Here is a 58849-nt window from a genome sequence, read left to right as displayed (position 1 = left end):
CCAGCAAGCCTTCTTTAGTCCGGGAAGGCTCATTCCTGCTCTGGTTGCAGGGAATAATCCAGGCCTGGCCAATCATAGTGCTTCATCCCCATTATGGACTGGGTTATTGATTCAAAGAGGATCAGTGATAATCATGGCCTGGCCAGGGTCCATATACGGATGCCGTGAGCACAAAGTTCTCTCTTTCTCACAGTTGAGGCTTCTGGCAACCATGTTAACCAGAGGCCAACACACAGAGAGAAATTAGAAAAGCGGATCCGAGAGTCAGATGAACAGAGAGGGAGTTTGGGCAGCACTGAGTTGCTGGGTCTAGCCCCTGAGGTCATGGTTGTCACAGCTGTGTGTGTGCATGGTTTTTTTTTTTTTTTTATTTTTATCAGTTCTGTGAACTACCTCAACCACCCTGCAAGTTTCTCAAGTCACCGAATCCCCATCTTGCTTTAAACCAAATTGAGAGGAGCTTTGACACTTTCAACCAAAAGAGTTCTGACAAACTGTCTATCAGTCAGGGTCACAGGCAATTCTGAATCATCGACTTAAAGCCCCAATGTTCAAAGAGACCTCAAAAGGTCATCCAGGACAGAGATTCAAAAAACAAAAAAACAAAAACAAAAAAAAAAACACACAACTCTGGTTTTCAGCAGCAAAATCTTCTTGTCAATCTTTAGGAACCCAAAAATATAAAACAAATAAAAGAGGAAGTGCTTTGTAGCTGCGAGAGGGTGCAGGGTACCCTTAGCCCTGTCTATCATCTCCTGATTCTGTCCACCTCACCTGTATCCATCTGAAAGCTAATCAGCTGGCCCAACTTGCGACATCAGGGATCACCTTGACCGCATCTTTGACACCTGGTACTCAAGCCTCAACTGAACACGTCCACAGCAGGCAGCTAAGGAAGCCTCAAGGCAATCCATTTCCTTTTGCAGACTTCGCTGATAGCAACATGGTTGAGGAACCATGCCTCCTGGTGATACTCACCCATGGCCCTGAGTCCTCTGGGGTGAAACAGGGCTAATTAAACACACCTATCCTATGGCAGTTCTTCCTGAAGACAATTTTTATGTCCCACTTAGTTCCTGGCTTATGCATCCTTGGTTCCTTCTGACTATTCCTCGTGGGACCTCATGTCCAGCTGGTGAGATGCCTAAAATAGGCAGACTGCTGTACAAGGTGTGATTTAAGGAGGGACAGAGAAACAGAAGGTTTAGAGAAAGTGTTTATTGAAACACAGACACACACACACACACACACACACACACAAGTTTATGGCACCCCCATTACTTCTCCTGTGTGGCATTCTCCCTGTGTTGGGCACTGTGCACAGGGCTGTGCACACCTCCTCTTTCTCCTTCAACCCTCACAACACATCCATGAATTTAGGGATTATTTTAATGTTAAAAGACAAGGCCTAGAGGAATTAAAGTATCTTGCTCAAGTTCAAGGACTGGGATTTGAATTCAGGTCTCACCTGACTCCAAAGCTGGGGATTTTAGGAGTATTTTTCTTTTTTTTTTTTTAATTTTTTTTTAAAGTTGATTTTTTTTTGACAGAGACAGAGTGCGAGCATGAGCTGGGGAGATGCAGAGAGAGAGGGAGACACAGAATCCGAAGTAGGCTCCAAGCTCCAAGCTGTCAGCACAGAGCCTGACGCGGGGCTCAAACTCACAAACTGTAAGATCATGACCTGGGCCGAAGTCAGATGCTTAACCAACTTAGCCACCCAGGAGCCCCAGGAGTATTTCTATTAGAAGACATGGCTCTCTATGCTATTGACCATCCAGTCCTGGAAGATGATAAAATGGAGCACTGAAAGGATAGCATAGTGCAGATAAATTTTGCAGGCTTTATATCACTGTGGTTGGGACACAAGGCAGACACCTCCTTTGCAGGTAAACCTTGGAGAAAATTCTCTTTTTTAATTTATGGGTTTTTTAAATGTGTATTTTTGAGAGAGAGAGACAGAGACAGAGTACCAGCAGAGGAAGGGCACAGAGAGAGGGAGACACAGAATCTGAAGGAGGCTCCAGGCTCTGAGCTGTCAGCACAGAGCCTGACACGGGCCTCGAACCCACGAACCATGAGATCATGACCTGAACCGAAGTCGGACACTTGAACGACTGAGCCAACCAGGTGCACCTAAATTATGTTTTTAACTGAAGTGTAACTGACATACAATAGCCTATTCGTTTTGGGTGTGCATCATAATGATTTGATATTTTTATTCATAATGAAATGATCCCCATGGTAAGTCTAGTTACCACCTATCACCATACAAAGTTATTTCTAAATTATTGACTATATTCCCCATGCTGCACGTTACATCCCGTGACTTATTTATTTTTATAACTAGAAGTTTGTATCTCCTAATCCCCTTCACCTATTTTAACACTCTCCCAAACCCCTTCTCTGGTAACCAACAGTTTGTTTTCTGTATCTATGAGTCTGTTTCTGTTTTGTTTGGGCATTCATTTTGTCGTTTAGATTCCACACATGAATGAAATCATATAGTATTTGTCTTTTGGAGACACTTGTGTTTAAACATAAGATAGTCATTGCATGTTAGAGATGATTTAATCTGTTATTTGAGCAAGTCATCAAAGAAGGTGTGGGGTTTTGGGGTTGGAATGACAAGGCGTGACTGTCTACGTGACCAAACTGATCCCAGTTAACCCAGCTTCCCTTTTTTCTTGCCCATAGAGAATCTTTAAGGTCTTTCCTACCACGAACCCCACTTTAGTACCACCATGCTCAAGGAAGAGAATCTGGGGAGCAGAGAACTGGCTTTCTCCACCTAGGAGCCCCTGGTTTCACCAGTAAGGAATCCGGTCTCTGCTTCCTGCTTCCTGGCTTCAGGGTCGCATCAGCCTTCCCTGGTTGTGTCTGGTGCTCTTTTAAAACACATCTTGGGGCACCTGACTGGCTCATTTGGTAGAGCACATGACTCTTGATCTTGGGGTCGTGAATTCAAGCCCCACACTGGGTGTACAGATTACTTAAGGAAGCTTCAAAAAATTGAAACTCAAATTTAAAAACAAAACCCCCCCAAAATAAAAAAAAATTGAAGTGCCAGGTGTGAACCCTAAGAGTAATTGTAGCAATACTACTCTTAATGACTTTTCTTGAGCAATTGCTGGGCATAGGCACACACATCCTCTCCTTGAGCACTCACAACGTGCTTACCAAGCAGATACTGCTATGATCCCCTTTTGACAGACATGGACATTGAGGTCTGGGGAAGGGTAGGTAATACACTGAGGTTTCTTGCCCCAGGTTGTCCATTTGTTAATGGCATGGCTGATATTCGAATTCTGATTTTGATCTAAAGACAGCTATCTCTCTATAGTATGTGGGGAAGAAAAGGTTTCAAAACAGTATAGAACTTTATTCAGCAATGAAAGGAACAAAGCATTTTACATGCCACAGCAGGGGTGAATGTCACGATAATTATGCTGGGTAAAGGAAGCTAGATGAAAATGTACACACTTTATGATCAAAGTGACTTGATACATTCAATTGATAGAATTCTAGAAAACGCAGACTGATAGAGAGTAACAGAAAGCAAATCAGCAGTCGCCAGTGGCTGGAAGGGACAGGAGGGAGACATTGTCAAGACATAAGTAACCTTGGAGAGTGATGGGATCCATTCTCTTGACTCTCTGGATTGTGGTGATGGTTTTCCAGCTATATAGAAATGTCAAAACTATGGGGCGCCTGGCTGGCTCAGTTGGTGGAGCACACGACTCTTGATATCAGGTAGTGAGCTCGAGTCCCACATTGCATGTAGAGATAACTTTAAAATAAAAGCTTAAAAAAACAGAAAGAAATGTCAAATCCATCATCGTGTACAGTTTAAATGCATGTAGTTTATTGTATGGCAATTATATCTTGATAACGCTTTAAAAACTCAATTAGGCATGAAACTGGTTTGACTTTTTAAAAAATTTTTTAACATTTATTCATTTTTGGGAGACAGAGAGAGAAAGCATGAGTGGGGAAGGGGCAGAGGGAGGGAGACACAGAATCTGAAGCAGGCTCCAGGCTCTGAGCTGTCAGCACAGGGCCCGATGTGGGGCTTGAACTCACAAATTGTGAGATCATGACCTGAGCCGAAGTCAGACGCTCACCCGACTGAACCACCCAGGCGCCCCAGATTCTGGTTTGATTTTTAAGGGGAAAATGAAAACATATACAATGCATATGTATATAGATATGTTAATATATGACTTCACATGACTCACAAGGCCCTTTGTCATCTGGTCCCTGACCCTTTCCCCAGCATCATTTCTCACCACCCACCTTCCTGCCCTCCATCTCCCAAGCATTCTCTCACCTCCTGGCTTTCTCACTTGTTTTTATGCCCTCTGCCTGGGACACTGTCTCAACTCCTTGCCTTTCCTTGGTTAACTCCTCTTGACTTTTTAGGCCTCAGCTAAGACGTCCTCACCTCCCTCAGACCAAATCACTTCCTTTTTGCACCTGGTGTTATAATGGTTTAAGCCTTTTCTCTGAAGTTACCTTGCAAGTTCTGTGAAGGCAAGAGACTGTCTTTGGTTTGTGGAGGTATTCTTAATAAGTAGCACCAAGCCTGGCACACAGTAGGTATTCGCCAGATATGTGCTTGAATGAATGACCAAAACAGTACTTTAAAATCCTAGTGAATAAGAACCATTTCTATATACTAACCTAACAGTTTGTCAAAGCACATGTGATTGATATTCTCCAATCCGCAGGCCAGCATAATGTTAGCAGTGATTATCAAAATAACATGCTCACAGAGCAGTTAAGAATATAACATTAAGAGTCATTCAGGCCTAGTTCTACCAGTTGCCAGCTAAGTAACCTTGGGCAAGTTAGTTTATCTCTCTGAACCTCTGTTTATTTCCACACATAACAGGGATAGAGATATTCTGCCATTGTTATGAAGTTTCAAGCAGATAATGCATGGGAACCGCTTAGTGTGAAACCTGCACACAGTCGGTGCTCAGTTACTATTGCACCAGCATTGCTGCTCAGACCAGCTGAATACCATCTGGCAACAAATGCCTCACACTCATTCTGACTCTCTTCTTTTACGGAGCATTTCTTGTATGCTACCTCAGCTGCCCCTACGGGAACCTTGCAGGGAGGTGACACAGTTGTTATTACCCATTTTATTATTTTTTAAAAACGTTTATTCACTTTTGAGAGACAGAGAGTGCGAGCAGGGGTGGGGGAGAGAGAGAGGGAGACACAGAATCCAAGGCAGGCTCCAGGCTCTGAGCTGTCAGCACAGAGCCCGATACGGGGCTCGAACTCACGGACTGGGAGATCATGACCTGAGCCGAAGTCAGACGCTTAACTGACTAAGCTATCCAGGCACCCCATTTCCAATCCATTTGAAAGGGAAGCTAAGGGACACCTGTGTGGCTCAGTCACTTGAGCATCCAACTCTTTAGGCTCAGGTCATGATCCCAGGGTCTTGGGACTGTGCCCTGTGTCGGGCTGGAGATTCTCTCTCTCTCTCTCTCTCTCTCTCTCTCTCTCTCTCTCTCTCTCTCTCCTTCCCCTCTCCCCTTCTGATGCTCTCTTTCTCTCTCTCTCAAAAAAAAAAAAATTAAAAGCAAAATAATGGGAAGCTGAGGCCCAGAATCGCTAAATAGCTTTACCAAAATTACAGATAAGGCAAACAGAGGCACCAAGGGCCAATCCTGTAACAGTTTAGCATCCTACAGAGGCTAGCTGCTGGGGTCTTGTCTGCTCCTTGGACATAAAAGTGACTGAAGGCCCCTATCTACCTCCCTCCTGAGGCAAGCTCAAGTTTGTCTGGAAGTTCCTGGGACTCTGTGTTCTCTCAGCCACCAGGCTGAATCCTGTTCCTACCATTTTATCTCAGGTGCATCTCACCTCAAGCAGCTGATAACTTCTGTCCGCTCAGCTCCAACGGCAGGTGGAACATCGCCTCCCTTCCTCAGTCCTTACGCTAAACTCTTCCCAAACTCCCTCACCTAACATCCCTACCCCCCGGCCTGTACACCATTTCTCCCCCTTGCTCCCTCACACTTGCGGCTTCTCCGTTCCCCAAGACTGCCCTCCCTCTGGGCTGTTCCTTTCCCACAAAAATACCGAAATATCCCCATTTGATTAGGCAAGACACTTCACGTTCACACACACACACACACACACACACACACACACACCCTCCTCAGATATCATCTACCTTGAAGCTCAGGGCTCAGCCAAAAAAAAAAAAAAAAAAGGCCCACCTAAGCTGGCTCCCACCTCATTTATCTCAGAGTTTGGAAGATTTGCCTTGTTTGGCTGAACACAAAAGCCTGTTCAGTGGTGTATCCAACTTAATTTTTTTCCTGTTATTAAAAAAATGGATACATTTCACATAAAACCCTGGTTTCAGGCTTTTTTTTTTTTTTTTCAAAAAAATGGGAAGCTACGACAACACGGGGGGCCCCACTCCAACATGGCAGCAATAAGCTGAAGTGGAGTGATGGCTGCCCCCCTGGCCAGGAAAGACCTCCACACTTCACCAGAATCCACCTGGCTCCTGGGTTTGTGTGAATCAAAAGTCTGGCCTCTGGAAGCGTTTGAGTTGTAATCCCTTCTCTGGTAATATAACCCAACTGGCAGAGGTTTTACGTCAGTCTTCTTCCTTCCCTTCTGTAAGTGGAAAGACCCAGTATAGAGATATTCATTTTTCCACTGATGTAAATTATACTACCACCCCAAATTAGATAGCAGAAACAGTTACATGCAGTTTGGTTTTAAATATATTTTCCACCCCAATGCAAAAATGTTATACAGCATATTTAGAATCTTTCCCCCTCTCACAGTAAAGGTTTTTTTCATGACAACTAAAATTCCCATTATTCAACTGTCTACCATGTGCTTTCAGATTTGGGGATGATTCTAGCTGATTCCAGAATTGTAACTGAAGAAGCATCATTTCTATCTTGTCAGTAGCCTGCAACAATGCAGCCCCTAGCATGTTTGATTCAATGCACATTAACTGAATTGTTCTTCACTGTTCAAAGCTCAATGCATGTTTTCCAAGGCAGCTCCCATCCCTCTTAGGCCTGACTCTGATTTTGCTACCTCTCCCAATTTACAAGTTAGCTGACCCTCAATTTCTTCCAACCTGCCTTAGCCTGCAGCAGAGATAAGTTGGTCCTGTGTAAACTTTCTCTCTCACTGCTCACATCGACTATCCATCTGATTTGTTTTCACCTGAGGAGTGCCCCACAAACGCGCTCTGAAAGGGCAGAACAAACCCTAAAGCAGCAGTTCCCAAAGTGCAGATCCCTGGGCCAGCCGCATGGGCAGCACTTGGGAACTTGCTGGAAACTCAGACTCTCGGCTCCACCCCAGAACTACTGAATCCAGATCTGAATTTTAACAAAATCCCCAGTTGATTCTTAAATAAATAAATTTCTTTAGTGAAGAGGACAGTGAAGTAAATAAAAGAGAGGGTGATACCACAGCGGCTAGGGAGAGGCCGCTTTACATACAGCAGCTGTTCTCAAACTTTTTTGGTCTCAGGAGCCATTTATACTCTTAAAGATTGTTGAGGACCCTAATGAACTTTTTCTTTTTTTTAAGTTTATTTATTTTGAGAGAGCGCGCACCGTGGGAGGCACAGGGAGAGCGAGAGAGAGAGAGAGAGAGAGAGAGAGAGAGAGAGAGAATCCCAAGCAGGTTCCACACTATCAAAGTGTAGAGCCTTGAATTCACAAACTGGGAGATCACCGCCGGAGCTGAAATCAAGAGTCAGCTGCTTTAATCGACTGAGCCACCCAGGTGCCCCCACCCTGATGAGCTTTTTAAACGTAAGCTATATATCTGTGGGTACTTGCCATTTTAGAAATTAAAACAAATACTTTTTAAAAGTATTGTTGATGTGTTGAAAAATAGTAAGCATTACATATTAACATATATTTTATGAAAGTAGCTCTATCTTCTAAAACCAATAGAATTAATGAGAAGAGGGGCAGTGTTTTTACGTCTTTGCAAATCTCTTTGGATGTCTCCCTTAATAGAAGACAGCTGGGTCCTCCTATCTGCTCTCTTGCAGCATCACGTATCGTGTGGTCTTTGAAACACTCTACTGCACCCTTGGGAGTGAAACAGTGAAAATGGCAAATATTGTCCGAATATTGTTATGAAAACAGTTTTGGCTTTGCATAACCCTGAAAGGGTAGAAGTCCCCAGACCACTGGAATCGGTGACGTGAGGCGGTGATGGAGAAAGGCCTCACAGCTCAGCGGCATATAAAGCAAGTTCTCAGTGATGGGTCCTTTGTGGGAAGACTTTTCATTTTAAACAACATAGAGGCTGTTGCAGCAAGGGTGTCAATGTGACTGCGGGTCCCACCTTTGTCCTGGAGTGGCTGCGGGACGATGGATAGTTCCCTTGCCCTCTCTGAGCCTCAGTTTCCCGGTCTGTTTTACGAGGAGCGCGATCTCTAAAATTCCAGCCCGGTCGCAGCTCCCCACCCCCACCCCAAGTGTGTGGGAGGTCCCACCGGGAACTGTGGAGTAACTGCGTCGTTTGCCCAGCAGAGGGCGATGGAGACCAGCCCTGGCTGGACACCTTACACTCCACCGGCCCTTCGCCGCCTCCCCACCCAGACATAAGATCGCCTCGTGATCAGGGCGGTTTCCTTGGCACCAGTTGGCACCGGCTATCTCAGGCAACCTGGGCCATCTCCGGGTAGCGGCTGGGAGCCTAAGAGCCCTTCACATTGACCCACACGTGGTCAGGTTGGGATGCTCTGATTCTCCCAGGAGGTCTGGGAAGAGCCGAAGGGAAGAAGTGGTGGAGGCAGACACATTTTTTTCCCCTTCTGGGCCTTTCGGTGAGGAACCACCCAGGAGCTGTTGACTCCTCACTGGGAAAACCGGGCGCGGTGGCCGGAAGGGAACAAGACGGAGCGCTGTGCCAGCTCTCCCAGGGGGCTGCGTGCCTGCAGGCGCGGGGCTGTGCTTGCATCAGCACTGCCAGGGCTGGGGCAGTGGCCGCCAGCGACGTCAGCCGCCTTCCCAGAAGAATTCCACTGCCTGCGGCCAGAGGCCCGGGCGGTGTGGGGGCGGGGGCTTTTGGTTTCGGAGGATGACACCACTTGCTAGCCGCGTCTCCACTGTTGTCATGGAGACGACTGCATCCCGACAGCCTTGATGAGGCCATCCTGCCTGTGACCCGGACCTACTCAGGAAACCACGAGTTCTACGGGTGCTGACCCAATGAGATGGTCCTGCCGGTCCTGGTTCTTCCCTGGGGACGCCCTGCTGGACCTCCTTCCTTATTATACAGCATTATCCAGACTCGAAGCACTCTTAGAAACAACCCCCACCCCCAGAAAATCGAAGCCCAAAGAAGAGCAGAAGAGCCCTAACAAAGGATGTGCCTGGCAAAACAGACTTTTCAATCCTCTCAATTCTTGTGTGTGTGTGTGTGTGTGTGTGTGTGTGTGTGTGTGTGATCTTTATTTCTATGAAGCAGTTTCTTACGATTCTCTCAAAACATCAACTAAAATGGTGGATATGACCCTTGGTCTCCAGAATTGATGCATTTTACTGCCCTGAAACTATGCATTTAGTCTTCAATTATGTGTTAAAAACGATTGAGAAGATCAGAGCAAAAATAATCCTAAAGAAGGAATAAGAAATAGATGATAATTATTTAAATGCAGCTGGGGCGCCTGGGTGGCTCAGTCTGTTAAGCATCTGACTTGAGCTCAGGTCATGATCTCGGGCTCTGTGCTGACAGCTCAGAGCCTGGATCCTGCTTCAGATTCTGTATCTCCCTCTCTCTTTCTGCCCCTTCCCCTCTCACAGTCTGTCTATCTCAAAAATAAACACACATGAAAAAAAATTTAATAATAATAATTTAAATGCAGCTAACATTGAATGCCCACTATAGGTCAGGCACTGTGCTAAACCCTGTACAGTCATTACCACATTTGGTATTCACAACTCTCTGAGGTGGGTTTTATTGTTTTGATCCACACTTTGCAGAAAAAGGAACTGAGGCACAACAAGGTAAAGTAACTTGTCCATGTCCTACAGCTAGTAGTTTAATATTTAGTAATTAATAGAATCATATCCTGAGCTGTAGTAGGCATTCAACACAATTGCACTCTGCTTTGGAAAGATTGGAAGGAGGGTAGTGAACACAAACATCCCAAGAAAACCTCATTCATTCATACTGTTTCCATCTAACATTTCTTACAATTTGAAAGCAGGCTAGGGGAGGGTTCCTATTTTCTCCATGGGAAAAAAAGTTGCTAAGCAAGTATTATAAACCAAGTGAGGATATTTTCATAGGACACTTTGGAGTTTAGAAAGCCCTTTGCTACCAAAGATTTAACTTCATCTTCACAACACTCCTGAGGAGTAGTAAGAACTGGTCATCTGAGCCCCATTTACAGGGAATTTTTGCTTTTCACAGAAAACCTTTTAACCACTAAATATAAAAGTGGTCTTCAGGGACACAAGCCTAGACCACACATAATAGCCAAAAAGTGGAAACAACCCAAATGTCCATCAACTGATGAATGAATAAATAAAATATGGTATATACATCTAATGGAATATTATTCAGCCTTAAAAGTAAATAAATATTCTGACACATGTTACAACATGGAAGAAGCTTGAAGACATTATGGTCGGTGAAATAAACCAGTCACAAAAGGGAAAATTTTGTAGGATTTCACTTTGATGAGGTACCTAGAATAGACAGTTTTACAGAGACAGAAAGTAAAATAGAGGTTATCAGGGGCTGGAGCGGGGGAGGGGTGGGAATTGTTGTTTAATGGCCATACAGTTTCCGTTTGGGAGAGCGAAAAAGTATAGAAATTGATGGTGGTGGTAGTTGCACAACATTGTAAATGTACTAGATGCCACACCATCGTCTACTTAAAGATGGTCAAAATGATAAATTTTGTTATGTATATTTTGCCACAGTGAAAAAAAAAATAAAGAAAACCAAGCACGTCAGTGCTCTCCATTCTTATTCCACTTTGTCTTTTAAAAGGGGATTCTCATGTGTTCATTCAAGCAGGAGCAGCTCTAACCTAAGACCCACTTCTTGACTTTGCAGGGTTGTGCCTCCGCTTGAAAGTAAGAAAACGTCACACCTTTAAAAATAGCTCACAATCGTGTGTTTTCACTAAATACAGGAGACTGGTATTCCCCTCAGGTATTCCAAATGAGCAAGATCTGGCAGGGCAGGGGGAGGATTGGGGTGAGTCACTGGTTTGGCAGGTGAGGTCATCATGGGGTGACCGTCTGCATGCAGCAGGCTCCCCACCTCCCACACCTCCCATCTTCCCCCCTCAGGGGTGGCTAAGTCAACAGCCAGCTTAGCTGGGAGTCTGGCTGCTCTGGTGTGAAGTTCAGTGGGAAACATTCCTCCTTATGACTCCGTGACTCAACACCCCAACAGATGGGTTCACGAAGGCTCTGGTAACCAAAGCCAACTCCGAGGTTGAGACTCTGGACTGCCAAGTCATGGTCTATAAGCAGAAGAGGGGAGACATACATCCTTGGGAAGGGAGAGGAGAGAGCTTGCTTGTTGGAATGCTAAATATCTAAGAAATGATGGAACTGTTCTACTTATCTTGATTATCCCGATTAAGACAACTTAAGAGAGTGGCACACGGAAGGGGACAGTAAATATTTGCTGAATGATTCTTACTTTGGAGGAGTTCAACCACTAGAACAATTCTAAAGTACTAGTAAAACATATATAGTTTTAGGTTTTTATCAACTCTTGTTTTCTCAAAAAGGCACCAGAATTAGAGCTTGATATGTTTTTGTGGAATTGACACAGGTTTCATGTGGGCACCGATGGTACCAATACAAAGAACCATGATGTTTATTATGTAGGTGACTAGGTTATAAATAAGTGGTAATGTGAGGCGACTTTCTTGGACATGTTTGTACACTCATCTAGCAACCATCAGCGAAGATACCATGCGTGTAAGATGAAAGAGAGTGAGAAAGAGAAAGTTTTTGATTTATTTGTTTTGTCTTTTTCCTCTTTGGTCTCTAAAATGTTGAGTCAATCTGGTATGGTTTAAGGTACACGAGCCTTAGTGTAAGGCAAGCCTTGTATTAGGCAGGGACTCTAGGTAGCAAGGGGCATAGAATGGATTCAAATTAGCTGGGGGGGGGGGGGGAACCAAATGATGGCTTCAGGCATAGCTATATCTAGGTGCCCAAATGATAGTGTTAAGGATCTGTTGCTCTACGTCTCTCAACTCTGCCTTCATAAGCAAACATGATGGCCAAAAATCTTCCCAGTAGCTCTGGGCTTACATTCTGCAGGCCTAAGAAGTCTCATTAAAAAGAAATCTTCCTTCCCAACAAAATTATCTCACAGACTAAGAACCTCACACACTGAGAAAGAGGTAGATGCTGTTTCCATAATAAAAGGTAGTGGTTGCTGGGCAGGCAAAAATAATAGGTGTCTACTCCCTGGGCATAAATGTATATGTGTGGGAGAGAGGGTTTATCGTTTAGGTGTCACTTTCCTAGTTTGTCGGTGAGTCAATCGGGGGGCGGGGGGGGGGGGCGGTGAAAGGTTTGTGCCCTGGACTCAGCAGCCCCAGGTCAAAACTCTGGCTTTCCACTAGCTCTGTGGCCTCCAGCAATTCACTTAAAAGAGATCATAGCTAATAACTACCGTGTTTTGAACATGAGATAGTTGCTAAGCATTTGGTGCGTTATCTCATTTACTTGACAGTTCTGCAAAGTATTATTATTGTTGCATTTTATAGATGAGGAAGCTGAGGTCCAGAGGGATTAAGTGACCCACCCAAGGTCACAAAGCTAGTAGGGGTCGTTCCAGCTCAAGTCACTCTGACTCAAAGTATGTTCTCTGGGTCTCACTCTCCTTGCCTGCAAAACGGGTATGAGATGGAGGAGAAGAAGGAGGTAGAGAAAGATGAAGAAGAAAAGGAGGAATAACAGTAAAATGCCCATAAGAAATTAAGTATGCAATAAATCTAGTTCTCTTCATCTGTTTCTTCCACTCTCTTCTTCCCTTGCTTCCTGTCTGGTTTTTTTCTTCTTTCTTTCTTTCTTTCTTTCTTTCTTTCTTTCTTTCTTTCTTTCTTTCTGTCCTAACTTCTCCTTCCTTCCTCCCTCCTTCCCTCCCATCCTTCCCCCTTTCCTTCCTTCTCCCCCCGCCTCCCCCCACTTCTTTTTTCCTTTTTCTAGCCTCTTTTCAGAGTCCTAGCCTGGTTTAGGGTGCTATTTATGAATCACAATGGAGGCAGGACAAATACTGGGGCTTTATTCATTACTGCACACATCCTCACAAATATGGCACCTCTAGAGGAACCCACAGCCATGAACCCCAGTGCAGCACTCTGGTTTGCACAAGTTAGAGTTCTAGTTCTGGGAACTAGAACCAAGGCAAATGGCATTCCGTCAAAGCCCACCTCATGCCTCCATACTGGCGGATCTTTGCTTGAAACCTCTGCTAATTTGTTTAATTTGAACTACTCTGGCTGAGGTCAGGCACTGGCAGGAACACCCTCTCTCACTGGTTTTGGCTTCAGCCCTTGCCTGACCTCTTGAGTCCGCCTGGAGGCCCCGTGAAAGGGAAAGGAAGTGAGGGCCAAGTGAAGACCGCCTTGGGGCTTTGAGATAAGCACCTTTCATTTGGACGTGTTGTAACTAGAAATCAAGAAGAGTTGACATTCAGCAGAGAGAGCTGGACTGTACCCGGATGCTGGGCTGCTGGGGGTGGGGGCTGGGTCTCCCAGGCAGAGGCAGGGGTGACACCTAGGATGAGGCCTTTCTGAGGAAGGCCAGGTGGTAGGGGAGGGGAGAGGACTTGGAAAACAATAACCCTCTAGCTCCTTAATAAACATTTTATAGAGTTCAGGCCTTGGGGACAGGAAGTCCACAGAGGTGGGGCAGAGGTAAGGGCTTTGTCTCCCCACAACATCCCCCAAAACTCCATCACTCCCAGACTCCCCCACGACAGCTCATGGAATGTGTGTGAGTGTGCGAGCCATTCTGCACATGCCCACAAGCCCACGCCCAAGACTCTCGGGTCATTCGGGTTCCCCACTTGGGTGCGCCCTGCCCTTGGGTTCACCCTCTCCCCTCTTGGGGTGCCACACTAGCAGCAGAAATTGCCTCCTACTCACCCCTCTCCAGCCTAGGGGGAAAGGCTCTTGTGAAGCGGAGTGAGGGTTGAGGAAAGGGGGTCCTGGGCAGCTCACACTTAGGACAGCTCAACCCTGACACAGAGCACTTGTAATCCCCATTTCTGTAGATGAGGAAACTGAGACCGAGGGGTTAGCTAATAGGAACACGCAGTGTCTGCTAGCTGATTTCTTTAAATTCATAGATTTCCATCACCGTCAAGATGCCAGGCACCTGGCACCGTGATTTCCTCACTAGCACTTCTCACGCTTTAATGTGCACATACGTTACCTGGGGAGCTCGTTAAAATGCAGATTCTGATTCAGCAGGTCGGGGAGGGGCCTGAGATCCTGCATTTCTGACCAGACAGGGGACACCACTGCTGCTCTGGGACCACACTCTGAGTAGCAAGCCTCTGTTTTCAGCTGCCTTTGTCATGAGCCTGGAGCGGAGTACATTTAAGCTCGGCACTCAAGCAGCAGCCAGCGATAGGAGGGCTAGTGCTGTGCTATATGAATTGAGATGTGCTGTGAGTATAAAATATACACCAGATTTTGAAGATTTAGTGAGAATAAAGTGATGTAAAATGTCTCTTCAAAAACTTTTTTGTATTGGGGCGCCTGGGTGGCTCAGTCGGTTAAGTGTCTGACTCTTGATTTTGGCTCAGGTCATGATCTCACAGTTCACAAGTTCCAGCCCCACATTGGACTCTGCGCTGAGAGTGCAAGACCTGCTTGAGATTCTCTCTCTCTCCCTCTTTCCCTGTTCCTCCCCTGCTTATGTTCTCTCAAAAAAAAAAAATATATATATATATACGTATATATATATATATATATAAACTTAAAAAACTTTTTGTGTTATTACATGTTACAATGATAGTATTTTAGATATACTGGGTAAATAGAATATATTCTAAAACTTATTCCACCTGTATCTTTTTTTCTTTTTTAACGTGGGTACTAGAAAATTTTAAATTGTGCACATGGCTTGCATCATATTTTCACTGAGTAACTCTGGTCTAACGCAGTGGTTCTCAACCAGGCAGGAGCGATTTTGCGCCCCCCAGGGGATATTTGGTGATGTCTGGGACATTTTCGGTTGTCATAAATAAGAGTGTTGTTGCTGGCATCTAATGGGCAGGGGCCACAGATGCAAAGCATCCTACGATGCATAGGACAGGCCTTCACAACCAAGAATTCTCCAGCCTAAAATGTCAATCCTGCCAATGTTGCAAAATTCTGGTCTAGAATCATCTGTACTGTCTCTGAAATTATTTATTTTATTATTTGTCCATTCATGGCTTTTGTCACCTCTGCTAGCATGAGTCCCATGAGATCAGGGACATCGCCTGCCCATGGATCCTAGAACAGTGCCTGCTGTGAGGCACACACATTCTGTAATATACACAGAGACTCAACCACCTGAGCCAACCAGGTGGTTTCAATTCATCCATGCAAATTAGCAGGGCTCAGCAGCCACGGGCATCGGGCATCCTCGGAGTACAGTGAGATGGCTCCACCCTGAAATCAAGCTAGGACAAGACAGACTCTGAACGTCTTGGCTGGATTGCCCTCCCAACTGCATATTAATCAATCTATCAGCAGCAGGCATTAACCCAGGGAGCAGAGATAGGAAATGTCTCTGAAAGGCTGTCGGTCTTTGCCTGCCTGCCCAGCCACACCCTGGCAGGCCTTTCACAGATCAGACTGCATCGGTTTCCAGGGACTTTGGGTTTCAAAGGGCTGGCTCCAGCCCATCTGATCTACCGCCTTTCCTTAGCTGCTGCGCCTGAGGAAGCCCAGACCCAGGATTTCTAAGGAAGAGTCATCTCTCAGACTCTCCCTTCACAAGAGGCCGGTGGGTGGGGAGGGTGAGGCCAGAAGAACAACTTGGGTCCACCCAGGGCGTGCAAGGGAACAGAACCAGGGCAGATTAATTTCTCTTGTTCAGATAACTCTTTAATCTTTGGTGTAAAGTATTGAAAGCCAGGGTTCTGGGCCTTCTCCTTTCCTACTCATCACTCCCCAAGGTGGGGCCCTGTCCTGGTGGGAGTCCAGAGCCCAGGTCTGGCCCCAGAGGTGGCCTGTATGACCTTGGTAAGTGAGGAAAATGCTCAAGGTCTCAGAGTTCTCTTCTGTAAGATGGAGGGAGGGGAGTGGGGGCATGGGTTGTGCTGATCTTTACATTTTCTAGCATTTTGGGGCACCTGGGTGGTTCAGTCGGTTGAGTGTCCGACTTCAGCTCAGGTCATGATCTTACCGTTCATGGGTTCGAGCCCCACGTAGGCCTTGCTGCTGTCAACACAGTCTGCTGGGGATACTTGTCCCCCTCTCTCTGCCCCTCCCCCATTCTCTCTCTCTGTCTCTCTCTTAAAAATAAATAAACATTTAAAATAAAAAAAAAAATAAAACAGAGGAGCCTGGGTGGCTCAGTCGGTTAAGCATCTGACTTCGGCTCAGGTCACAATCTCACAGTTCGTGGGTTCGAGCCCTGCATCCAGCTCTGTACTGACCGCTCAGAGCCTGGAGCCTGCTTTGGATTCTGTGTCTCCCTCTCTCTGCTCCTCCCCCACTCACAGTCTCTCTCTCTCTCTCTCTCTCTCTCAAAAATAAATAAACAGTAAAAAAAATAAATAAATAAGATACAAAAAATAAAACAAATCTTCTAGCATTTTGCTTTAGTCCTCAAGGAGGAGTCTGGGCTCCTTAGCAGAACCAAGTTTTACTCCTGTCAGCCTCCTGTGTCCCAGCCTGCATCCACGTCTTGCCTCATGTTATAGATGCGTCCCCGGCTCCAGCTGCAATGGTGCACCTTCAGTTTCATTAGCGTGTCTTGCTCCCTCTTGCCTTCCAGGCTTTGCACCTGTTATTCGGCTTGCTCTTCTGCGGAGTCTTCTCGAGTAGGGCTTGAAAGGATGTGCTGTGGGTCACACAGCATGCGTTGACTGTGTGCCCTTCAGCGAGTTCCTTTCTCTGTGCCTCGGTGTCTTCTGGGAAAGGAGAATAAGGTACCTGATTTATAGGGTTGTTGCGCTGGTTAAGTGAGGTGACTCTTGTGGAGTTGTTAGAAACAGTGCCAAACACCTCGAAAGCAACAGGGGGAAAAAGCTCCAGTCATCGTTACTATCATTTCTGGAAACTGTTCCCACTCATGTCTCAGGAATCAGCTCAGTGGTCACCTCTTGGAGGAAGCGTTCCCTGATTCCTACCTGCCAGCTGAGGGAGCTGCCCCTGCTCTGGGTTCTGACTCACCCCGGACTCACCTCAGTCACCACCCTTATCGCCTGTGTGCTAACTGCCTGTTTACTCGTCTTGCTCCCCTCAATGGACTGTCACTTCCTTTAGTAGAGGTTGGAAATGGACTACCTGCCAGCCGAAACCACAGGTGTGCTTTAACCAGACTACATGGGAATTTGGAAACATTTTTATTTATTTATTTTTGAGAGAGAGAGAAAGACCACAAGTCAGGGAGGGGCAGAGAGAGAGAGAGAGAGAGAGAGAGACGGGGAGACACAGATTCCTAGGGAGGCTCCAGGCTCTGAGCCGTCAGTGCAGAGCCTGACTCAGGGCTCGAACTCATGAACCCCTAGATCATAACCTGAGGCGATGTCAGACGCTTAACCCACTGAGCCACCCGGGTGTCTCTGGAAACATTTTAATGGAATGCTGAACTTTGAAAATTGGGTGATTCTTTTAAAAATAAGATCTATTTTATTTTTTTTTTAATTTTTTTTTCAACGTTTATTTATTTTTGGGACAGAGAGAGACAGAGCATGAACGGGGCACAGAGAGAGGGAGACACAGAATCGGAAACAGGCTCCAGGCTCTGAGCCATCAGCCCAGAGCCTGACGCGGGGCTCGAACTCACGGATCGCGAGATCGTGACCTGGCTGAAGTCGGACGCTTAACCGACTGCGCCACCCAGGCGCCCCAATAAGATCTATTTTAAAAATCTGCCAGGCACCTGGGTGGCTCAGTCGGTCGAGCGTCCGACTTCAGCCCAGGTCATGATCTTGCTGTCCATGAGGTCCAGCCCCGTGTCAGGCTCTGTGCTGACAGCTCAAAGCCTGGAGCCTACTTCCGATTCTGTGACTCTCTCTCTGTCCCTCCCCTGCTCATGCTCTGTCTCTCAAAAATAAACAAACATTAAACTAAATAAATAAAAATTAAAAATTAAAAAAAAAATAAGGTCTGCTACAAAAAAAAAAAACCAGGATGATTTTACATAAAAACCCAGATTTCCGGCTTTGCTTGGAAAATTAGAAACTGCGCTAACCCAAGCCGCCATCGTCACCTGCACCTGCAGGAATGTCACCTTCAGCGGGCTTGCACTGTTGTTTGCTGCAGGCCCAACCCAGCCCAATTAGCTCACACCCTCTGCCCCAGAAATCCAGTAAGATAAGCCTGTCCTCTTAATCTGGGCATTTCTGAGAGTAAAAGGGGGATTTTATTCATAACCACAAATCAACGGGACAGCTCAGGAAAAACTGGACCACATACTACCACCACCCCCAACTACAGGGCAGGGGCCTGGGGCGTCTTTGGGTCCCACACCACATACTTCCTGCCACATAAATGCTCAGTAAATGGTAATAACAACCACTGGTGTTCCTGACCATTTGTTACATGTGTTAACGCATGCGGTTCTCCCCAGCACCTTGTGAGGTAGGAACTATTGTCTGCATTTTGCAGTTGAGGAAACTGAGGCATGATAAATTAGTCATCTCTCTCAACTGCACAACTAGGAAGTGGGGAACCAAGGCAGTCTGGGGTCTAGAAGCATACTATGTGTTGGCCAAATCAAGAAACAACTCTCAAGGTTCCTCTCAGCTATAAAAATCTGTGGTTCTTTCTGGTTGTTGGTTTTTTGGGTTTTTTTTTTTTTCCTGTTATTTTCTCTCCTCTGCCCACCCCCTCCCAAGGCTCTCTCTCCTTTTCTCCTGTCCTTTCCCTGACTTGTATATTCCCTTGGCTCTCGCAATTTCTCCCTCTGTGTCTTTTCTCAGTCTTGTTTGGCCTCCGTCACCATGTCTCCTGTGTTTGCTCCTGAGCACAGTTTCTGTCTGTATTTCTCACGCTCCTTCTCTCTTTGGACTCTCTCGCCATCTCTCTTACCATGTCCCTGCTCTCCTTTTTTCTCTTCTCCTCCTCCTCTTCCTCTCCCTCTTGCTCTCATGCATTCTTACGAACCATGACTAAACAAACACTTTTGTGGTAGTGGAATATGTTTTCAGTAACTCCCCGTTGGTCTTGGCTTTTGCAGGAATCCGACAAGCCAGGCTCTGTGCCTTCTCCATGCTTTGTGGAGAACTGTGGACAGAGCTACAGGAGCCTGCAGCTGGGAGACCCAGACTTCAGGGGACGTGCCAGTCACTACCCACCCCCCCGCCGCCCCCATCACTTCCAGCCTGTGTCTCTGTCCCCTTAGGAACAGTGGCTGAGATCTTCACGCCTTTCAGCAGACAGCCTGCAGAAAGGGAAGCTGGTCTGGGCTCAGGTCTTCCTTTCCAACGGACTGACAGGTAAGTAGGATTAATGGCGTGTCTTTCTGTCTGGTGAGAGCAAGACAACCAGAGTACCTTTGCCACAAAAACAATCCCTCCAATGAATGTGATCAACGCACATGAAACAAATGTCTTTTGAAGGGAGAAGACAGTCTTGGAAAATTATCTTGAAGGCAAGAAAAAAAGGCAACTTTTCTTTCCTTTTCTTTTCTTTTCTTTTTTTTTTACAAACAAGCAAGGAGAAAAGGTATGGGGTGGGAGAAAGTGGTTCTCCTCGCCAGCAGCCAGCAAGAAGAATGAAGGGGAAGGCACTGCAGAGGGGAAAGAGGGGAAGGGAAATTAAACAGGAGTCAGTGGGCGGCAGTCAAAGGAGGAGAGGTTGAGAGAGGGGGAAGGAAGGGGCAGGGGTGACAGATTTTTAAAAATTCAAGGTGACCCTTCAGCAGCGTCAGGCTGAGGCAGCCGCCTGGTTGGCTCTGCTCGAATGAACACGCATTTGCTGCGGAAGGAAGGAGGAGGAGACGCCAGAGAAAGACCACACAGATGTAGATGCCCAGGCTGGAATCCCAGACTGGGCTCCGCCCTCTTTTCACCTTGGTTTCCAAATGGGTGTTCTGGCGTGCTGGAGGGGAAGTGTTCAGACAGAGCTCAGTTGGTGGCAGTGAGTCAAGGCCCCACCCAGCCCGCTGCCGGCCCCAGGGGGCCTCTCGCCTGCAGGTTGGCAGCTGCTGGATGTTATCAGGACAGAGCCAGGCAGCAGGGGCATGGCAGGCCATTCGAGTTCACTCCCAGTGATCTGTGGCCACAGGGTCTAGCTCCAGAGCTCTGTCGTGTGGGTGGCTCCATCCATCCTGGCAAGTAATGGTGAGCTGGCTGCTGAGCCTTTGCGATTTCAATGTGAACAGTGAGAGGCAAACAACCTTGCGGAGTGGAATCAGCCTAGCTGCAAAGATCTGTCGCCCAACAGTTTATTACTCACCCACCTCTTCAACGGTAAGCCCCGAGAGGGCAGGAACACTGTTGTGGACCCCACTTCAAAAGGGCACTTGACATGCCGGCTGGTATACAGTAGGAGCTCAAAACTGAATGCACGCATCAGGATGCGTTCAAATCTCCCTCTGCTCCCCTTCCTACTGGTTGTGGGTGACTCTGCTCAGTCCCTTAACCTCCCCAGCTGCCACTTCCCTCGCCAGTACAATGGGATAGGACTGGTCAAAGTGTAGACTAGATGTCTCATTGCCCCTCCTCAACTTAGTGAAGTCAGGCAGTGGGGGGGGGGGGGGGCACGCCATCTATCACTGTGGCTCGTATATGGCAGGCATGCAAACAGAGGAGATACTTTACAGTGTGGAAAATCTGCAGCTTCTGTTGCTGGTAGTTCCAGGTATGTCGTACAGATGTTACTTTTCAGGAAGACGGTGTGGCGATGTGGTTAAGAGCTCATGCTCTGGAGGCCCATGACTTGGGTTCAAGTCCTGTCTGCACCGCTCACTCCCTGTGTGATTCTGGGCAAGCGTGTATGTACAATAGAGTTGCCGTGCGTCCTAAATGAGATAAATCCCATGCGGTCCCTGGCATGTAGTAGGTGCTCAATTTGTGTTAGTCATTATCACTGGTTTCCACTACCAAAACCTGTGAGGTGGACGACCAGACCGTCCCCAGGGTGCAAAAGAGGAAACCCTAGCTGGCCAGGTGGAGAGGCGTGCCTGCCGGCCAAACCAGAACTAGACGTCTCCTGCCCCCAAGGCCCACCACAGCTGCCAGAAATAAGGTGGCGTATCACAGTGCCTGCCTCCACCCCTCGCCCCGGTGGAGAAGTGAAACACAAACCCGCCAGTGTCAGAAAGAAGAGAAGGAACCAACTGAGGTGAAGAGAGTAGAGCGGCCCCCAAATCCTGTCAAAAGGACAGTCCAGGACAAGGTCAAGTCCAGGGCGACGAGAGGGTGGAGGCAGTGGGAGGATAGTGTGACAAGAAGAGGTCTGGTGGCTGAGTCGGCCAGGGGCAAGGGGTGCAAAGCTGATCCTGAGAATGCGGAAGGAAGCCCTTTTATCAGCATTAACAAGAACAGAGAGGGAAGTTGTTTGCATCTGGCCAGATACCTCGGCTCTGACCTCCTGTCTCTAAGAAAAGGGTCCCTGCAACTTTGTTTTCAAGTCTCTTGGGAGAAAACACATGGCCCGGATTCTTAGAAGCTGTCCTCACCCTCACTGTCAGTGGCTTTTTGTCCAGCTCCGAGGAATGGGCCTTCTGCCTGCTGTATCTTCGGCCTCTGATGAGAGTTGACATTTCCGAGGCTTTCAGCCTGTCTATTTTACAGGTGAAAACTGAGGCTGGAACCTGGCCTCTCTGGCCCTCGTGACCAGAGAAGACCTTAGTGGCTTCACCTGCCGGGCCTCAGTTTCCCCATCTGCAAAGTGGAGGTGTGTAGGCTACATTTTCCTTTCAGCCCTTCCTCTTCCTCTCTCTCCAGAGCAAAGGATATGGAATTTGAAGGCAAAAGTCACCCTGATCAAATGGTATGGATTACTCAATAACACAGCACTGAGGTCAGCCTCTGGAAGCAATTGAAGATGGCCCCGGGGATCTGAGATTCCAAACCCCACAGGCAAGCAGAAGTGTTCCCTCCCACACTGGGCCACCTCCCTTCCTGAGCAATTCTGCCCCGATTCTGTGGGTAAAAGCAGCTGTGCTTTCTGCAGAGTTCCGACAGATGCCAAGCACATTGTAGGTCTTAACACCAGGGAGGATGCTCCATCTATACGGAGCACCCACTGAGTGAGAGGCGAGAGTCACCGTGTCTTTCCTCCTCGCAACAACCCTAGGCGAGACACACATGCTTACTATGCACATTTGGTATCCATGGAAGCTGAGGCCCACAGAGGCACCTTGCCCGGGGTCATACACAGGTGACAAAGCAGAGACGAAACCCAACCCGACTGATTCTTTCTGACAGAGCCAGTCCGCTGAAATCAACACCAGGTGATTAGTAGAAGATGTGTAATTTTCTTTCTTTCTTTCTTTTTAAATATAAAGCATTTCCCTCATATAATGAAGAGGGATTACTCGCATTTTAAAAGGGAGCAACCAGGGGCACCTGGGTGGCTCAGTCGGTTAAGCGGCCAACTTCAGCTCAGGTCATGATCTCTCTGCTCCTGAGTTTGAGCCCCGCGTCAGGCTCTGTGCTGACAGCTCGGAGCCCGGAGCCGCTTTGCATTCTGTGTGTCCCTCTTCCTCTTTACCCCTCCCCTACTCATGCTCTGTCTCCCTCTGTCTCAAAAATAAATAAACACTAAAAAAGATTTTTTTTAAAGGGAGCAACTAATCAAAGCATAACATGATATATTGTCTGCAATTTGATCTACACGAATCCAGTTTGGGGGGAAATAGAAATAAAGCAACATTGTGCAGGCATTGATATTTCTTGAAGCTGGGTATTGGGTGTGAGTTTGTTTACACCATTCTCTCCCGTTGTGAACATGTTTGAGGATGTCCCTGATCATCTAAAAACGTAATTTACACTTAACATGTAAAAAGTAATTAATTCAGGATAAGGAACTAGCCCTGGAAAGGCCCTGTCCCCTAGGAGTGGGGGTAGGGTATGGCCCCGCCCCACAGCTGAAAGCACTTTAAGGGTGCCTCGAGAAGGTATTCATTATGGCCTCCTGGTTCTGCTCTGCCCGGACCACAAGGGCCCTCTCTGCATCCAAGAGAACAATCTTCCCCAAACTGCCAGCCAAGTGCAGATGCATGTTAGGGTTCCTGAAGCCGCACTGCGGTCTTGTGAGGGAGTTTGGAACCATATGTGGCTCATGTTCACTCAGGCAGGAGATTTGGGGAGTCTCTTGTAAATGTGCCAGCAAAGGCACAGAGGCTGTGCACGTCCTGGGACAGTCTGGAACTTGGGCAAGACAAGATCACCGACTTCCAAATGATGGCCAAGTGTCTGGCCAAGTGTCTAGGAGTGGCCCCTCTCCACAGGCCCCGAAGGTCTAGTGCATTCTGCAACCTTCACTCGGTGTGCTCTCGGGGCTGGTCCTTCCGGACTCCCCAGAAACAAGGATACCTCCTGTTTATAACCGTCCTTGTCTGCAACTGCTCCCTCCTCACACAAGTGGAATTCACTTCTCTGTTGGCCTTCATTATGTTAAGGTATTTATTCAATAATTCTTTACTGAACACCAACTATATGCACTGGGGTTATAGCACATAGCAAGCAGGTGGGTAGGTAGATGATAGATGGCATAGATAACATAGGTACCTATCTCCAAGAGCTTCTGATTTTCTAGGAGAGAAAGGCAATAATCAACTATTAATACGATTAATCATTGGATTAGAATTCTGACAAGTGCTTTAGAGAAGTGCAGGGGCTGTGGGGCATCATAAGGAAGAATAATATCTAATGGGGTGGGGGCGTGCAGAGGATTCAGAGAAGGCCTCTTGGAGAGAATAGCATCTAAACTGGAGATCTGAGGCATTCACTGGCCCAACAGGGAAAAGGGGTTATTCCTGACGGAGGAAACAGCATGTGCAAAGGCCAGAAGCATGGCTTGTTGAAGGAAGTAAAGGAACACAGTATGGACTATGTAGTCCTTTTATTTTTATTTTTTTAAGTTTATTTATTTATTTTGAGATAGAGAAAGAGAGAGAGAGGACACGTGCACTCACTCTAGTGGGGGAGGGGCAGAGACAGACTCCCAAGCAGGCTCCACGGGCTGCCTCTGCCCAGCTCACTTGACTCGGGGCTCATTCTCAATAACCATGAGATCCTGTGACCTGAGCTGAGATGAAGAGACAGAAGCTTAACCGGCTGAGCCACCGAGGCACCCCTGTCTTAAGGAGTACAAGGGAGGAGAAGATGCTTGAGAAGCAGCTGGTGGCAGAGAGCAAAAGAGCTTGAAAGTCAAGTTAAGGATGATGAGGTTCTCATGAGGTTGCATGTGTATGCAAACATTGTTCTTTTAAACCTGAAGTGATTACTGTGGTTGAAGGGGGCTGAATGGCTCAGAGCAGGCCAAATGTGGATGCTGCAGGGCCTGGGCTAGCTCATGTGGCACATTTGTGAGAGTTAGGAGAAAGCACCCTTCAAGGAAGACACAGCCCTCTAGACTCATGCTTGGGAAATGGAGCCTAGCCTGAATTTCAGCATCTTTTAGCTCTGAGCCTATACCCTTGTGCAGTGAACAACCCGTACAACTGTACACAATAGACATGCATTCTGGGAAGCAGAGAAATCAGAATGCTGTAGAACATTTGTTGTCACATCTGCTTCCTCCACTTTCAGTACCTTGAATTCTGAGTTCTTGAGCTCCATATTCATCTTTGTAACCCCAGTGTACATAGGACATGCTCCAAATGTTTGCTGAATGGATCCTTCTTTGGTCACCTTTTTTTTCCTTTAGACTTTCTGTTCTCTTGTTTTTTTCTACTTAATTCATAATGGCTTCTTTTTAATGCACACCTGCTAGGTGTTAGGAAGCACTGTGTTAGACACTTTGCCTTTTTAGTCTTCCAAATATCTTATCCACTGTCCATTTGATAGTGACTAGGGCCATGGTCACTTCTTGGTGACCCACTTCTTAGGTGGGCAGGGAGCAGGTCATACTGTGTGTGAATCTTTCAAGTCCTCAGGGCATGGAGAGGGGGTGGGGGACAGCATACCTCCTGGTAAAGATTCTTGTGGTTGAGTCTCTAAACTTTGAACTCTGGAACGTCAGAGCTGAAATGGACCATTTGGGACTTCATTTTACAGATGGGTCACTGAGGCCCAGAGAAAGGCTGGAAATTGCTCCGAGTCACTAAGTCAGAGCCAGAGAAGGACTCAAAACCAGGTCCCTTGACAGGTTTGGATGAAGTAGATAGATATCAGGAGTGGAGATTAGAAGAGACAGACCAATGGGGGAAACAGCTCTCTCCAGATGGTATCTGGCTAGGATAGTTATCAGGCTGCCAGGGTTAGGGCAGGACACCGGAGAGTCCTTGGAGACTATCTAAAGGGGAAGAGAAGGTAGAGAAAACAGGACTTCCTGAAGGAACGGGTGGGTCTCTAAACTGGAATCCATCTGGATCCAGCCCGGCTGTGAAGTTTCCAGACACAAAGTGCAATTTCTTGTTTTGGTCCTGGTCAACCTAGAGACCCTTGACCACCAGCCTGCACAGTCTTCACCGACAGCGAGCCACTGACCGCCTGCTCTTCGGGCAGAGGAGGAAGGCAGAGAGGAGGCCCGGTTCCCTGTTCCCAGGGCCTCCCGCCACAGGCACTCTCGGTGGGGGCCCGCACCCCGGTCCTCTGTTGGTGCCGGCTCAGGGGTTTTCCTGGTTCTGAGTCTGCATCACAGCTCCTCTTATGTCACATTGCCTCGGGTCCCACCAGCATTGCCCTGAGCTGGAAAATCCCTCAGAGCCCGAGCAGCCCGTGACCATAAAGGCAGGAAGCTGTGACACGGAGGCACGCAGGGTGTGAGGTTTATTCTTGGTGTGTGGTTGGAAAGGGCGGGGCTGAGCAGGGGTGGAGTGGGATGGGATAGTCGGGAGAGAGCAGAGAAATCCAAAAAGAAGGAACCCCAGAGAATTTCAGGCTAGTTTTCCTTCCCAGAACATCCCCTTTGCTTCTGGCTCCCAGGACTGTCTCCCTACCTTGGGACTCCACAGCGGCACCTCTTGGGGGACATCTCGGGATCTAGGGTCCAACTTCTCAATTCAGGGAGCCCGATCTATGGGGCTGGGGAGTAGTAGCAATGGTAGTAATGCAAGTAACAGTTGTCATTAATCACATACTTTCTAGATGCCAGTACAGTGCCTGACACACAGGTAGCCCTCAATAAATGCAGCCTTGTTTTAATTCACATATCTACCTAAGAAGTAGGTATCAATCCCATTTTTCAGATGGGATAGCTGAGGCTCAAAGTGCATAAATTTCCCATTTCCCAAATGTCACACAGCTATTCATTTGTCCATGCAATCAGCCATACTTACTGATCCCACCCATGCAGTGGCTACAGTCCTAGATGAGAGGAATAGAGCCCTGAGAGCACTTCCTGTCACCAAGTTTATTCGTGTATGTTCTAGAGAAGGGTGAATAAATAAGCAAGTCAACAAGGAAAGTAATTGCAGATTGGGATAGGAGGCAAGCTAGGTGAGGAAATAGAGAGTATGAATGTGATGGTGTTTTAGAAAAAAGGTTAAGGGAAGGCTTTTTTTCAGAAGTGCCTTACGAACTATGGTTGGGTGGGTGAGGACCCTGGGAAAGGTTGTTCTCAGCAGGACTAACTGTGAGAGCAAAGGTCCTGGGGTGGGAAAGAATCCAGTGGGTTTCCAGGATGTCCAAGGAGGGACTGAGGTGTGAAGGGAGAAGCATGGAGTGGGGGGTGGGGCAGCAGGGCCTGGGTCACAACATCTTGTAGACCACGGGAAAGGGATCGGTTTGTCAGGGACTGTCAGTAGCAGAGGCTGGATTTTAATCCATAATTTTAGGCCAGCACAGGCTCTGCCCCTTTGGCCCAGGCCTCGGTCCTCATTCCCCTAGGTCACCTCCACTTGCAGAGGGTCATAGGGTGGACACAGACATGCCCATTGCCCAGCGCAGGAGCCTCTCAGGCCTGCTGGTTCCCCACTGAACAACAGGAACAAACTCGAATTATCAGACAATCAGACCTAAGGAAGACTTAGGAAGAACCAACCCAAGACTCTCCCTGCAGACTTCTGGGTCTCCTCTCTGCCTCCACTTACCAATCCGTCACAGTGGTATCAAGATTGGCCTGACCTGGGTTCAGATCCTACCCTCATTACCAGTGGGACAGCGGACAAGTGGTTTAATTGCCTCTCTGAGCCCCCCTTCCCTCACCTGTGAAGTGGGCTAATACCTGTCTGCTCTCACAGGGATGTGGGTGAACAGACAACAGGATAGGAGTAGCGTCAGAAAACATGGAGAGCCTACTCTGGGTCAAGCATGTGCTCGTTGCTTTACGGGCATTAACTCACTTTATCCTTGTATCAACAACGTGGGATCGGTGTTGTTAGCAGATCCAGCTTCGTGGGCATGTGGCCCGTGCAGTCACGCAGGGCCACCCTGCACGTCAAAGGGCCCCACATTTGGTTTCATGTTGCCATGCCATGCCATGAAATTCTTAATTTTTCAACAAGGGGTCCCACATTGTCATTTTTACTCTGAACCCTACAAGTTATGCAGCTGGCCCTGATTATTTTATATTCATCCATAAATTCAAGAGCTATTTATTAAGCCAGGCATGGTTTAAGGCCCTGAGGAGACAGGAGTCAACAAACAGAATTTCTCACCCTCACGGAGCTTACTTTGTGTCATTTGCCAGAGAGAACCCATGTTCAGAGAAGGTTAGTACCTGCTTAAGGTCACACAGGGAGCAAGGGGGTGCCCAGGTTCCAAGTCAGAGCATAAACCGCAATAGCGTCCATCCCCACCCCTACCCGTCCTGCCCCAGCATAAGGCTGGGAAGTGTTTAACAGGGTGCCCGGTAAAGAAATAGGGAATACTGTTGTTCTAAGAGCTTTAAATGTATTAACGCATTTAGTTACAACCCCGGTTTACAGACAAGGAAATGGAGTCTTAGAAGAATTTAAATAATTTGCCCAGAGTCGCTGGTAAAACACAGGGCTGAGATTAGGAACCCAAGTAGACTGGCCTAGAGCCATGCTCCTAGCCTCTTCAGCATATTGTCTTTTGAAATAATCATTCAGAAAATGATGCATTTTATAATTATTTTATCACCACCATTTTCATTTTTGTCTCTGGGGCCCCGTGCACACATGACACAAATCACTTTGTGCAGAATGAAAGGTTAACACATGAATGAGCAGATTCATTCAACATGTGTGGCACCCTGCCACGGCACCCCAACCATTGGTCCTTCACTCCCAGCCTTTCTGTCTTGACTTGAGCCAGTGATGAAATCTCTCAGTGCTCAGGATGTAGAAAACAGGGTCGTGCCTTCCAGTAAACAGGCCAGGGCTTGAAGGGAGGGGGTGCTGTGGGGAGGAGTTCACAGCGATGTTTATCACTGAGTAAAAGCCTTCCTTTTCCTCCCTATGGGATGACGTGATGATGGGGCTCCTGTAGCAGAGGTTCCCTCCCCTAGAGGCTGTCACTGCTCAGAGGGTCTCATCTCCCATGCTTGGGCTGATTGGAGGATTGTATCAGGCAGACAGTCTGTAAGCACTGGGTGGTTTCTAGAGCTCTGGAAGAGACTACTGCCCAGACTTCACATCATGCTCACTGATGCCGGACATCCCCTGTCATTCGTTCATTATTCAGCAAGTAGTTATTGCATGCCTACTATGTGTCAAACACTTTTCTAGAAACTGGGAAATAAAACAGACAAAAAAAAAAAAAAACCCTTGCCCTCAGGGAGCTTATATTCTTGTCAAAGATATTTCCACTGGAAATTCTTTTGAATGGATGGCAGACATTGGGAAATTTACCTTGTTGGTTGCTGGATATTTTTTCACTCATAAATAAAATTGAGTTTTGTCTAGGACATAGATGAGGCTTTTTTTTTTTAATTGTTTCAGGTGGGAGAGTAGATCTGGGGAGAAAGGCTATAGGCCTAGGAGGAGGAAGACTCCTATTAGTTATTATTAGTTATTAGTTATTCATGTGAACGAATTTATAAGATCCTTTCTGAGGCGTTGTGGTAACAGGATGGGAAGCCCTCGTAGACACTAGAGTAGAAGCTAGGACTCAGAAGAAAAATCCAAAATTGCTCTTGTAGCCATTATTTCATTTGAACTCATCACAATCTTGCAAATCAGCCAACAAGTCAAGAGCTTCTATTTCCATTTTATAGATGAGGGAGGTGAGGCTTGGTTGGAGAGCTCAGACAACTGGCTAGTTAAGACTCAGGGCTACTCATGTCTCCCCTAGAGTTCCTTCCAACAAACCTCGGGTCAGGGGTCACGGTCCAGTGAGGGAGAACAAAGGGCATCGATGATCCCCAGCACTTGTGCTGACTTGGTTATTTCACACACCGCTGGCTTTGCTCCTTCTACTTCAGGTTTTTCTGAGAAAACAGCCTTGGGGCAGAAGCCAGTACAGCTCAGGTCCCCTGAGAAGCAGCCACAGGGTTAGGAAGAATGTTGATTCCTTGAGGGCAGGGACCATGGCAGGGGAGACGGTGGGGGTGGGGAGCAGTACCTAGAACACAGCCTGACCCCTAGTAGGTTTTTAAGGAATATTCATTGAACAACAAGACACAAAGGAATGGATTTGGGAGTTAAACAGACAGTAATAAACACCTGCCTCAGTGACTTCATCTGTAAAATGGAAACAGAGATTCCTTGCCTTTTAATGCTATTTTTAAATTTTGTTGATGTGCTTTATGCTCCATGAGGGCAGGGTTTTTTTTTTCTGTTTTATTTAACTACTGGTATATCCCCAGTATCTTAAACAGTACCTGTCACATAGTAGGTCCTTAAGAAATACGTGTTGGGTGAATGGACAAGAGTGAAACATCTAGGTTTCAGTGAATGTGCCTAAACAGGATCCAGCATAGCACTACGCTTAAGAGCAGGGAATTTGAGGTCAGACCTGAGTTTGACTCCTGGCTCTACCACTTATTAGCTATATAACCTCAAAAAAAGATCTCTGAACCTCAATTTCCCGAGGATATATAGTGAGGAGAGTCATCTTGTCTGCATAAGGTGTCCTGAGGCTTAAGTGAGGTTCTATGTATAAAGTGCTTAGCTTAGTACCAGGAATACAAAAAAAAAAAAAAAAAAAAAAGTTCCTAAATTATTAAAGTTTTCATATGTCTAAGAGTGAGGGTGCATTTTTTTAAGGGCCATTTTTCTCCAAAAGGACTTTTATCCCCGAGACTACCCCCCAAAGACCCCAGAGGTTGTTCTCCTGAGACATGAGGCTGCATGGAAAATTAATGTCTGTCAAATCTCCTGTTGGCAACTTAGGAACGCCTTGAGCCTACGAGGCAGCACCCCGTCATGCCTTGCACCAGCTCGCTCCTGATGCAGCTGGATTCACTGTGGGGGCGCCAGCCTCTGCTCAGTGCTCTGGTCTTCAACAGCCTTTTGAAACTGGGATGTGCCTTCTCTTGTCTTGTTGGCCTGGCCTCAAAGCTAACAAGCAGCCTGTTCCTGCACCAGGGTGAAGTGGGTGCTCGAGAGATCACCAGTGGAGATAGTGAGTGAAATCTAGTCCCCCAGCAAAGGCAGCCAGCAGATAAAGTGACCGCTGCAGGCTCTACCGTTCCCTCTGGGGCCCGTCCATGCTCATCAATGGATCTAGTCTAATTCATAGGCCAGAGTTTTGGACTTCCTGGGCTCAGCCTCTTGAGCCCATGGGCATCATGAATATTTGTCAATTTTTGCCTTCGAAACTTTGGTCATTATCAAGGAAGATTGCATGGCTTTGAAAAGAAGCCAAGGAGGCTGACCTTGCTGTAGACTGCAAGGCAGGGGAGGACTCCCAAAGGTGATTAGACAAGCCTCTGACACCAGAGGGTGAGGACTCAGAAGATAAGGTAGGAAGGGTGCTGGTCACAGAGAAAGCTCTCGACTCATGAAAGCAATTATTATGTTGATTTAAGAAGGAGATTCCAGACCTAAGTGTCCATATTTCCTTTTGACATTCAAAAGATAACCCAGGTTTGAGGCTCATTCATACCTCACTTCTTTGGAGACCTTTCTGGTGCTTAGTCTCAGGCTTCACTACTTCTCTGTGACTTTACTCCCCATCTGTTCCTCACCACTGCAAGCTCCCTTAAACACATGTGTATGCGTGCATCTGCAGCTCGCTGGTGTGCTTTCATTCATTCATTCATTCAAAAATATGCAGTATGGTCTAATGGTTAGGAGCACACCTGGGAGCCAGGGGGCTAGAGGTCACTCAGACACTTGCTAGCCTACCCGCTTACAGGTAATGGGTGACCTACCCACTTACTCTCTCTGCCTCAGCCCTCTCTCACCTTCAGAATGGGCATAAGAGTACCAACTTCATAAGGTTGGGTGATAGTCAGCTAAATGATTACCCACAAAGCATTAGAATAGGGCCCGGCATAGAGTAAGCACTCAGTATACATACTGTTCTTAATCTCTAACAGCCAAGGCAAAAAGGAGAAATGAGGGGTGATGAACCTGGGGGTAAGTCATGTAAGCACAGGAAAAGCAGAAGTGTAGCCAGACCTTGGGACAGCTGAAGGGTTTTCCCATTCTGTCTCTTTCTGTCTCTCCCATCTTGTCTCTGCCTGTCAGCTTCATTCGGTCACAGCAGCCCCCTCTATATGGCAGGAAACATGGCCTCCAAAGCATCCTATTTCCTTAGAGAGAGACTAAATTTTCTACCCTAGATTCAATAATACCCCGCCCCATGCCCGGCCAATAAATAAATAAATAAATAAATAAATAAATAAATAAATTCCCAGGGAAATATTCTGATTGGCCCAGTTTGGGTCATGTGTTTATTCCCCCCACCCCCCTCCAATAATCCGCTTTGAGGGGAGGGAGGGAGATGGAGTTGCACAGCACAGACACAGCCACCAGGGGGCCTTTACCCAGGTATCAGGAACCCCCTGTGAGGGAAGCCCCCACTTGAGCCCTTGAGACTATCTGATACTGTCTTCTAACCACTCCTAGCACTTTTATTGTGTACTGGCCAGAATGAATGCCATTTCCCCGAGTAAACTAGAAGTCCCATAAGAAGAAAAATGATGTTGGACACTATTTTCATTCCTTCTGTCTTCCCTCTCACCCTGCCTGTCACACACAGGATGGCAACGTGAAGCACACTGCTAGTCACATGGTCATGGAATGTCCCAGATAAGGAAAGAGGTTGAAGAACTAAGGCACAGAGACAGCAATTTGCCCAATGTCACACAGCTCAAACTAGACTCCAGGTCACTTGCCCTGTGATTTCTGATAGCTTTCCCTCTCTTCTAAGGTTAAGGCTGCAGTCCTCATCCTCACAAGGAAACTTCCACCTAGCCCAGGCACTTCCTGTCTCCCCAGGCTTATCTCATACATTCTGTACATCCCCAAGGTGGTCATTATTTGTATTATTTTTATAGTTGCCCGAGGAGCCCATACTGATCCACTTTCCTCTCATTAGAGATAAAGGGATTTGCGCCTCTGCATTCCAGCCAGAGTGGCTTTCTTTCTGAAATTTGCCTCACTCCCCTCACCTTCAGGGCTTTTGCACTTGCAGCTTCCTCTGCATGGAACACTATATTGGTTTGCTGGGGCTGCTGCAACACAGGACCACAGATCGGGTGACTTAAACAGCAGAAATTTATGTGCTCAAGTTGCGGAGGCTAGAAATCCAGAATTAAGGTCTTGGCAGGGTGGATTCCTCCTGAAGGCTTCGAGGGAGATCCTGTTCCAGGTCTCTCCCCCAGCACCAGCCTCTGGTGAATTTCTGGCCATCTTTGGCATTCCTTGGCTGATAGATGCATCACTCGGTCAGAGTGCCTTCATCCTCACATGGCCTTCTCCCTGTATCATGTCTGTCTCTGTGTCCAAACTGCCCCTTTTTACTAGGACACCAGTTGTATTGGAGGAAGGCCCACCCTAACAACCTCAGATTAACTTGCTTACCTCTGTAATCACCCCATTTCCAAAGAAGGTCACATTCCGAGGTATCGGTGTGGGGACACAATTCAATCCAAAACAAGCACGCTGCTTACACTCTTCCCCACTCCAACCAGACAGCTCCTCCTTATCTATTCCATCTCAGGCAAGCCTTCTCTGACACCAGGCCCTGCCGCCTTCTCTTGCGTACTCTTCCTTCATATTTGTCATGGATTGTTGGTATCTGCTAATGTAATTATCTGGCAAGCACCCGTGTCCCCCCTCAGACTCTCCACTTCCCAGATATAGGAGCGTGACTGTTGTGTGCCCTGCTACAGCCCCAAAGCCCAGAACTTGGGCTTCCAATAAAGGGTATCAGTAAATATCTCTGGCCTGAATGAATGATAGATTGAGAGAGGGGAGTCTTTGCTAGTCACAAAAATGAAAAGGAGGTGGAAGCCAGAGCCTCAGACGTGGAGAGGCTAGTGTTGCCTCCAGAGAGAAAGAATTTATTCCATGAGCCACCAAGGGCCAAAACCCTGCCCACACACACCCTTCCCACCTTTGAGGAGCAGTCATCGCCTCTCCTCTCCCAACAGGTACACTGCATAGCTGTGCAGGGAAGGCTTCGAGAACCTCAGGGAAGCTGGAGGTGAGTCAGAAGGGACTGTAAAGTGAACAGCTCTGAAACTTAACCCCTGGCCTGGAGCTGGGAGGGAGGCAGGTTCATGGAAGGTAACAGTGTTTGCTTTAAGATCCAAGGGGCCCTAGGCAGCAGCATCATTCAGGAAAGCATTCTAGCTGGCAAGGGGCCAAGTGAGCCCCAAGCTCCAGGTACCTGGGCTCGCTGTGCCACCATGGCCTGCGAAAGGTGGCAGGATGGACTCCGCAGGGTACACCCCTTCCCCAGTGAGCCTTCCACAGGGTCACCCGTGTTGGAGATGCAGCTATAACCTTTGTGGCCTCCACTTTCTCTTGTGTAAGTGAGGGACAGTGTCATCAGTGGAAGCAACTCAACCTATCCCCAGCAGGAGAATTCCAGCCCCCAGGCTTCCCAGGACCCCCCTGGGAGCATGCCATAGGCAATAGGATCCCAAAGGGAAAAAACGAAGCCCTCCCAAAACCCAGCCCAGGACCAGGGCCAAGCTGGAAAAAGTGACTTCCCAGCCAGTCACCACGTTTTACCCCAGTGAAAGGCTGACTCATTGCAACAGGCCTGGGCTGGCTCTGACTCGAGCCGGTGGCTTGGAACATGCCTGGACAGTGAGCGCCTTGTCTGAGAGGCTGGTCCATGAGAAGCCACGGGTCGGGGGAGCCCAGGCCACTGCCCTGGGAAACACCCGAATGAGGCCTCAGGAGCCCCCAGGGAAGCGGTGGTTGGGGGGACACCTCCTCACACCCACAAACTCTCAGAGGCTGACATAACACATGCTGGATAAGGTTTGGAGAGGCTCTAAGACCCCAGGGTGAGTTAAGCCCTAATGTCCTGAGGCATAAATGTCATGGTGCTCTCTCCCCACAGGAAATTCAAACAGAAAACAACACTAAACAAAATAAATGTAGAAAAACTTGACAAGGTCTTGATTTTTTTCATGAGATTGTCTCAGTAGTTTCCTCTGAAATATCAAAAACATTATTTTTCAGTACTGAGGGCGGTGGGAGAGAGCTGGGGCTTCTTCCTCAGGGCCCTTCAGCGCACCTGTGTAGTGGTTAACTCAGCACCATGCCGAGTGCGGCCTGTCTCTGATGGATGCCCCAGACCCTCTTCTCTCTTCAGGACATCGTCCATGTTGTCATCCAGGGCTCTTTGGCAAGGACTTTTGAGTCATGTGTTGGCTTAAATCCTGGCTGTGCCATCTGTTTGCCATGTGACCTTGGGTAAGTCACTTGATCTCACTGAGTCTCAATTTCTGTACATGTAAAAATGGAAATTACACAAGGTAATGCACACATCGTGCCGAGTATAGTACTTAGCACAGCGTCTGGTATATATACTAGATCTCTTCCAGCTTCTCCCTTTATCCCCTACAACGCTTCTTTCCGGCAAGAACGTCATCAGTCACTTGCACTTTAGTACAAATAAGCTCCTATAAGTGTCATTCGTTGTTTTCATTCACTTACCCAACAAATGCTTGTGCACCTTCCTTGCACCTGATTTGAGCTGGGTGCTACTACTCTGTGTACACAACTGTTTCTGTAAGATCACCAATATGCCCATTTGGTAGTAGAGGAAACTGAGATTCGGGAAGGTGAGAGAATGTTCCCAAAGTCACACAGCAGAGTCTAAGTTCACTTGTTCATTCAGGAAACAATGACTGAAATTTCTTTCAGGATCGGTACTAGGGACACAGCAGTGAATGTGTTGGACCCCTATCTTAACACTCTCGTGGGCTACTCTGTGTATCTTACCTTTTGTCATCGCTCTCATTGTTCAAGTCCTTTTAAAAGCTTGTGTATGTGGGAAGGGAGAGCCTTCCCCTTCTGACCAATTGACTATTGGATGGAGTTGCCTTCTTCCTGGTGTGCAGGACTGGCCCTGCCCAAGGCTGAGCTGACAAACCAAAAGAGCCTGCTGACTTTTCTTTCCATATCTTTCTGGGGGCTCTGCTGAGTGTAGATTTCCAAGACTACCTAGGAAGAATTCCATTCTTGTCCTTTTTTTGCACTTCATGATACATATCACAGACACAATACATGTTCGTTATTAAAAAAAAAAAGAAAATACACAAAAGCAAAAATTCTCAAAGTAACAATAACTCTAAGTGCTGCTAAGATGGTTAAAATTTTGCTATATTGTCTGCCAGACCTTCCTCTTATGCAATTATAACACAATTAATAATGATAATAATGATGATGATAACACTAATTTTCACTAACCCTGAGCAGAACTTCCTTTGTGCCAGAGACAGTTCTAAGCATCTTAGACATTTTGGCTAATTTAATCCTTACAGCAACTCAGCAGATTATTGCTGCCTTCATTTTTATGGGTACAGAAATTGAGGCAGAGAAAGAGAAAATTTAAAAGTATGGATGTTATTCTTTATTTTAAAAATAGGATCATTCTGAAGACAGTTTTGTGACCTACTTTTTCCCTTCACAATAAACATATTTTCCCAACATACTTTTTCATGGCTATTTAGTATTTCAGCATTTACACAAACCATAAATTACTCAGTTACTCAACCAGTCTTCTCTAGGTCATTTTTTCTGATTTTTTTTTTTTTACTATGACACAGAAATGCCCATCCTTGCAGCTAAATATATGAACACCTAATTAATAACTTCCTTAGAATAACTCCTAGAGATAGAATCACTTGGGCTGAAGATGTACATGTTCCAAGGCTTCTGACATCTTTTGCGAACTACCTCCCAGACAGGCAACTCTCCTGAGTTGCTAAAGGAATATTAACTATCACCGTTCATGGAAGACAGCTTTGCTAATACCCATCATAATGACAGCCGCTCATGCTACCAATCCAGCAATCCCGCTTCTGGGAGTTTACCCCATAAGTATTGTTGTACACATTCAAAATGATACGTGTATAAAATTACTCCTTGCAGCCCTGTTGGTAATAGTAAAATATCAGAAATAACCTAAATGTCCATAATAAGGAACTGGTCAATAAATGATAGTATAGCTATACAATGATATCCTGTGAAGTTGTGAAAAAGAATTAAAAGCCTCTCTATGTATTCATGGGGATAGCTGCCAAGACATAGTAAATTAAAAATAAGTGCAAAATGGTGTCGATAGCATGTTATTTTTTTTTTAATTTTTTTTAATGTTTATTTTTGAAACAGAGAGACAGAGCATGAACAGGGGAGGGTCAGAGAGAGGGAGACACAGAATCTGAAACAGGCTCCAGGCTCTGAGCTGTCAGCACAGAGCCCGACGTGGGGCTCGAACTCACGGACCGCGAGATCGTGACCTGACTGAAGTCGGACGCTTAACCGACTGCGCCACCCAGGCGCCCCTAGCATGTTATTTTTTAAGTTTATTTATTTATGTTTGAGACAGGGAGAACACAGGCATGAGTGGGGGAGGAGCAAAGAGAGAGGGGAGGAGAGAGCATCCCAAGCAGGCACGGAGCCTGATGCAGGGCTTCAACTCACAAACCATGAGATCATGACCTGATCAAAAGTCAGATGCTTAACCAACTGAGCCACTTAGGCTCGCCAGCATGTTATTTTTGTATGAAGAAACGATAGCCTGCGTTCATATTTGCACCTATAAACATAAATAAGCACTAAGATAAGTTAAAACAGTGTCTAGCTGCTTAGTTGTAAGTGGCTTTGGTGAGGCCAGGGGGACCGGATAAAAGAAAATGAATCAGGACAGGAGAGAAATTTTTTTCACTGATCTCTTTTTATGTTTTTAGATTTTGAAACCATTCTGTGCTTATACTCAGACAATTAGTCTTTAAAAATTGCCTTCTAGGAGATGTCAAGTGAAGTGTGTGCATTTTTGATAACTGTGTGTTTCTGGTGACTGTACAGTTTGAAATACTGCTTTTTTTAAATCAAGTTTTATAAAAAAAATAAAATAAATGGAAATTGTCTTCCAGTATTCTTAAATTATTTTAGGTATGATAATGCTATTGTAGTAATTTTTTAAAGAATGCTTACCTTTTAGAGATATATATTAAAATATTTATAAATGAAGTTATTTAATGTCCAGATTTGCTTCTAAATAATATATAAGCAGGGGAAGCAGATCAGTACATATATTACAGATGAAATTGATGGGGCATGACTTGATGATTGTTAAAGCCAAGTGATTGATACAAAGAGGGTTCATTATGCTCTTCTATGTATTTAAAAAAAATTTAATGTTTATTTATTTATTTTTGAGACAGAGAGAGACAAAGAGCATGAATGGGGGAGGGTCAGAGAGAGAAGGAGACACAGAATCCCAAGCAGACTCCAGGCTCTGAGCTGTCAGCACAGAGCCTGACATGGGGCTTGAACTCACGGACTGTAAGATCATGACCTGAGCCGAAGTAGGACGCTTAACCGGCAAAGCCATCCAGGCGCCCCACTTCTGTGTAATTTTTTAAAAAATAATTTATCGAAGGGCTCCTGGGTGGCTCAGTCAGTTAAGAGACCAACTTTTGGTTTCGGCTCAGGTCATGATCTCACAACTCGTGGGTTCGAGCCCTACATTTAGCTCTGCGTTGACAGTGTGGAGCCTGCTTGGGATTTTCTGTCTCCCTCTGTCTCTGCCCCTCCCTCTCTCTCTCTCTCTCTCTCTCTGTCTCTCTATCAAAAATAAACAAATAAACATTGAAAAATAATTTATCAAGGTGAGATTCACATAAAATTAACCATTTTAAAGTGGACAATTCGGTGGCACTTAGCATGTTCATAAACTTGTGCAACTACCCCATCTATCTAGTTCCAAAATATCTCCATCACTTCCAACTAAAACCGCTGTACCCATTAAGTATTTTTTTCCCCATTTCTTCCTCCCTCAAGCCCCTGGAAGCCACCAGTCTTTGTTCTGTCACTGTGGATTTATCCAGTCTCAATATTTTATGTAAATGGAATCACACAAGGTATGACTCTTTGTCTGGCTTCTTTTACTGAGTGTAATGTTTTTGAGGCTCATCCACATTTTAAGATATATCAGTACTTCGTTCCTTTTTAGTCTAATAATACATAGAGACCACATTTTATTTATCCATTCATCCACTGGTGAACATTTGGGCTGTTTCCACCTTTTGGCTATTGTGAGTAGTGTTGTTATGTGTGTGCATGTACATGTACTTTGTTGGAGTACCTGTTTTCAATTCTTTTGGGGACCTACCTAGGTGTGGACTTGCAGGGTTATATGGTAATTCTATATTTAACTTTTTGAGGAAGCACTAATGTGTTTCCCAAAGCAGCCGAAACATTCTACATTCCTGATAGCAGCATATGAAGGTTCCAATTTCTCCACATCCTCGACAACACTTGTTATTTTCCGTTTTGTTTTTTCTTCATTACAACCATCCTAGTGGGTGTGAAGTGATATCTCACTGTGGTTTTGATTTGCATTTCCCTGATGACTAATGATGTTGAGCATCTTTTCATGTGCTTCTTGGCCATTTGTATATCTTCTTTAGAGAAATGTCTATTCAAGTCCTCTGCCTATTTTTAAATTGGGTCATTTTCCTTTTTGTTGTTGCTGTCTACTTTTATATATGTTTTAAATGCTCCATAGTAAAAAAAAAAAAAAAGATGTAAAAATATTAGATATTTTATTTAAAACTTTAAAAAATGTTTGTTTTTTTTTTCTGGAAAGAGAGTACTTTTCCCTCTTTCTCGCCCCCACATGTGAATTCCCCAGAGACCCTTGCATAATCCCTATCTCCATATGCCATTCATAATGTGATTTCAAAAAACTATTTGTTCTTCAAACAAACAAATAAATAAGCATAAGTTTCTTCCCTTTTGCCTTTTCAAGGATGAATGGGGGATGGGAGAGCAGGGCTGGGGCTTAGGAGTAACAGAGGCTGGCTGTCCCTGCCACTTTGGCCTCAGCCTGGGGCTGACCCCCCCCCCCCCCCAGAAGCCTAGTAATTCATTCCCTGATGTCCCACCTCAATGTCTTTGCTAAGATTCCTCCGGGAAGGGAGGGTCCCATCTATAGCAGGAGAAACCTTCTGGGCCCAAATCCAGCGACATCACAAGACTGGATGGCCCAGCCGCGAGACAAGCATGTCAGTGGCTTCCATAGCCAATGGGAGAGGCTTCGCCCAGCTCATGTTCCCCTGTGGTAGTCGGGCCAAACAGATGGCTTGGGATAAACAGGGGGGTGGTGCTGGGTTGGGGGGGTGGGGTGGAGGTGGCTTTGAGTGGCCTTAGCCTCCCTCTGGATCCTAGAGAAAGAGGCAGGGGACATGAAGGCCATGCCTGAGGAATGGGCTATCGTTTGGTGCCTTCCAAACATGCGTGTGATGTTTTTAGCAGTGGAACTCTTGTTCGGACCAATCATTAAAATATATAAGTCAGAGAAGAAGGAAAGAGGGAGCAGCTCCAGCTGAAGAGGCAGTGAGAAGCCCAGAGCCTTCTCTCCCTCCATGCCACGTGGCACCTCTGGGAATTCTGGGTCTCAGGAGAACACTCCGATCCCGTTAACACATAGTCTTTATATGAAAGCACTTGGGAACTCAACACATTCTGTCTCTTTGAACCTTGCAGTGGGTTCCAGAGCCCTGAGGAGAAACTAATAGCAAGGCAAACTCCAACCAGAGATACTGGCTCTATTCTCCAAAGTGCGGTGGCCTCTTGCTTACCCCTCACCAGCCGAGCACTGGGGAAGTGGTCAAGGGCTGGAGAGACACGCTAAGGTTTGGGTGGGCTGAAGGAAGCTGAGAGGGACAGTGGGTGCAGTGGCCTGGTCTCCAAGCCTGCTCAGGTCCCCTTCTAGGGAGAGAGGGTGGAACTCAGTCTGCCTCCCTCTCTCCCTCCTTCCCTCTGGCAGAGCTGCCTTGGGCCCCAGGCATCTCTACCCTACCTCTCCTAACCTTAAGAGAGATGTGAGCACACCCCTATTCCCACCGCAGAAAATAGGACATAGAATTCCCTCAAACCCAGATCCTGATTCTCAGCACAATCAATCTGTAGGATGCCCCTAAATGTCCCCCAATTCCTGTGGGTTTCGTTCTTTAGAGAATGGGCCCATTTTATTTTTGTACTGCAGGATGGTATGTGGGGGCATTTGTAAGGAAACAAAGAGTTGGGCAAGTAACTTAACTCTCCGCGTTTGTTACGTCTTCTGCCCACGGGGGATCAGCGTACCTATTCCACGGGGCTGTTGTGAGGGTTACATGAGTTCATGCATATCCAAGCCCAGCAGTAGCTCAGTTTAGAAGCAGTTCCATACCAGAGAAAGGGCATGATACTTGCTGTCTCTTCCATGAAGTGTCACCTCAGATAAGGCATTTCCTCTCTCTGAGCTTCAGTTTTCTCATCTGTAAAATGGGCATATTAATATCTACCCTTCATAGTTACCAGAGGAAATAGAGATAATTCACACAAAGCGCTTAATATCGTGCTTGGCACAGGGAAAGTACTCAAAATATGGTAAGAACAGTTGTAATTATCACTACTTTTACTTTTATTATTATTACTATCATTTCACTAGAAGGGCAATGTGGGTTAAGCACATAGACACGGGAGTCAAACTGCCTGGGTTTAAATTCCACTTCACCTCTGGAGCTGTGCTACCTTATGCAAGTTACTTAACCTCTCTGTGCCTATATTTTTAAAAACCACATAAGGGGAATAATACTTGTACCTATCTCATGGAGTTGCTGCAAGAATTCAGTGATTGTATGTGGAGCGCTTTGAAGAGTGCCTGGCAAATTATAAATTCTACAAATGTGTTTGCTGTTAACAGTTCTGTTATTATTATTATTATTATTATTTATTATTATTATCAACAACCAAACTCTGAAAGTCTTCACCTTGGATCCGATTGACAGCCACAATGCAACATTAATGGTTTGGCAACTCAGAAGCTGTGTAACTTCAGGCAAATTACCTCCCCTCTCTGAGCCTGCTTTTATTTGTCTCCAAAATGCGAGTTGTAATACCACCTATAATGGTGCTTCTAGGTTGTTAGGCTTCATTAACGAGCGATGACCCGTGGGAAGCTCCTAGCTTGTAGTTAATTAGGCCCTTGTCCCAATGCCCTGACTAAATCCAGCTCCCCACCCCACCCCTGAGGGAAAGCGCTTGGATTCCTTCCTTCTGGGTGCGAAGGGGGGAGGGGGGGCTGCCCGGCACCCGCTGCCAGGCCCTATTCTGGGGGCCGAGCGATCCCGTGGCCGTGCCAAGCTTCCCCGGGGATCAGGTTTCTGCTGACGCGGTGCCAGGCACGTCTGCTTCCAGGAACCGGCAGCCGCATTTAGCCGCGGGCCGCACATGAAAGGGCTGCAGTCGGAAACGTGACGTTGTGTCAACAGGCGAGGCAGGTCAGCGCTGGGTGAGACCATCCCGGCAGGCCCGGAGGGTCACGCCCTGTCTGAAGGCGGCCAGATCCCAGGCCTGGGCTCCCCTGCCTCTCGCCACCTCTCTCCGGCCGCCTCAGAGCCCAGCACTTCACCCCCCCACACTCACACCCCTTTTAAACAGAGGCCCTCTTTGTACCCAATGGGCAAAGGACTGGGGTGGAAGCCTCTCCTCGCATCTCGCTCTGAGCTACTTGGAACCTGCTGCAACTGGGCTAGAAGGCAAGGCAAGGGCAAAGGGGGCAGAGGGACAGCTGCTACTTTTAGGGGTGTGCGACAGGGCAGGCTCGTGGGGGGGGTGGGGATTCTGGGCTGAGGATGTGTCTGAAGCCTCAAACCCTTTCTTAGTTGAGGTTGCTCCAACCACTTCCTTCAGTCCCCACAGCTACTCCTTGAGTTATGGCCCCGGAAAGAGAGAGAGGCATGCAAAACGAGTTTGGCCCTGGTGTCAACCCCATGTTCCATCTCCAGAATAAACTTGACTTGTTTGGGTTTTTACCAAAGAAGTCTAGCCAGAAAAGCCTAGCAATTCATGGAGGCATTTCAGGGGTTTAGCAGGTAGGAGAGCTGGAGGCCCAGGCCCTAAGGATCTAGGAGAAAGCGGGATTTCCAGAATTTGCCATCTGTCTTGCTGTAGAACATGTGAGAAGGGCTCAGGATCCTTATTTTACCTAATCAAGAATAGGCATGGAAGGGAGATGATGGGCCACCAGCTCATCTCTGGACGCCTTGTGCAGGGCTCCTTCCGTGACACCATGCTGCCTGGGGAGGACTGTGTTTTTTACAGCCTGCATTCTGCATCTCACACAGCCAGGCAACTCTCACTCTTGCCTGCTGGCTCATCAGATGGCAGGGAAGCAAAGTCCTGCCGGGCAGGTGGCGCCTTGACCTGGCTGAGAACTCCCTGGGGGCACGTTCCCCACTTAGGCTCCAGACACCCAGAGGGTTCTAGAAGACTCCTGTGCTTGGGGATCTGAAGCATGGCAAACCAGGCACTGGCCGTCAGGACATCCCTTAGAGGGAGAAGGGGAGAAGCAAAAATACTCGACCGGGTCATTTCCCACTTCTTTTCCCGTGGAATTTTTTTTTTTTTTCTCATAAGAGCGCTTGACTAAGGAACACCGATATTCATTCACGCACAAACACACCCAATGAGAGGAAGTCCAGGAAGGATGTAGAACATAATTATGGAATGTTGCCTTCAGCAGCAATAAGGCAGGATATGGCAAATCCATTAGACATTGCTAGACTCAAAAAAGTTAGACTGGCTTGGCAGAGGTACTATCCCCAGCACCAATTATTATTGCATAATAATCCATTAAATCTTTTCTCCATGTGCCTCCCCCTCCAGCAAGCTCCCCAGACTCTAAGGCCCAACCATCCCACATTTTGATTTTCTGTCAAGTTCTTAAGGACCGTGTCAAAAACAGGCTGGGGTGGGGGACAATGTACTTTTTTTTTGCTTAACTCTGAAAGGAGGCACAGGGTGACTATGAACCTCTAACAAGGGTTAGTTAAAAAAAACAAATTAAATATTTACCTACGAAATTGACCAAGTTTATTCTGTCTGATTGAATACGAGGCACATTAAAAGCTGAATGAAATGATGCCAAGATTAAGTAGTTGTTGCCTACAGCCAAAAGGGGAGGGCAGGAGACAGCCATATCACACGACTGAGCTATTTTTAAAGATGCAAAAGACCATCTTTCTCTTCCACAGGAAAAGGATTATTTTATTAAGTATTTTAAAACAACTACTTAACATTGACTCATAGATAAAAATATTTACAATTTCACACCTTCAGGAAGGTTCCAAAATATAAACACTGTACCTCTCCCTAGAGAAAAAAATTATTCTTCTCTTCAAAAACAGGGATACATTCATTTTTCTCACTTTGTAGATCAAGTAATTATACAAATAAACATCTGAAACATTTTCCTTTCAATATATTTATATAATATATATTTATAACAGTTTTACAAATAAAGGCAATGACTTTATACCAAAATAAAAACAGGAAAAGAAAAAGTTAAAACACGATCGGCGATCAAGCATAGTGCATTTTGAAAAGCTGGTGCAGGGCTAGCTGGACAAGTCAGAAAACAAGTACTCTGGACCAAAAATAAAACTTCTTTGAAGGAGGCAGAATCCTTTTTAGCAATAAGGACGCTCCCTATGCCGTCGGTGAGGGGAATTAGCCTGCAGAAAGGATCTTGCTGTGCCGAGAGCTGGTTAGGCCTTTAAGCTAAGCTTGGTGAAAAGCAGTTTTAAGGATAGAACTGAAACCCGAATCTAGCTCTGCTTGTTGAAGGTAGCAGTTTGTTACTTGGCTTTATGCATTTTGGGGGTACTGGAACTTAGGCACCTGCGTCTCTCAGACCCTGCTTTGGTTCTCCAGACAGCGAGATTGTTTTCTAGGTGAGACCTAGAAACAGGTGCCAGAGGCCCCAGGGACTCCTCCCTCTTTCCCTGGCAGCTCAGCTTTATCAGGGGGCCCTTTTCAGTTCCTTATTAAGCTAATCACTGCGAAAGCCTGAGTAGGGAACTACATTCTCTTTATTCATCAGAGGCAGGGGTGGGGGGCAGACCTGTAGAAATCTCCCCAAACCACTACCGTGCTATGCCAGTGTCTGCTACCTCACCGCTTAGCAGAAAGCTCAGTGTGGCTGCCCTCTCCCCACTTGGTGAGTCACGGCAACAATAAAAGGGAGAAGGGTGGGGTCATAAGAGCTGGCTGGGAACTGCGCTCTGGAAAGCCCTCTTTTGAAAGTACCTTTTTCTCAAAGCCACAGACCCGGCTCCCAAAATGAAGACTGACTCACAGACCAAGAGTCTGAAGCTTTTGAATATCCAGCTGATTTGTATGTTATCGGAGGGGGCTATTTTCTGGGTGGGGGAAAGTCCAGAGGTCTGCTACAATCCCCCCTATATCTCCTGATGTCAGGCAATCCTTCATATCTTCCCTATGCCAAAAGGAGCTTTAATGTTCTATACCAACCCACCAATGCACACGCGTGCATGTGCACACACATGCACCCCAATTCTCTCCATGCCTCAGATTATCTCAGCATACACACTAGAACAATCTTGCTGCAGTCACACTTTGGGGGGGGGGTGAAGTAGGGAGGAAAGAGAGCAGAGTGGCAGGGTCCCTTAGTCTTTGGTTTCTAAGTTTAAAGGGGGGATCTGCTTCAAAGCCTGGAGCAGGGCAGAAGAGTCGATGGCTGGATGGGCTGGCAAGGGAGAAGGGAGTCTCTGGGGCATGAGCAAGGGGGCTGAGATCTTGTCTGGGTTCATGAAGCTGGTGAGGGCTGCAGCAGAGGCGTTGAGGCCTGGGTACAACACTGGGACGGAGGTGGGATACCAGCACTTCTCCAGCATGGGTAAGTAGGCGGTTGCGGACGGCGGGATCAGATAGAAGGGCAGACAGAAGGGAGGTTGGTGTGGGTGTGGGCCCAGGAACGGGGAACTGATCAGGTCACTGCCAGTGAAATGGCCTTCATCATCTGACAGCTGCATTCTGCTCTTTTTCGTTGGTGGTTCTTCAGATTCTTGCTTAATAACACCGATCCTTTCTCCCATGGTGAACCTACGTCCATGATCACTTTTGAAGTACGGCTGCTCACCACGTAAGTCACTCTTCTCGGACTCTCCTCCATAGCCACTGTCTGTGTCCGTGTCACTGCCACTCTGCTCCCCACTCGAGTGAGCAAAAGTCCGCTGGATGACCGGCACACAGTTTTTCCCAGGGCCTTCGGAGCCTTTGGCTAGGGAGCTGGGTTTCTCCTTGAAGTCCATGGCTTTGGGAGCTGGGTCCGACAGCTTCCTGGAGGTACCACCCTGTAGCAGCTCTGAGACCACACGGTGCAGGTGGGTGACAAGCTGTGAAGACTTCAGGTCCCGAGTGTTCTCATGCTTGGCCAGGTACTGAAGCACCTCCCGGGCACACGTCTGGAAACCTGAGCAGAACATCTCTTGACCTGCTTCCACATTTCTCCCCGACAGCTCACCTGGATCAACACAGATCCAAAGGAAGACATTTCAGAAGGCCCTGTGGTTCAGCCGCATCCCATACCTCAAAGACTGAGAGCTTTCCTTTTTTTTAACAGCACCTGCTGATGTGTGTCCCTAACTCCAAAAGTAATCTCAGAAAAAATGTGGATTACACCGAGAAGTATAAATACAACAAAAATAACCCATCATCCTGCCACCCAGAGGTAAACTATGAGTTGTGATGGCTACATAATATCCCATCATAGAAACAGAACATAATTTATAGAGATGGACTATTTTCCCTCTTTTTCAATTTAGAGCTTATTCCCACATCCTCCTATGTTTATAACAAGAGTCATTTTACAGAACATCAACCCTACCATATTGCACAGAGACCAGTCAAAAAATGAGATGAAGAATAAAGGAACAATGTCCCCTAAGTAAGCTTATTTTCAATTATAAAAGTTACAGCCATGCTGGGATCTTTACATTTCAAAGCTATTTCAAAGCCTTTTCCATGTATTCTATCCCCAACCCCCAAGAAATTAGGTATGTTCATCTTCCTATTTTCCATGAGGGAACTGGCAGAAAAAAAGCACTTGCTAGGTTTTGGGGATTGTCATCATACTAGTCTTGGAAAGATGGGGAGAAGAATGGAACGAGGCAGTGGGTAGAAGAACTTCTCCCCAGTCCGTTCAGTATTATTTGGAACGGGTGAAACTAGAAGGTTACAAGGTGACGGTGATTCTCTGGAAGTCAGTAGAAACTAATGATGAAACTTCAGTGGTTTCATTAGATTGTGCAACGCACCGAGATACCTAGTGGCTATTCAGGGAACCACATGAAATGCAGGAAAAACTCCTGCTGTCATCCTGCCAGGATCATACCACACACGGAGTGATAAGGAAGTACAGAAACAGGAAAACACTGGGGCATACCCATGATTTATTCTCCAGTGAAAGAGGACGAAGAAGACCGACTGTAAAACACCCATGATACAAATTAGAGGTGCCTTGGCATTTTAAACAGGAGGGGGAAAATGTCCCAGAACCCAGAAACCCTTAAACCAAAATGCCACAGAAATATTTTATCATTTGACTAATACCTATTCATGCCAGGTGGCACACAGCAACATTCCAAATGAAAAGTCTGACCTTTTAGGAGAGATAAAATGACATCTCCCCCGACGAATGTGCATAAGCAATTTGTTGTAGGAATGTTTCTTATACCAGATGTTGAGCCCACAGGCTATTTGCGCTACAACTCTTAGGTGATGGTAACCAGACTCGGGCACTCACCAGCTTGTAAACCGCTCTGCAGGGCAATGATTTTCTGCTGCTGCTGATCAATTAGGTTTGTTAGTGCTTTCACATGCTTCAACGTAAGTTCAAGAACCACTGCTTTTTCCAAGTGACCCAAAGTCTGGAATAAAAAGAGCCTTAGTCAGCAGTGAGCTTTGAGAAGTCCCACCTCTGGGACACTTATTAGCAATGGGAAACATCTCTAAAGGGAAAAAGAAAAAAAAAAAAAGAAAGAGAAAGAAAGAAGGAAAGAAGGAAAGAAGGAAAGAAGGAAAGAAGGAAAGAAGGAAAGAAAGAAAGAAAGAAAGAAAGAAAGAAAGAAAGAAAAAGAAAAAGGAAGGAAGGAAGAAAGAAGGAAAGAAAGGAAGAAAGGAAGAAGAAAGAAAGAAACAGCCTTTCCTGGTTGACTACATTTAGTTTTAAGTTTGGAGATGATGTTTTTAAAAAGTGTGTGTGTATACGTCAATACATATGCACACACTTCTGATTAAAGAGTAAAAAAGAAGTGTCATTTATCTTTGGAGGCATTTTGGAAGAGGCAGCTACATCAGCTCTGACAGATAAATTTCTCCAGCAGCCACTGCTGACCTTAACTCAGGGGAATCCGGAGATAACATTTCTCTGCCGTGGTGTCAACCTGAGGAGGGACTTCTACCGTGTCTGGCAGCCAAGAGGCTTCCCCTAGCTTCTTTCCTGACACCCTTTCATAACTTGCAGCTCATCCAGCCTTTTACTTCCTCCTTAAATACATTTTTTTCCCCTTTCCCCAACCAAAGGCTGCCAAGCCGTTGGCTACTGACAAGAAAGGACAGGACATAGAAATCACGCACCAAAAACAAGTCCTCTTTATTTTTAAAAAGGAAAAGGTGGCGAGAAGGGGGTAAATAAAATCTGTGTGTTGCTTGGTTTTACCCAAGTCAGCAAAACTAAAAAACCCTGAAAATCACCAGAAAGGAAAGTCTTAGACTCTTGAAAACGAAGGCTAGTTGGTATTGGAGCCAACTTGGAGAAGCCCAAGTGGTTCTCACTTCATTTGCTGAGGACGCCAGAAAATTCCAGGGCTGGGGAAGGGTACCCCCAAACAGAGCCACCCGCCAGCTCCGAGCCGGCCATCTGCTCTGCAGTTCCCTGAGGGGCCTGCAGGCGGCGAGTGACCCCCCCCCCCCCCCCGCCCGCCCTCTGGGCAGAAGAGCTGCCTTGGAGAGGGGCCAGCTTCTCACTTACTGTAAGTTTGAGATGTTCGGGTAGGAGATCCTTCAGCTGGGCGATGCACTCGTTAATCCGGTCACGTCTCTTTTTCTCGATGAGCCGGTGCGGCAGTTTGTAGGTCTCCTGCGAGGCGCACGGGGAGGCGGTGGGCGCCAGACCAAGCGGGTAGTGAAGCCCCTCTCCTCCCTCACCCGGCAGCGGGATAAGAGTTGGGGCAGCGAAGTCACACCCAGAACCACTTTCTGTCCCTTCTTCTCCAAGCATTTAATAGAACCACCGATCCCACACCGTGCATACCCCCGCCAAGCTCAAAGTGAGAAAACTTTTCTTGGAAACTGCGCGCGCCAGGGGCTGGGGTCCCGAGAGGTGCGGTGTTCTTACCTTGCTGTCCTCGCTCCGCTTTATTCCCCTCTTCGACTTGAACACTTGGTACATGTGGGCAAAATCCATCCTGCAGGGAGAGGGGCCAGGTAGGGTCGTGACTTTGCGTGCGCACAGGCTGCAGGAGCCCTGGCGTGTAAGAGCCCCCGGATGCGCCCGAAGCTGCTCCGAGTTGAGAGCGGCGCAGAACGTAGGGTTGGAGCCGAGGCTTGAAGGCGCCAGGGAGTGCCAACTTACCCAGGTAGGTCTCCGGGCTCCAGTCCTGGAGCTTTGGGCAGGCAGGCAGGGGGCGGTTGCGCGCTGGGGATCCGCTCCATGGCGCGGCGAGCCGGGGCCACTGTGCACTCCTGTCTGCAGTAGCGGAACGTCGGGGTGAGGACTGTCCTGCAAGGGGCTTCCGGGAGGTCTCTCCGCAAGGGTTCCTCTGAGTCTGAGCTCTGAAATCCGCTGGGCTGCGGGGCGCTGCGGCTTTGAGGTGCTGCTTCAGTTGGGGGCGTGCATGGTGTCCCCGCGGCCTCTGGCTCCGGCTCTGCGCACAGACTGGCGGTGTGTGCTCCCTGCGCCGTCTGCGCGGTGCGAGCCAAGTGAATGAGAAGTGGGGCGGGCGGGGAGGCGGGAGGGAGCGCGGAGGGGGGGGCGGTTAGGGCGGAGGGGGGTGGGGGGGCGAGCTGAGGAGTAATGGAGAGGCTGCGGGCTGGGTTAAATGGGAGCGAGTGGGTGGGTTGGAGCTACGTGTTCTACCCTGTGACTCCAGGCACGTCTGGCCGCTGCCAGGGAGGGAAGGAGCGACCTGCCCGCCCTCCCCCGGCTTCATCACATGAGTCTCACGTGTTGGACAACGCTCCCGCGGCTGCGAGGGAGCCCCCACCCCCAGCCCCGGCCCCCAGGTGTCTGCGGCTGCGGCTGCCTTTCCCCGAAGAGGGGGTGGCAGCGCGGCCCGGGTCCTGCCCAGCCGGGTGGGGGGCGCGGAAGCTGGAAGGGGCCGGGGAGCCGCTGGGGCCGGGGGGGGGGGTGGTTAGTAACGTGGGCGAACCTGCCCCAGGGAAATGAAGTAAGTTCCCGTCTCCTGGGAGGGAACGGGGGAGGACGGATCCGCCCGCGTCTGACTCAAGCCGGGAGAGGAATATCCCCTCGCTCGCTCCAGCCCAACCCTCTTCCTCCTCCCCCGCCCGGCCGGCTCCGAGGAACCGGCGCGCAGCGGAGGGAGGCGCCCGGCCCCCCTGCCTTCCCCAGAGGCTGGTGTTTCTTTCCGTCCCGGCTTCCCCGCCCCCACCCCTCAGCCGGGCGTCCAGGAATTGCCCGCCGTGGGGAGGGGCCTAGGGGCGGGGCGGATGTCACCCCATGGGAAGCGGGCAGCCAGCCAAGCGCAGGGGCAGCCGAGGCCGCCGCCGAGCACGCTGCGCGCACCTGACCGCCGAGCGTGTGCTCCACGGGCCCCTCGCTCCCCCGGAGCTTCGCTCCTGGGTGCAGCCGGCGGGCACCCTCTTGCGCGTACCCCCTGGGTGTCCCAGTGCCCATCTCCACCCGACTTCGACAAGTCCAACGCTGAAAGATACCGGGCGCCGTGCCCTGCGTTCCCTCCCTCCCCTGCCCTCCCCAGAGCAGAGGCTCCCGGGTCGCCTCCCCTCCGGCTGCAACGTTACACAACTGCGGCGGCGACGCCTGCCCCGCAGCAGCACGGGGCGTGACGCTTCACGTGGCCGGGGCTCGGCCTCAGGGCAGTCGACTGCGAGCCCCTCTGCGCCGGCCATGGGCCGGAGACCCCGGGGACCGGGACGCTGTGTGCCCGCCAGGGTGGGCCATCCCTCCGCCTGCCAGGAGCTTGGGCGGCGCTGTTGGCGGTCTGCACCCAGAGCGGGAGGGAAGAGAGAGACTAGGACAAACTGTCCATCACATTGAAATCCTAGCATTCATTCAGTGGATACACATTTGCTGAGCCCCCTACTCTGTGCCAGGCGTTGTGCCCGTTGCTAGAGATACTGTTGGGAGTCCAATAGAGTCCACCCTTGAATTTACAGGAGCCTCTGGAAAGAGGATAAATTGGGCAATGAGGGGAAGGCGGCCCTGGGAAAATTATAGAGGTGCCAGTGGCAGAGAAAAAAAGAGAAGTTTGTTTTGTTTTCAAATTTTATTTAATACGGACCAAGATGCCTTGGAAGAGGAGGAGGGGGAAGAAGCTAACCCATTGCCCTCAGCTTGGCGCAGAAAGGCCTCCCGCAAGGGGCCCCAGACCTCTGCAATGTGCGCGGGCGGGGGCCCCCACCTACCTCCGCCGGCAAAGTCCGGTCTCTGTGACCTTCTAACTCAGCCTGGAGCAGGGAAAACAGCTGAAACTCCAAGCCCGCGGTGTGAGCCGCGCTGATGCAGTCAGAGGAGGGAGCCAGTGGAAATTCATGACTAAAATAAGGCCTGGCTGGGGATTTCACTGACCTCTGTGCTGCCCTGCCCTGCAAGTTCGGGGAGTTGAGAGATGACTGTAAGCCGTTCCCACCGCGCCTCGGGTCAGTCACCCCGCTGCTGAGTGGCCTGGCTGTGGGAAGGATTGAAAAAAAACGGGGTCGCCGCTGGGACTGGGTGAAGTTTAGCCTGGGGCGCAGTTTGGGGGTGTCAGTCTTAATTGGCAGTGTCCTTGACAACCTAGAGAACTGGGATTCACACTTTGACCAAACTGGGAGTGGATTTCCTCCAGGTCGCTTTGGAGAGCTCCCACTTCCTGTTTATGTTTCACAAGCGTCGAACTCATTAGCAAGTGTGAGAAATGCCTCCTTTTCTAGCTGCTAACTGGCTTGTGACCTCTTTTGGGGGCTCAGGGATCCTTCCTTCGCAGAATGTACTTTTGCTGGTTTCTGTTGTCGGCCATCTTTAGGGAGGGAATGACGGCACTCAACTTCCTGCCAGGAGGTGGGCAGCAGAGAAGGAGAAGGAGGGGACTGGCCTGCCCTGGGTTTGTGCTTTCAATCTAGGGCGACCTGCTTCATTGTGACTTTAGTACGGGTGAAGAATTGTCATGACTGCATCAAAACCACAGTTCCATCAGGAAAGAAGCACTAGGGGAGGAAGGAACACTTGTCCCTGAGCTGTCATATACGCCGCGCACCCCGTGCCAGTCGTGAACTCAAACATTTGAGCTTCCAAGCCTCAATGTCATTCTTAGATGCTTTGATGTTATCAATACTTTTTGTCCTTACCCGTTCTACAGTTGGAAATAACAAAATGTATGCATTTCCTACTTTTTGTATCAAATGTATTCTCAAGCTTCAAGAAATATCTCAAGAAAAAAAGAAGGAAAGGGAGAGAGAGAGGTGGGGGGAGATGGGGAGGAAGAGAAGTGGGGAGGAGGAGAAGTGGGGAGGAAGAAAGGTGGGGGGAGGGAAGGAAGGAAGGAAGGAAGGAAGGAAGGAAGGAAGGAAGGAAGGAAGCAAAGGATCTCCAGCCTACCAAAGCTTTTCTTCTCTCAATAGCTTGTGATTATTTTTTCATTAATAAACAAAATAATTCCTTCCCAGCCTGTGTCTTTACACCTTGGAAAATCTTAAACTTTCATTCTGTCAGCTTTTGTAGATACTTGTTTAATGCTGTTGTAGTTTTTAGACTGTCTGTAAAAACTTTGGTCTATGTTAATTCATTTACTCACCACCACCTTATAAGGCAGCTATTAGCTCATTCTTACATTGATTTAACACAGCTTTATTGAGAACCACTATATGCCAGGCATTGAATTATGTCCTAGGAATACGTGTGTGTCCTCTTAAGGAAATTGAGGCTCAGGGAGGTTAAATAACCTGCCCCAGAGGGTTAGATCTGGAATTAGACCCTAGGTTTGTTTGGCTTCAAAGCCTGTACTCTTAATCACTACATTCTTGGCTGCTTGGTAGGGTTGTATGTGTTGTGTACTGTTCAACTCTAGGGGGAGCCATTCACATCACAGTCTGTGTGAGAGCACCCTCTAGAGTTGTGCATTATAACATTGAGCAGCTGCACTGGGTAATGGTGACATTTTGTAGCTCTCCCCTCTGTTTTGTCTCTTTTACATGTAGAGGAAACATAATTTTGTACAGAGAAGGACAAGAGTCTCCTTTTATTTTCCTACTGAGACTCAGCATTTTGAAGGTATGATGCTGTGTGTTGGGAAGAGTCTGTACTGTTACCAGGTTCCTTCCTGTGTAAGAAGTTGGAGCTCATAGCCTCCTGCATTTACCCACACCTTTTTTGCTCAGATATCATCACTTTTTGCCTATTTATGAATCCTCAAATTTTTAAAATCACATTTCACATATCACATTTTTATACATCATGATCCAATAAACACACAAAAACACACACACTTTAAGTACATTTAAGCATAAGGCAGCCAAGTCCAGGGCAGGGCTATAACAATAAGTCACCACTACCCTCTCTCTCTTACTCCTGAGTAACCATTGCTAACTTAAAGAAAAACTTAAACCATTTAAGAAGAAGCCAGCTCAGTGTATTTCAGACATAAATTTTACAAAACAAAATTCCCTTGATATATGAATTCTGGTATTTGCTAGTCTACTCAATTTTATTTAAAAAGTATTCTGGTCTTTACTTAACAAATTGATTTTACAACTCACCAGCAAATCCTAACCTACAGTTTGAACCTACAGTTTGAAAACATGCTCTTTCCACTAGTGATGTATTGTAATTTTAGCTGGTTCCCAACAGAAAGAAGTCAATAGCATTTGTATATCTGAAGATCTTTCAAATCACTTGTAAAAATGTTACATAAGGCTGCTGGCCCTGGTTGAATTCAATGTTATAAATGTCTCCATTCAGGATATCTTGCCTTATGCTCAAATGTAGGAGTAAAAATATTCAGAGTTTCATCAATGCATATAATGTTATATGTTGATGAAATGTAGTTCCTTCGTTCAGTGAAGGAAGTTTTCTTCTATTGCTAGAGCTCTGTGAGAGTTTATCATGAAAGGAGGTTGAATTTGTCAAATGCTTTTTCTGCATCCAATGAGAAATTCGTATGGTTTTTCTCTTTCATTTTGTTAATATCATGAGTTACGATACTTTTGAATGTTAAGCCAACCTTGAATTCCTGAAGAAGTCTATCTTGATCAGTGTATTATCCTTACTTTTATTTCCAGATTTGCTTTGCTTTGCTAATATTTGCTGGGGATTTTTGTGTCTATGATTGTGAAGGATATACATCCGTAGTTTTTCTTTTCTCATAATCTTTGTCAGGTTTTAGTATCAGAGTAATGCTACCCTCATAAAATAAGTTGGGAAATATTCCTTCTCTTTTTTGTAAGACCTGATGTAGGATTGGTACTGCTTCTTTCTTACATACCAGGAGAAGATTCCTGGGCCTGGAATTTTCTTTGGGGGAAGGTTTTTACTATGTATACATTTTCTATAATACGTGTCAGATATATACTTTTTGTTTTTTCTCAGTTGGTAATTTTTGTTTTTTAAGGAATTTGTCTATTTCACTGGAATTTGTCAATATGTTGGTATAAAGTTTTATCCTTTTAATGTCTATATGATCTATAGTGATAAACACTTTTTACTCTTAAAAATTTTTTTGTTAATTTGTGTTTCCTTTTTTTTCCTTGATCATCTTGCTAAGAGTTATATCAGTTGTATGAATCTTTACAAACATCCAAATTTTGATTTTGTTGATTTTCTCTATTGTTTGTTCATTTTATATTTGATTAATTTTCTTTCTTTTTCTTATTCTCTTTCTTCTAGCTATTTTGGATTTCATTTCCTCCAATTTTTCTAGTTTCTTGTGATGTAAGGTAATATCACTGATTTTAAACCTTTCTTCTTAATAAGTATTTAAAGCTAAAATTTTTCCTCTAAGCACTGCTTTCACAGAACCCCACAATAGTGGGATTTGTGTTTTACTTATCATTCAGGTGCAAATATGTTCTAATAGTTATTATCAGTCTTCTTTGACTCATAGGTTATTTAGAAGGGTATGTTTAATTCCCAAATCTTTGTGAATTTTTCAGATAACTTTTTTCTTTCTCTTTTGAAGTAATTATAGAATCATAGAAAGTTACAATAATAATACAGAGAAGTTGTATGCATCCTGCACTCATCCTGCACTCATCCTGCTTGGCACCATTTTACTGTCTATAATACAATGTTAAAACAAGGAAATTAGTATGGGCACAATCTACCGACAGTTTTCAGATTTCACCCATTTTACATGCACTCACGTGTGTGTGTGTGTGTGTGTGTGTGCGTGTTTCTAGTTCTATGAAATTGTTATCACATGCATAGATTAATGTAACTACTGCCACCATCAAGATGCAAAACTATCCTATTACTACAAAGTCCCCTCATGCTATCCCTTTGTAGTCATACTCATTCCTTTCTCCTCCCATATCTCTAATGTTTGACAACCATTAATCTGTTCTCCATCTCTATAATATTCTCATTCTAAGAATGATACATAAATGGAATCATACAGTATTTAACCTCTGGGGTAAAATTTTTTTTCTGCTCAGCATAATCTCTTGAGATCCATCCAAGTGGTTATGTGTATCAGTAGTAAGTTTTGATGAGTGGTATTTCATGATATAGCATGGATTGTTTACCCATTCACCCACGGAAGGACAGTTGACTTGTTCCCGTTTTTTGTTATTAAAAAACTGTGAATATTTTCTTTTTTATTTTATTTAATCTATTTTTAAAATTTACATCCAAGTTAGTTAGCATATTGTGCAACAATGATTTCAGGAGTGGATTCCTTAATGTCCCTTACCCATTTAGCCCATACAGCCCCTCCAGTAACCCTCTGTTTGTTCTCCGTATTTGAGTCTCTTATGTTTTGTCCCCTTCCCTGTTTTTATATTATTTTTGCTTCCCTTCCCTTATGTTCATCTGTTTTGTATCTTAAAGTCCTCATATGAGTGAAGTCACATGATATTTGTTTCTCTCTGACTGACTAATTTAGCTTAGCGTAATACCCTCTAGTTCCATATATGTAATTGCACATGGCAAGATTTCATTCTTTTTTATTGCCAAGTAATACTCCATTGTATATATATACCATATCTTCTTTATCCATTCAGCCATCGATGGACATTTGGGCTCCTTCCATACTTTGGCTATTGTCGATAGCGCTGCTATAAACATTGGGGTGCATGTGCCCCTTCAAAACAGCACACCTGTATCCTTTGGATAAACACGTAGTAGTGCAATTGCTGGGTCATTGGGTAGTTCTATTTTTCATTTTTTGAGGAACCTCCAAACCGTTTTCCAGAGTGGCTGCACCAGCTTGCATTCCCACCAACAATGCAAAAGAGATCCTCTTTCTATGCATCCTCGCCAACATCTGTTGTTGCCTGAGTTGTTAATGTTAGCCATTCTGACAGGTGTGAGGTGGTATCTCATTGTGGTTTTGCTTTGTATTTCCCTGATGATAAGTGATGTTGAGCATTTTTTCATGTGTCTGTTGGCCATCTGGATGTCTTCTTTGGAGAAGTGTCTATTCATGTCTTTTGCCCATTTCTTCCCTGGATTGTTTGTATTTTGGGTGTTGAGTTTGAGAAGTTCTTTATAGATTTTGGATACTAACCCTTTATCTGATATGTCATTTGCAAATATCTTCTCCCATTCCTTTGGTTCCCTTTTAGTTTTGCTGATAGTTTCCTTCGCTGTGCAGAAGCTTTTTATTTTGATGAGGTCCCCATAGTTCATTTTTGCTTTTGTTTCCCTTGCCTCTGGAGACGTGTTGAGTAAGAAGTTGCTGCGGCTGAGCTCAAAGAGGTTTTGCCTGCTTTCTCCTCGAGGATTTTGATGGCTTCCTGTCTTACATTTAGGTCTTTCATCCATTTTGAGTTTATTTTTGTGTATGGTGTAAGAAAGTGGTCCAGGTTCATTTTTCTGCATGTCGCTGTCCAGTTTTCCCAGCACCACTTGCTGAAGAGACTGTCTTTATTCCATTGAATATTCTTTCCTGCTTTGTCAAAGATTAGTTGGCCATACGTTTGTGCTCCATTTCTGGGTTCTCTAGTCTGTTCAACTGATCTGAGTGTCTGTTTTAGTGCCAGTACCATACTGGCTTGATGATTACAGCTTTGTAATACAACTTGAAGTCCGTCTACTGTGAATAATTTTCTACACATGTTTATGTGGACATAAGTTTTCTTCTCTGAGATAAATGCCCAGGAGTATAATTCCTGGGTCATATAGTAATTTATGTTTAGTTTGTAAAGAAACTGACCAACTATTTACTGGAGAGGCTATACCATTTTATCTTCACAATTGCAAGGAATGAAAGATCTAGTTTTTCTTTATCCCTACCAACATTTGCTGTTGTCACTAGTTTTAATTTTAGCTTGTCCAAATAGGTGTGTAATGCCAAATATCTTTTTTATGTTGGTTTCTACTTTATTACTATTGGGTCAGAAAACATACTCTATTAGATTTTAATTCTTTGACATTTATGAAGATGTCTTTCATTACCCAGCATATAATCTATCTTGATGAATGTTCCCTGTGGGTTTGAAAGAATGTGTATTCTGTAATTGGGTGCAATATTTTGTCAAGTCGGTGTTTTATTGAGTTGGTTGACAGTGCTATTCAAGTATACCTCTCTACTGATTTTTTTTTTCTCTGTGTGTCCTGAAATTACTGAGACAAGAGTATTAAAATCTCTTCAACTATGAGTGAAGATTTGTCCATTTCTGTCTTTTTTTTCTTTATACGTTTTGGAACTCTGTTATTAGTTGCAAATATGTTTAGGATTGATATGTCTTCTCAATGATTGTATTCTCATCATTAAAATTTTTTCCTCTTTTCTTCCAGTATTATTCTTATTCTTAAGTCCAGTATTATTCTTTTATCCTTGTCTGATATTAATATAATTACATAAGCTTTTTTTTGTTTGTTTTTTTTAAGTAGGATCCACACCCAACATGGGGCTTGAATTCATGACCCATGATCATAAGTGGCGTGCTATACAGACTAAGCCAGACAGGTGCCCCCACACTGGCTTTTTTATACTTAGTGATTGAATGATATATGTTTCTCTACCCTTATGCTTGCAATATGTGTCTTTATAATTGAATTATATATTATTAAGCCACATGTTGCTTTTATATCAGCCTGACAATCTTGGCCTTTTTATTGCAGTATTTAATATATTCATATTAGAGGTAATCATTAATACAGTTGGGTTTAAATCTCCCATCTTGATGTTTATTTTCTATGTGCCCTATTTATTCTTTGTTTCTGTTTCTACTTTTCTACCTCCTTTGGGTTTATTGCATTTTTGAAGCATTCCATTTTATCTCCTGTTTTTAAGTATACTTCTTTGTGGTATATTCTAGTGGCTGTTCCTGAGCAGTGGTTCTTAAACTGTACATACTTTAGAAAACAGCTGGAGGTCTTATTAAAATATAGATTTCTGGGCCATACCCCCAGAGTTTCTTACTCAGTGGGTCTGTGATAGAGCTCAAAAATTTGCATGTCTGAAAACATAAGAGACTCTTAAATATAGTGAACTAACAGAGGGTTGCTGGAGGGGTTGTGGGAGGGAGGATGGGCTAAACGGGGAAAGGGCATTAAGGAATCTACTTCTGAAATCATTGTTGCACCATATGCTAACTAACTTGGATGTGAATTTAAAAAAAAAATTTGCATGTCTGCTAAGTTCTCAGATGCCAATGACGATGTGTATCTGGGGACCATACTTTGGTAATTTCTGCTGTAGAGATTATACTCTATCTTTAAGTTATCACAATCTATGTTCAAATAACATGCTGACAAATACTATTATACA

At 46.3% G+C, this 58849-nt stretch overlaps 1 protein-coding gene across 1 annotated transcript; it reads right to left on the bottom strand.

The window, feature by feature from the left end:
* Positions 1-43901: 43901 nt before the first annotated feature.
* BHLHE40 (basic helix-loop-helix family member e40) lies at positions 43902-49905 on the bottom strand. The gene is made up of 5 exons (XM_047096171.1): positions 49318-49905; positions 49081-49150; positions 48715-48822; positions 47488-47611; positions 43902-46206 (listed from the first exon to the last, which is right to left on the bottom strand). The coding sequence occupies exons 1-5, from the start codon at positions 49395-49397 to the stop codon at positions 45350-45352; spliced, it is 1239 nt and encodes a 412-aa protein (XP_046952127.1). The 5' UTR covers positions 49398-49905; the 3' UTR covers positions 43902-45349.
* Positions 49906-58849: the final 8944 nt, after the last annotated feature.

This window comes from Lynx rufus, unplaced genomic scaffold (assembly GCF_022079265.1).
Source record: "Lynx rufus isolate CCGP_SWC_20201006 ecotype Redwood Valley unplaced genomic scaffold, mLynRuf1.p SCAF_4, whole genome shotgun sequence".
NCBI lineage: Eukaryota > Metazoa > Chordata > Mammalia > Carnivora > Felidae > Lynx > Lynx rufus.
Note: the sequence above shows the minus strand (reverse complement) of the source record. Positions and strands in the feature narration are given on the sequence as shown.

Coding starts and splice junctions, on each gene's coding strand:
- BHLHE40 (XM_047096171.1), bottom strand. CDS start 49,397: ATGGAGCGGATCCCCAGCGCGCAACCGCCCCCTGCCTGCCTGCCCAAA. Junction 48,823..49,080: donor AGCGGAGCGAGGACAGCAAG/GTAAGAACACCG, acceptor TGCGCCTCGCAG/GAGACCTACAAACTGCCGCA. Junction 47,612..48,714: donor CCGAACATCTCAAACTTACA/GTAAGTGAGAAG, acceptor TTTTTATTCCAG/ACTTTGGGTCACTTGGAAAA.